Genomic DNA, 72089 nt, shown 5'->3' with positions numbered 1-72089 from the left:
AATAGAAGTAAAATCATGGTGTGGGCAGGTAGAAATGCCTTTGAGAAAAGCAAAATTAAAACAGCACTCAAACATTACTGTCAGCTCAAACATCTGCGGTTTATTCCATTATCCTAACCAAGTTCACTTCCTGGAAGATGCTTTAGACTGTGATGCCAGGAATTGTAGAACTGCTTCTAATGAGCTGTGAAGTTAGCTACTTTGATAGGTACATGGCGTTTTCATGAACCAAGTGTCCCTATAAATCCTAGGACAAGATTGTTTTCTTGAAATAAAAAAGAACAATAAAAAGTACCAAGAAATTGAGGCTAGCTGGCTGAGGAGGAGATAGAGGAGTTGCACATCTCCTCTGATGAGGAGGATGCCAATGAGGATGAGGATGAGGGGGTCCTCGGTGGTGACGACGATGAGGATGAGGCTCTTGCACTGGCTAAACGAGGCAAGTGCACTCGGGACGTCCTCATAGTTGCCAGATTTCTGGAGGATGATGACAACATGCAGTGAGGTGTCCCCTTAGGTCCTCACTTAGGAGTTATGAATGTTTTACTCCAGTCTGGATCATCTCAGTGCCAATACGCCCAGGAGAATGCTCCTGTCATGGAGATGCAGTGGAGGCCCTAATAGTGGCTCAATCGCAGGAGGATGATGACAACATGCAGTGAGGACACTCTGGATCTTTACATAGCCTCTGAGAGTGTCTGACTCTTGTCTGGCCGAGGGCAGCTCGCTCGCGCTCCATGAACAGGGCCAATCAGAGACGCAGCCATGAAACTTTAGATGCATCTGATGCTGTGTCTGTCCTTCAGGAGCTGGTGCACAGCATCACTGGTCACAGATGTTGGTGTGATGGGGGCCAGCCCCACCTTAAAGGTGCTGAGAGCACAGAGAAGTATGAGTGAACTCTATGGTGCCTGCCCACTACATTCTGGCAGCAATGACCAGCACTGCCGAGGTGCAGGCATTAGTAATGTTTCCAGGGAGTGCAAGGCTGGGCCATCACTGTGGTCTGAAGGCCGCACAGAGCACAGGGAAGAGGCCCTGGACTGAGGCACCTGCCTTTTATCTTGCGCAGAAAGGTTTCACATCTGAGTGACAAGAACACTGCTCATCAGAACAAGGAGCCTCAGGCAGGGAGACATTCTTGGGAGTTTATTGACAATAGTGAACATTATGTACAAGTGATTAACACCCGTGCCCAGGCTGTGCAACACTTACCCTAATTTAGGGGCTCTGTTTACTTTATCCCTCACTTTGTTAATTTAGTTTATCTGGTTGACTCTAAAAGAGTTAATTCTCCTTAACTGTCCGAACCCTGCCGCTACGTCTTAGTGCTCCCCGGACATCCACAGCAGAGGTGGAGGCAGCCTGCTGACTGTGACGCCCTGTCTGTGATGACTTTGGCGGGCGTCCTCTGGAGGGCTGAGACTTGGAGGGCCCCAGCCTGATTTCGGGGTCCTGCTGTGTGGCAGTAGCACCCCCACCCCCGGCCTGTGAAGTTGGATCTGTGGAGGTCACAGGAAGATGGGAATCAGATGGGCCGGTCACTCCCAGAGTCACCTGGATGGATGGCCCCAGAGCGTGCACCTGCTGATCCCCCTCCCTATGGGTGCCCGAGGGACCAGGCTGACTCCGTGAGTGCAAAGGATAGCTCGAGTGAGATTGAAGTGCCAAGCACCCCTCTCACGTATACACTGTTCGAGCCCAACTATGGCATCAGCGATGGATTTAAGCCCGCGCAGCAGTGCAGGAGTGACATCCTGAACCAAGGTCTCCATGGCGGCCGCCATCCTACCAGTGTTGACCTCGGTGCGTTGCAATGCCGGCACTATCACCTCAGCCTGAAGGCGGATGGACTCCTCCATTGTGCCTTGCAATCTGAGGAGTACAGTGGACATCCCTTCCTGGTGTTCCTGAGTTTGCCTTTGCAGCTCCAGCAACTGTGACATGACTGAGTCCAGAGGCTCATCATCTGACTTGGACTCAGCAACGTTCTAGCCTCCAGCAGCCCTCTGAGCGCCGGAGACCTGGGAAGTCCCTGCCTCCACCTGCTGTGGATCAGAAAGTGCAATGTGCTCACCAGATTGTGATCCCAGGGCTACTCTAAAGCTAGGTCCCATTGAGGTATGTGTCTCTGGACTGCTGGAGGGTGTGGGTGAGCGCTGTGATGGGACTTCTGGGAGGGTGCCTTCAGATTCCCCTTCAGAGGTTTCTTCGGAGCTTGCTTGGAGGCTCGGACTCCGTCTGCTGCTTCCCAGATGTGCCTGCAAAAGCAAAGGGGGGATAATTAGTGCATGGCAATGGCCTGTAAAAGGGGACACATCACTCACGGCATGGTTGTCCGATGGATGTTGCACTGCTGGATCCTCACTTGGTAGAGCAGCCCCGACCTCATCGTCAGCACAGGACCGGTCCCGGTCATCGCCGGCCAGCTGGATGGCTCTGTTTTCAAATTCTGTGAGAACTTTGAAATCTGGCATCCCTCCACCTGTCTGTGATCTTTCCCTCCTGTTGTGAGCCAGTTTGTCCTGCATGGATAAGGATGGGGATAGATAGATAGATAGATAGATAGATAGATAGATAGATAGATAGATAGATAGATAGATAGATAGATAGATAGATAGATAGACAGATAGACAGATAGACAGACAGACAGACAGACAGACAGACAGACGGTGAGTGGTCTCATGGATGGGATGAGGACAATGACAGTGTGTGTGAAAGAGTGAATGGTGATGTCCCTTGCACTGGCAGTGAGTGAGGGCCCTGTGGGTGTGTGATGGGTTTGTGAGTGTGTGAGTCGGGAGTGATGAAAAGAGTGACTTACTCTGGCGGAATGGAGGAGATCATTCATCCTTTTGTGGCACTGGGTGGCTGTCCTCTTCTGAAGGGCATTGGCGCTGACCACTGCTGCCACCGCCTCCCAAACCAGGTTGGTGACATTGCTACCCATCCTGCGGACAGAGCTGGGGTAGAGCACATCCAGCGGGCCTCCACGGCATTCCACAGTCGCTCGAGGGACCTGTCATTGAAGCCAGGGGCTGCAGTCTTTTTGCCTTTGCTGGCCATGTCTCCCAGACAGCGGTGGTGAGCTGGTGACGATGAGCGCTTTGCTGGCGGCTGCCTTTTAAAGATGGCGGCCGGCATGATGCAACAGCGGAATGAGAACCCGCCTGCCATGGAAACGGCGTGTTTCACGGGAGTGAATATATAATGAAGCGGGCTGGGGAAGATATGGCGTGAAAACCCGCCATTTTCAACGGCGGGTAGGACTCCATTTTACCCGCCCACTTCCGCACTTAGTGCAATTCTGGGAAAATTCAGCCCCTTTTGTCATGAATCAAATATTCCATTAGTTTTCTTTTATGGCCTTATCTACTTGCTTCTGCTCTTTAATGTGTTGCCAGTCTGAGATCTCAAATCCACCTGCTCCTCCACAATGTGTAATTATTAATTTATTTATGAAAGAAAGCAAAACAATCCACCTCACATTTATTGACACTGAATCTCTTTTCATCAATATCCCCTGAAGCTTTGTTTGACCTTACAATTATCATGCCTTCTATTTCAGCATCATTAGCAAATTTGACATCACTCCCTCCAGCCCTGGGTCTAAATCATTGTTGTGTACCTTGAACTGAAGAACTCCCAGAAGACAGCTCAATGAGAAGCTACTATCCATTTCAAACCACAGAGAAATTATCTTCAACTTCTACTGTTTCCTCCCTTCCAACCAGTTCACGACCTTCCCTCTTATTCCATAGCCCTTAAATCTTTTCCATTATCCCTTGTGGAATACTTTGCCGAAGGCTTTATGCAAATCCATCTATGCCACATTCACTGAATCTATCACCTCCTCAAAAATTCGATCAAGTTTGTCAAGCATCAAATTCCTTTCTCAAATCCATATTGCTGCTTCTAATTATTTTCACTTCATCTAGATATATAACAATTTTATCTCATTAAAACTTCTTACCTTAGTTGTCAAATTAACTGGCCTATAATTATAGAGTTAACTCCCATCTCCAATTCTAAAAAAAAAATTGAAAATATTCGCTACTTCTAATGCCCTTGCTTTTCCCAATCTCAGGCCGGGATTTTCTGTGCCCGCTGACGTCGGGCGTGTTCGCTGGTGTGAGTGGACGATATGGTGAGAAGGCCAAAAGTAGGTTTCACGACATCGTGAAACCAGTTTGCGATCGCCATCAATGACGGGCCGCATTTCACGCCATCGGATGTCGGGAACCTCATTGTAATACATCAGCATGTCATTGTAAGTTTGGCTGGCCAGAGCCATCCACCTCTCGCTGGATTGTCTGCCCACGTTGGCGTGATTGCACGCAGGCGTGTTTCACAACAGCATATATAAGGTGTGCACCTGCAGGCTGCACTTTGAGGGGAACTCGGAGGTGAGTACACAGTAACGTTGCGGAGCGCTCGCAAGGGACGCTTGCTGGACTTCAAGGTTAAGGCACATTGAGGCGGGGGGGTCAAAGGCTGCCCTGTGGTTGAGGTGACTTTGTGGGAGGGATAAAAGCTGCCTTGCGGTTGAAGATAGCGCACAAGGATGTGTGGGTTCAGAGGGCGGGGAATGGGCGAGGGAAGCAGCCACGCATTAGGGAAACATTGTGTAAAGTGACCATTTCTCTGCAGCTGAGAGAGTTCAGGCACAGACACATTGATATGATTGGAGTCGGGCTTCTAGCTTATCTGCCCACTCAAGCAACACAGAGGCATCAAAGTGCCACCAAGTGTTCCAAGGTTATTCACCTCCCAGGCACAGACTGCAAAGTCATGAGCATTTTAGTGGACTGTAGAACAGTTGGATGACTGGGCACATTGTACAATCTCCTTGCTAAAGCTGGGCCATGGAGCAGTCACTGGTGGAGGCGCTCACAGTCCCTTGCAATGTCATCATCCCGGTTTGGACCAGTCTCCCCCATGGTTCAAACTAACAGTGCAGCCTTGCAGTGTGGGTTAGGAGAATGCCTGCACCTGAGCTGAGAGCACAGCATGCAGTCCAGTGGGCAAAGCTGCCGCCAATCGGTCAGGTGAAGTGGGGTTGAGGAAGGTGGGGTTTTGGGCAGCCATGCTGAGCACTAATCTCTGGCCATCCATTTGGTGGCCAGCACTCTCCAGGATATGTTAATGGACTTCAGACTTAACCAAGATAGGCTTTTTATACACCCATGCTAAACCATGCACCTCTCTCTTTCATCCTGCGGGAGTACATCAGGAGCATGGAGCCTGGTGACCTAGCTGTATGACTCGTGGCGTACAGAGAGTGAAGACGACTGAGAAGAGAGTGACTGAGGCACCTGGCTGTGCAGAGGGAGGAGCAGCACCCTCTGGAAGAAAGGGTGGCTGGGGCTCCAACACACACCGCCAAAGAGCCACAATGAGCCATCGCTGGTCTGCGCCTAGCTAGAACCAGGGTCTCTAGGCGCCACCTTACATTCCTGCAGATGATCGAGAACCAGTGTCACGAAGGCTGTGCATGTCCAGGGAACTTGGTCAGTCACGTTTGCCACCTGCTGCAGGATTTGGTGCCACGGGGCATGGAGGGCATCCCTACAGCCTCTGTGGACCCTGGAAGATGTCAGGGATCTGTGACCGACTGAGAATGTAGAAGTCAGGCACACTCCCTGGAAACCGTGCACAGACCTACAGGATGCATTTGTGGTGGTCACACACCAGCTGCACATTGACTAATGTGCATGATGCGAATGAAATTGGTGACCCCACGGTTGCATTTGCCAGTGGCCGTGGAAGTGACCGCAGCACTCAATTTCTACGCCAGGGCTCCTTTCAGAGCTCCAGAGGTAGGATCACAAGCCTCCACTCGCAAATGTAACCATGAGGTCACCAATGCTATCTTCGCAAAGGTACACAACTTTGTGCATTTCACCCAGGACCAACAGAGCCATGATGCAAGAGCTATTGGATTTGCCCAGATCTCGGGTTTCTCACGGGTGCAGGGTGCCATCAATTGCACTCATTTGGCACTCAGATCTCCATTGCAACACACAGTTATCTAACCACAAGGGATTCCATCCGTGGAATGTGCAGCTGGTGTGTGACCACCACATCCTACAGGTCTGCGCATGTTTCCCAGGGAGTGCGCACGACTCCTACATTCTCAGTCGGTCACACATCTCTGATGTCTTCCAGGGTCCACAGAGACTGCAGGGATGGCTAATCTGGGACAAGGGTAGCAGAGGCTGATGACACCCGTGCGGCGGCTTCAGACTGCAGCAGAGTGAAGGTACGAGGCTCATGGTGCAACTTGCACATTGGTGGAGCAAACCATTGGGATGCTGAAAATGAGGTTCTGGAAGCTGGACCAATCTGGTGGAGCCCTGCAATATAGTCCATAGAGGGTGTCACACATTGTCATCGCCTGTTGTGCCCTTTACAAACTGGCAATGCAATGGGGAGAGTAGCTGACTGGGGAAGAGATGGAGGAGCTGGAGGTCTCCTCCGATGAGGAGGACATCAATGGTGATGAGGGCGAGGGCGTCCTTTAAGGTGATGATGACAGCGATGAGGCCCTTGCACTGGTCAAACAAGACAGGCGTGCTCGGGAGGCCCTCATAGCTGCTAGATTTGTGGAGGATGATGACGACATGCAGTGAGGAGACACCATAGATCCTCACGTTGCATCTATGAATGTTTGACTTCAGTCTGGCTTATGGCAGCACACATACCCTCTGTGAGAATGCTCCTGTCATGGAGGCGCAGTGGAGGCCCTAATAGTCGTTCGATTGCAGGAGGATGATGATGACATGCAGTGAGGACACTCCATAGATCTTCACACAGCCTCTGAGAATGTCAGACTCCTGTCTGGCCGAGGGCAGCTCGCTGGCGCTCTGTAATCAGGGCCATATCTTAGAGAGCAGCCATGAAACTTTGGATGCATCTGACCCTTTGTCCACATTCAGCATTTGAACCCTTCAAGAGCACAGCATCACTGGTCACAGATGCTGAAGAGATGGGGTAAAAGCAAAAAACTGCGGATGCTGGAAATCCAAAACAAAAACAAAAATACCTGGAAAAGCTCAGCAGGTCTGGCAGCATCTGCGGAGAAGAGCACAATTAATGTTTCAAGTCCGAATGACCCTTCAACAGAACTAAGGAAAAATAGAAGAGAGGTGAAATATAAGCTGGTTTAAGGGGGGGTGGGACAAGTAGAGCTGGATAGAGGCCAGTGATAGGTGGAGATAACCAAAAGATGTCATAGACAAAAGGATAAAGAGGTGTTGAAGGTGGTGATATTATCTAAGGAATGTGCTAATTAAGGGTAGAAAGTAGGACAAGCAAAGTACAGATAGCCCTAGTGGGGATGGGGTGGGGTGAAGGAATCGAAAAAGGCTAAAAGGTAGAGATAAAACAATGGATGGAAATACATTTAAAAATAATGGAAATAGGTGGGAAAAGAAAAATCTATATAAATTATTGGGAAAAAAGGGGGGGGATCGGAAAGGGGGTGGGGATGGAGGAGAGAGTTCATGATCTAAAATTGTTGAACTCAATATTCAGTCCGGAAGGCTGTAAAGTGCCTAGTCGGAAGATGAGGTGCTGTTCCTCCAGTTTGCGTTGAGTTTCACTGGAACAATGCAGCAAGCCAAGGACGGACATGTGGGCATGAGAGCAGGGTGATGTGTTGAAATGGCAAGCGACAGGGAGGTCTGGGTAATGCTTGCGGACAGACCGAAGGTGTTCTGCAAAGCGGTCACCCAGTCTGCGTTTGGTCTCTCCAATATAGAGGAAACCGCATTGGGAGCAATGAATGCAGTATACTAAATTGAGGGAAGTGCAAGTGAGGAAAAAAAGACAATGCTGTACTGAAAACAGGCTGATTGGAGCTGTGTGCTTTCTTTCTGTCTCTCTCACTTTTGGAAATGCTGTGCCATGCAAAGTGACCATCTTGGGAGGAAAAACTGACTGTGAACTGAGATTGTTTTTGAAAAATGCAGAAGTTTGCTCCATACAACTACACTCAGAAGGACAGTTGAACAAAACGGCCACAATGTGGAATGATCGCATCGAGACCAGCCAAGCACAACTACTACATACTCCTTTGTTTTATTCTTCATGAACTGTAAAAATCCTATAAGCCTCTTACTCTGCCATCTGTACTTATGTGTGTGTGTGTGTGTGTGTGTGAGCCCAGATGAATGTGTGACCCTGCATGAATGGTGATTACAATTTGCCTAGTCATTTTAGCTCAGGAAATAGTTTCAATAAACTTATCTTGTTCTTTGTTTAACCTAAGGAAACCTGTCTGATTAACAATCTGAAAGTGTAAATTGTGGGACTCTTACAGAATTGGTGAAGCACATCCTCTCTCAATTCTCAAAATAAACCCTGTCATGGTCAACCCTGGAGTGGGAGAATAGGGGAGTCATTTCACTCCTCCTCACATGATTGTACCAAAAGGTAAATTTAAAAGGTCCTCCTCATGCCCCAAATGCCAAGCTCTGACTTTCCACCCATCTACAATGCCCCCCCACTCCCCCCATGTCCCCTATGCCAGGCTATGGCACTTCCATGCCCATTGACCCACTTTACACTGTATAGAACCATTGAGCCCCATAGTGGTAGTAGGTTGTGTCAAGATTTTTTTTAAAACAATTCATTCATAACATTTTACTATGTTAAAAAACATGATTGTACCTAGAAGACAATAAGGTATCAATCATCCAGTTCCTTTAAAGCATTAATAACAAAAACCACAAACACTTGAATCCATTTAACCTTGTGTAAATAAACATTGTGAAATTGACAGCATAGATCAGAGAGCCCAAGCTGTCCATCAAGCAATATTTTCTCTGGGGCATAGCTGTTTCAATAAGCATAATGAATATCTGGGCTGTTAGCCAACCCTAGAGAAAACATTGCTTGATGGACAGCTCAGGATCCCTGACCTTTGCTATTAATTTTGCAATGTTTTGTTTTACACAAGGCTAAGTGGTTTCAAGGGTTTTTGTTTTTTGTTATCAATACTTTAAAGGGTCTGTTTGATTGACACTATTGTTGCCTAGGTGAAATGACTTTTTTTCTGACATAGTAGAAAGTTATGAATTAATTACTTTTTTAAACTTTTTTTTTACACATCCTACTCTCACTATAGGGTTCATTGGTTCTATACAGTGTATAATAGGTCAATGGGCAAGGAAGTGCCATATTTTGGCTTGGGGCATGAGGGACCATGGGGTGGGTGGGTGGAAGGGCAGAGCTTGGCATTGAGGGGCAGGAGGGGCCAAGAGGGCTGGGTGAGGCATATGACATGGCATGGATGCGCCATGAGGACTGTTTGTGGGGGGCGGAGGGATGTGAGGGGTGAGGATTGGAGGGCCTTTGTGTTTTTATGTTAACTGGGATGAAGTCCCACTGCACCAAGGTGAGCCTTTTAAACAGCCCACCTCCACAGATGGCAGCCCCGAGGCAAACTTTTTCCAGGCCAGCTGGCCTGACTCCAGCCCACACCTGCCCCCGTCAATGCCTTTGCAGGCACTTTCTCCCGAGGTGGGCAGGCCAAGATGGGAATTATCCTAACTCCCTCCACCCGCCCCAAGGATGAGCCCTTGAAGTCCCGCTCCTACAACTGCTTCCTAATCTCAAATTCCTTTTGTAGGATTTCAGGCCTTTCCATTTATATATTGTTGGTTTTCATATGGACCATGATGACTGAGTGATCTCCTGAATCTTTCATTGTCTTTTCCAATCTTCATTAAATGTCCTTTATCCAGAATTCAGTTAAACTGCTATACTCCTCCTTTTCCCTCCAGTCAAATTCCCATTCTGTACATACATTTTAAACTCTGACTCCAGCTCACTCCACTCCACTCCAATTGGTGCAATGGTTTTTTTTACGTTCACCGAAGAGGACAGATACTTTAAAGGGTCTGTTTGATTAACACTATTGTTGCCTAGGTGAAATGACTTTTTTTCTGATATAGTAGAAAGGTATGAATTAATTACCTTTTTAAGCTTTTTTTTTACACATACTACTCTCACTATAGGGTTCATTGGTTCTATACAGTGTATAGTGGGTTAATGGGCAAGGAAGTGCCATTGCTTGGCATGGGGGCATGAGGGGCCATGGGGTGGGTGGGTGGAAGGGCAGAGCTTGGCATTGAGGGGCAGGAGGGGTCAAGGGGTCTGGGTGAGGGATATGACATGGCATGGGTGCACCATGGGGACAGTTTGTAGTTTCAGTTTAACATCTCATCCAAAGAATAGCACCTCTAGTAGCGCAGCACTCCCTCAACGCTGAAGTGTCAATTTAGCTTCTCTTAGATTATAAATCTCTGGAGTAGGACTTAAACCCAAAACTGAGAGGCTCTGAAACAAGGGGATTGCGATTGAACTATAACTGAAACAATCCCAAATCTATACAGCAAACCGGACCAAACAAAACTACAGAGAATGATTTCAACTAGATAATACTTGAATTTAAAAACATGCATGATATTCATGATATTTAAAACCTTAGTACTTTGTACTTCATCCAATATTAATTACTTTATTTAAAAACATTCACCTAGAGTTACTATAAAGATAATTTGTAGAGTTAGTCTCTGGGTAGACAGTCTCTGCAATCCTGCAAGACAAGTCTTAGAGCCTCATGGATGTCTGACTGGGATATCAAGAGGCACGTTATTTAAGGTGGGAGAAAAATCTCGGTTATCACCTTACATTATTCTGATTGTTTAGTGAGGTTGGCCCAGATGTCATCAATCAAAATCACCTCCTATTTAAAAGGGACCACAAACAATAGATCTAAAGGAAAATCAAATTAAAAGAATGCTGTTATTCCTGGTGCCTCAAAGCACTCCAGAGCCAACACTCATGGAAAGGCCTCAAACATACTGGTAGATACCGTGTGCTCACTCTCCAGGGTCACCTGGGCAGACATAGCTGCGAAAGAGAAGCAGGCAGGTAGAGCAAACAACCCATTGGCTACATCCAGCACGCGCCTTTTGATAGCCACCTTGATCAGGCCAGGAGCAGACCATGAGAAGATTCTCCAACTTGCACACTCCCCTCCACACCAGGGCCAGGATTTTCCCGTCGGCGATTTGGACGTGGGGCCCGCTCGCCGACAGGAAAATGATGCGGGATGACGTTGGGAAGAACCCCCGACATCGTCCCGGTCCCTTTAAATTATTAGGATGGTGGGCGGACAGCGAAATCAGCTGTCCGCCCGCCGATCTGTCAATGGCCAATTGAGGCCATTGACAGGCTAATTAAGATTGTTAAAGACCCTGCCCGTCCAACCTTAAGGCTGGCGGGCAGGCCAGGAGCCCCAGAGGGCTCCTGATTATACATGAAATTTCATCCACTGGCGGATGTTACATGTCCATTTTTAAAAAGTTTCATAAAGTTCATGTGTTTCTTATTAACATGTCCCATCTCGTGTGACATTGTCACATGAGGGGGACATGTTAATAATTTTAACATTTTTCTATTTTTGAAGTTTTTTTCACCTGTCAGTAATCTCCCTGAGACGGCACTTGGTCTCAGGGAGCAGTGTGCACTTTGACAGATGGGGAATCCCTCCCCAGCACAGGAAGCGCACAGCGCTTCCCATCGGGCAGCCCGCTAGTTGGGCCTTAATTGGCCTGTCCACTTAAAATAGTGGCCGGGCCCCATTTCGGTGGCGGAATTCAGCTGCCTGCCCACCACCAAGCTGGTGGGACCCACCCGCCCACCAAGGGCAAAATTCTGCCCCAGGAGACCAAAGATCAGGGCCACAACATTGAAGTGCAGCCAGGAAATCAGGAGAACCCTCCTTAAATACCACCTTTTAAATCTTTGATCTAACCTTATACAATAAGTGCAATGCTAGCATATCTTTCATAGAAAAGTCGGGCACATCAACTGAAATCAAGACACAGAATTGAATTGGACTTCTAAAGTGATAAACACCACTAATTAGCCAGCTGCAGCGTTCTCACGAATTGTTAAATAGAACTTCAAATCTAGCAACTGATGAGCTGATCTATCCAAGGACCCGGCTTTAAGGGAACAGATAGTAGCTCATTAGGAACACTCATTTATAAATTATACAAGCTGGCAAGAAAGGCAACATTTACATTAAGGACATTTGTTTGTTGTTAAACGGAAACACAGCAGGACTTAAACTCTGTGCAACAATTGAGGAATGATTAATGACTAGGATTGAGGTACAGTTCTGACACATTAATTCTCAAAAATGGCATTGGTGATAACTGTGTAAATTACTTTTCAATAATTGCCTTCCATGCATTAAGCAACCAAACTGGGCAATAATAGGCACTCTGAACTTCACACCACACATAAACCTAGACTGACAGCAAGTTGTTATGATTCTAATAGCCCACAATGGAATGTACACAGCCTAGTTATAATGCTGGCACAATTTGTGCTTAGAACAAACACGATGGAGCAACTTTATTAGGTGTCCCAAGCATCATTCTGCTGTTTCTAGAAATACTGTCTTGCTAAATATTTTTGATTCAAGCAAGCATTGCCATCAGTACTTTGCATTTTTAAAAAGGCTGTTCTATCTCATTTGAAAATACCTTCTCCACCTAAAGACCTCATTGAAATGAAAGAGCACATTGTTCATTACATATCTAAGAATGCCTTTGGGTCTGTGAAGAGATTGTCTCAGCTGTAAAGTGCCACCAAGCAAGACTCAATGGATAACATATTGCATGGCTACAATCATTGCGCAGAGGATTTTTCAAAATCAAACAAGCTTATAAAGATCAGCAAACTAATAATAGTGGTGTCAGGCTGAAATTCTCTGGCACTTGATGGGATGAAAAGCATCCTCCAGTGGTTGATACATGATCACAACTGAAAGAGACAGAGCAGCTGGGAACTGTTCTTTAGGATGCATCCGCACTATAATTAATATTTCCCACCGACACTGTGGTTCTAGAGTAAATACAGTTTGAATCCAGATCAGAGGTCTACCTGAGACCAGAGCAAAGCAGTCTCTCTTATAAATAATGGAAAGCTTAAGCGAAGAAAACCAAAACCTGAATAGCAAGATGTGCAATGCAAATGACAAAGACATCGGCCTGGACTTTTACCATCTAGGCAGGAAGCTTGAGTCGGGAAATTTCTTGACTCAGCAGACCCATCTACCCGCAGACATTATTTTCTTCCAGGAAGGTAGTCGGGATCAAGTCAGCCCTGCCAACCCCAGAAGTGGTTTGGATGCGGCTCCGGAGGTGGGTGAGTGTTGAGTGACTTAATCCTAATAGTATTAAAGGCTGTCATACCCTCTTGCCCTCATCCCTCACACCCCTCATCTCCCACCTACACCTCATGCCACCTCTATGCCATGTGCCTATGTCATTTCCATGGCCCCAAGCCCTTTTCATGGCCCCTCTGCATCCTCCATGTCCATTCACCTAGTACGCACTATAGAATAATGAGCCAAACATAACAATGGCAATCTTGAATTGCACTTTAAAAAATACCCAATCAAATCTCTTTTGAAAACTCCCTGCTTTTACATCCTTATAAAAGTGTCAGACAGAACCATTCATAGTTTTAATAAAAGAAGCTTTATCTCAATTCACACCTCAATCTTGTCCAAATAAATTATAGATATTGAAAAAACAGATCAAAGAAAGAATAAGTTATTATCTTATAAAGATGTCAATCAATCAAAGAAAACACTCCCCTTCCACCAGTGTAAACAACCCACCTGCTGAGCTAAACCATTGGTGAGTCTTGGAGCTCAAAGAAGCATTCATAATGAAGCCATCTGGGAGCTGGATCAACAGAAATAGATGGTCAGTTATCTATTTCCCCAGATAACCTCATTATGAGAGATGTGTTCTCAAGAAGTTGGCCTGACTCCAGGAAAAATGCATGGGGCTGAGATGCCTGCCTCTACAATGGAACTAACCAGGTCAGGAGTGCAGGGTGCAGGCTCACTATCTGCACCCTAATCCTGCACCAGCAAGAATTACCAGCACAGGAAATGAGGGAGAGAATCCAAGAATTGGCCTCCAGAGTCCGCTTATTATGACACAGCTGATGGTGAATGCTGAGTTGTGCAAAACCCAGAGGGCAACTTGAAATAACTGTCATAACCAATTTTTTCAATTTGTATGTTTCAGGATGCAGGCTTTAAATTCAGTTATAATAAGACCACTGAGCCTCAAGAGGTTTTTATAAAACTAAATTAAACATTTATTAATTAAAAGATTGTAAGCACATACATATGTCTACAAATTACTACTATAATAACTTCTGGAAAAAATCTTAATTAATCTGACTCTCAATTACACCTCCGTTAGGGCTATAGTAAAACCCATAGATTTAAACAGACCCCTGGCAAAGCACACTTTGGACAGTCGCATTCAAAATGAGTTGCTTTTAGCTCTGGGTCCTTGCAGACAGCGACTTGAGGCTTACAGGCTGGAGGCTTTAGATCTTGGAATCCCTCTTCTTTTGCCAACACCCTTAACTTCCTTTATACATATTTTCCTCTTTGAATGCAAATCCTCATTGTATCACTTGCTTTTTTGAACTTTACCTCTTCTAACAATAAAACCCCTTTCATAGCGTCAATTTTATTAGTAAGCTTTGAAAAAATAGGCTTCTCCTGGCTAGGTGTAATATTTCACCCATTCTTTTGAATGGTTTATTTTAAAATACAAATTGCCCCCTTTTCACTTCACCTTGTAACTTCCCTATGTTTACCTCATTATCATTTCAAACCTACTTCTCTTCTATACATCAAAGCCTCTAGAACAGCTGACTTTAATCCAATTAAGACACACACATATACACACACATAGACACAGAAACCACTAGAACTCTGTTTTAAAATAATTTCCAATAACATTGTAGACATTGTTATATCTTCTTGACACTGCCCAACTCTATGAAAATCCAGCCCCTCATATTCACTTACAACAAATTGGTTCATTGTAGCCTTTTATCCAAAATCATCTTTACTTCTTTTAAATGGAGCAAAGGTAACAGGGTTCAGGAATTCTTTTCTTAAGCCACACCTCCCAGGTTATATGCTCAGTCTAGTATTGTTTTCACTTGTAGTGAGATTTGATCTGAACCTCAAGTACATACCACCATAGTTGCCAGGCCATCTGCTATTGAACAGGGGATATTTTTTTCAGAGCTTGTAATGTGTCCTCTGTCTATCATCAGAATATTTAAGATACTAAATGTATGACTTCCTTCATTGATTGAACTTCCCCTACAAAACACAGTAAATTTAATGATGGAGAAATGGAATTAACTTAGAATATGTTTCCCACGTTAAGACAACAGTTGGGCTGAAAAGTAGGTTTGAAACAAATTTTAAAATCAGAAAAGTCATGATCTTTAATGTAATTTCTCCCAATCTCCACCTCCTTCCTGTGGGCTGCATGGTTTCCTTCTGTGATGTAAATGTCTCGGGTTTGATGTTCCTAATGCTCCCAGTGACACCTTGAAGTATCTGATTAAATCATCGAGAAAGCAATAAAACTGTTGACATTTCAAGATTCCTGCTCTAATAATGTCCTTAATTCCCCATTGCGTTTTCTGGTCCTGACGTCTGCCTTGCCATTCTTCACACAACAGCCTTTGGAGTCAGAAATGCTGATCTGATCATTCTAACATCACAAGGAGGAGGATTTTGAACCACTTTATGAAATCCCATGCTGCTTACATTGGCTTGTGGCAGAACATCAATGACAAATGAATCACTTCCAATCATAAAATCAATGCAGAGAGCCCAGTCTAGTCATAATTGCTACATCATGTTGGAGGATAACTTATCTTTCCCCATCCTCCCCTAAACTAGGGAGCAAAGTTTCTCTCTCTCCACGCCTCATCCCACTGAAGGAAGATTCCTATCAGTAAGTGCTTTGAGTGCATATTTGCAGACAATGCTACAAACAAACCCGATGGTGTGAGTATATGGTATAAAATGCAATGGTTTTGTATTTTTAAGGTCCAGGATAACTTCAATATTGAACAGATGAATGTTGCCTGATGTCACCAAAACAAATGTGGATTTTTCACTTAGGTTTCAAAACTACAAAATCTGAAGGTAGTCCGTCATTATCGTAACATGTCCTATTATTGTTTCCTGAAAAGCAATACTGAAGTCAGATACTCCACAGAGTGAAACATGAGAGGGTCACAGTAGTGTGCAGTTTGCTGAAACAATCCGTATTATGTAGGTTCCAATATTGATTTCAATAAGCAATATAAATGCTTAATGATTACTACCGTGATGTGGATCATCTTTGCCAATCACGTAAGCACAAAATGACATAATATTGTATTTATACAGAATTCCTGTCAGGCAACTTCTCAATTGAAGAAGGCTCTGTGGAGACAACAGTCTTTTGGCACAGGGAAGACTGGAAGGAAAGAGTGAAAAGAGCAAAGAGAAACAAGTGCAGGAGCAGGAGACAGAAGTAAAAATCGGTGAAATGAATAAAACAAATTCATTTTGACTTTTCAATAAAGAGAGTTTAAATTATTATTAAATGAAGACGTAATTGCAGGGCATGGAGGGTGAAGGCATGATAGGGAGAGACAGAGAACTTGCATTTATACAGTACATAATGACCAGAGGATGTCCCAAAGCACTTTACAGCTAATGAATTCACTTTGAAGTGTTGTCACTGGTATAATATAGGAAACAGAGAGCTGAATTGTGTATGATAATGACCCAAAATGATAACATTCAGATGTTATGTTTTAATAATGTTGGTTGCTGGTTGAGGAATAAATATAAGCCAGGAAATCAGGCTGAGCTCCCTGCTTTCCTTCAAACAGAACAGTGTTTATTTTGCATTCATCCAAGATGATAGATGGGACCTCAGTTTAACTTCTCAACTGAATGATGATTTCCCTGGCAATGCAGCACTCCCTCAGTACTACACAGTGATGTCAACCTGGATTACGCGCGAAGTTTTTTAGAGTGGGGCTTCGCATTAGCATGAAAGGCAAAAAGATCTGCTCTGATATACTATTAATCACTTTCTCTGAGTGTCAATTTAACATAAAAAGAGAAATACCAAACTGAACTGTCTGTTCCAATGCAATATTACATTTTTTGGCATTTTCTATTAACGCTTGCCAAAATGAAGAGTCAGTTTGGATCAGGTATTGAGACAGTAATTAGGTCTCATAAATTATTGTGAAATGTAAGCTATATCCTGTTAATTATATAATGACCTTTTATATTTCACATGTAATTGTTTTCCTCCATTTATATACCTGTTTTTAATCTTTAGCACTTATAGGAAAGATTAGAAGTTAAAAATCTTATAACTAACTAATAAAACATAGTTAATGCTGTTTTTCACCTACAAAAGCATTCTAACAAGTGTGCATAAAAGATTGCATTCTCTCATCATTGCTCCTCCTTAAGCAACTTGAATGAAACATTAACAACCATGTGTAAAAGCTATTCTCCTAGATGTAGAGGTCTCCAGGTTCTTAATTCAGTTCTATCCTGTAGTCAGATATTAGATGTTAGCTGATGTCGTTATCTGTGTATAATGGAACTTCATTTATTGTCCTTTCACAATGTTCAACTAGACTTTTTGAAGGACAAAGCCATGCACGAGGTACTGCCTCATTTGTGCTAATGGGCTGGTCAATCTCCCACTGCCTGACATTAATCCTCTTCTCATACATTCCTCATAGCTGGTTAGCTTCATTTTTGTACCTGAGTAACACTAAAATCTGGACATTCTCAATCATCAAACAATTTTGATTATCCATCCATCAGGTAGGCAAGGAGAATATTCGGACCCCCCATAGAATCTTACAACATAGAAAGAGGCTATTCGGCCCATGGCACCTGTGCTGGCTCTCTGAAAGAGCCATCCAATTGGTCCCACTCATCTGCTCTCCCCTCATAGCCCTGCAATTTATTTCCTTCATGAGTGCATATCCAATTATCATTTGAAAGTTACTGTTGAATCTGCTTCCATCATTCCTTTAAGCAGAGCATTGCAGATGACAACTTATGTGTAAAAAAAAATCTCATCTCCCCTCTGCTTTTTTTGACAATTACTTTAAATCCCTGTCTTCCAGTTACCAACCTATCTGACAGTGGAAGCATTTTCTTTCTCTTTACGCTTATCAATAATATCCACAATTTTGAATCTTTTAATGGTGTAAAATTTTGCAACATTTGTTTCCAATATGTTCTTCATGAAGCAAAAGCAAAATGTGACCTACACTCCCTAACACTTCAATAGGCAGACATTTTTCCGTTTCCAACTGATTTAACTAAAATCTGCATATTCAAATAGAACAAACTTCCTTTGGGAGGATATAGTGTCCAAATAATGAAAAATATTTTAGAGTGGGGAGAGGTTTCTAGTTGATCAAAGCACAATCTGATGTGGGTCTAGGCAATACATTATTGAAGATTTCAGCACCCTAGCCATGCTATGTTAAGGAACCGAGATGGCTGCAGGAACAAAATTGGTCTCACTACCACAAGAATAGGAACATTAAAAACCCATAATGTTCCTGCTCTTAATCGCTATTCATATTTCATCACTTTATTCTGGAAAGCTCACAAGCAGACAGTCAGCGGGGATAGGACTTGGCAATGATCATTCCATGGTCGAATACCCTCCTGTCATTAACTGACTAAACAGAGACTCGAAGAGTTGCTTAACACCTGTGAAACTTTACCTCAGCACAAAGCAACCCCTTGAGTAGAGAATGGCGTAAAGGAACAGGTTTGCATTAACCATGACAGTCGCAGAGTCAACTATCTATAGGCAGTGTAGGGAGGATGAAGAATTAAGTGTCATATGCAAAATATAATGAGCATGAAATATGATGCTAATTTACTATAATCATAATAATGCAATAACATAGCACAATTTTAAGGGCATATTTAATCTCAGTCAAATAATTAATTCAAGGAGAACCACGTGGAATAGAAGAAGACTTTCAAAAATCTAAATGCCATGTTTTCTATTTAAAAGTCAAATATTTAGACCTCTAAATTCAAATTCCCTCAATGTTTAGGTTTAATATTTTATGTTTTTTAATATAAAATGCAACAGCACCGCCTTACAGATCATGGTCAAAGCAGATCACTGAAGTTCAAATGGCAAAAGCCATTGTCAAGGACAGAATTTGTGTTCTTTTACTGCCTGTCATCCTTATGTTTTGTATTGAAAGGGGTATGCCTTTTCTTACCCCTTTGAGTGTGCATCCAAGTTAAATAATTCAGCAGCATGTTTATGTGAGTTTTAAAAAATAAAGGAGATCAATTTATTCTCACACACTTATGCCAATTTAAATGCAACTTCAGAGACACTTGCTCTCACACACACACAAAGATTAGATATTGATAAAGGTCATGCACTTCTACAGGTTAAAGTTATCTTGGTCTCTGGTTTACAGTCTCCAGTCTCCCAGGTAGCAGGCCTGCAGCTTCCTGGATGGCTTTTAAAGTTGAAAGGAGGGTATGTAAAGCAAAGCGGCTGTGAGATTTATTGTAGTCAAACTTCTAGAAGGTTGGTTCTCAGGTGAATTTTAACTAGAAAAGGGTACATACTCTGGCTGCTTGATGTCTCATAACTTGTTCCAAATCTGGTTCACTGACTAACAGAACTGGTAGTTCAATGGCTTTTGGTGGAACTAACCACAAACAGCTCCTGCTGATCTTTTAAACAGATAGACAACATGGCTGTCTCCATGTGGTTTTTCCCAAGTTCAAAGTCTTTTCCCAAATAAGGTGGGGTTTCAAAACAAAAACAGAATTACCTGGAAAAACTCAGCAGGTCTGGCAGCATCGGCGGAGAAGAAAAGAGTTAAGGTGGGGGGGGGCCCACCTTAAACCAGCTTATATTTCACCCCTCTCCTAACTTCACTCAGTTCTGCTGAAGGGTCATGAGGACTCGAAACGTCAACTCTTTTCTTCTCTGCCGATGCTGCCAGACCTGCTGAGTTTTTCCAGGTAATTCTGTTTTTGTTTTGGATTTCCAGCATCCGCAGTAGTTTTTTGTTTTTATCTAAGGTGGGGTTTCATGTTGATTATGCATCCTGTGTTATGGGTTGACATGCCTGAGGGTTTGAGACAGTCAGTGTCTTTGTTTTAGAATGACCCATTCAAATCAGATAATACACTTCCAATTGATTTCAGGGAAGGACATTGACTCACATCAGTCTGGAATGTTCTTTTGTTCCCCCTTGAGACAGAAGAGTGGTTCTAATCCACAAAACAAGTCAGGTGACCCTTGGGCAGCCATCTTTCCGGCCTTATTCAACATTTTAAAAAAATACTAAATTGGTTTGAAGGTCAGAATATGACACGTTGATACTGGGCATGACAGAATTCTTTTTCCTAACTGGGTATTACATGTCAGCTACAGTTGTAATTTGTAATTTGCAATGGGATAAAATGGTGACAGGAGGAAAATGCTCCCAGTTTAGGAATCCTAGGCAGTTCTTTGCCAATGAAAGTTTCTTCCCTCTTCGTTTAGGAGGGTGTTGGAGAGAAAAAGTGGTAAGTAATTCTTCCCATCTCTTTGCATCATTTTTATTCCTCCCATAGGTAATTTTGTCTGTAGACAGAAAATGGCCAGTTAGAGCTAGAAAGCTTTATCTATATTTTGGCTTCTTTTAAAATATAAATCTTTCCCTTTATTCTCCAAATCAATAGATACACTTTTCTGCAGTTGTACACCACACCTAATGCTTAAGATGAATATGACATAAAACAAAAAGAAACACTTTCTCCTAAATAGGTGCATGTTAATTTCTATTATATATAGTACCCATTGGTAAGAGACACAGGGCAGAATTTTCCCATTGGCATGCGGGGGCAGGACCCGCACGCCAATGCGTAAAATGACGCGCGGTGACATCGGGCGAGCGTCTCGACATCACCGTGCGCCATCGCGATATTTCGGTGGGTGGGCATGCGATGATCTCCGATGCGCGCCCGCCATTAATTAATGGGCTACTTAAGGCCCTTGTGGCGCCAATTCACAGCGATTTTTTGGCGCCCGTGCAATCTTCAGGTTGTAGCACAGGGCAGGCAAGTAGGACACATTTGTATAAACCTCATCCACGGGTGGGATAAGATGGCTCAGTGGGTTCGCAAGTGTTCTCTGTCAAATATTTAATTTGCAAAGTAACTGATACTTGCCTGTGTAAGCTGCAGTACTACAAAACACATACCAGCTGCTTGGTCTGGACTCACAACCTTCAAGTCGGCACTCTGCAGTGAGGAATCGTTTTTGGGCCTGCAGGTTTCAGGAAGCCTTCCCTTAGCCTGGGAATGGGAGTTGAACTCTCCACTGGAGGCACCTCTTCTGAGGAGGAAGGGAAGGCTAGAAGGGGGAGGATGCCAGGAGTGCACATTCAGCCTCCAGGGGAGCCACGTTTGGGAGGACAGGAGCAAGCACAAGGGATGCAGGGCCAAGATGTAGTCCAAGGTGGAAGGGGCCGCAGAAGACGCCACTATCCTGCTGCCAGGGTATTCACGCAGCGAAGCAGATACCTCAATATGTCTGAGGTGCAGTGCTTAAGGAGGCTCTGTTTCTCAAGGGAGACAGTCAACTGATTGGGCCTGAGATCTCCACTAACTGTGTGGGTGGACAACCCGTGCCAGTGGCTCTAAAGGTCACAGCTGCCCTCAACTTCCAGAGGTCGGTGGGTGATCTTTGCAGTGTCTCCCAATCAGCTGTCCACCTTGTGTCAAACAGGTTATAGACACTCTGTTCAGGCATGCATTGACTTTCATCCACTCCTTTTGGCACCAGGCAAGCCAGGCACAGTGAGCCAGAGGCTTCGCGGCCATTGCTGGCTTTCCCCGTGTCCAGGGTGCTATAGACTGTACACATGTGGCCATCAAGGCGCCAGCAGGTGAGCCCGGTGCCTTCGTCAACAGGAAGGCCTTCCACCCCATGAACGTGCAGATAGTGTGTGATCACAGGATGCTGATTCTACAAGTCTGTGCAAGGTACCCAGGCAGCTCCCACGACGCCTACATCCTCAGACACTCCCAGGTGCCGGGGCTCTTCAGTGCTCCAGCCCGGCTGGATGGATGGCTGCTGGGTGACAAGAGCTATCCCCTCAGAAGGTGGCTCATGATACCTCTCTGCCATCCAAGAACAGAAGCTGAGCAGCGGTACAATAGGATCCACGGCACCACAAGGGCTGTGGCGGAGAGAGTTATCGGTCTTCTCAAAATGCGCTTCTGATGCCTGGACCGCTCAGGGGGCGCACTCTAATACCCCCCAGATCATGTCTCGGTGATCGTGGTTGCATGCTGCACTCTCCACAATCTTGCACTGGAAAGGAGGGACGCTGTGGATGAAGAAGATGTAGACACAATGGCTGCGGATGTACACGTTGAGTCCAGCAGTGAGTCTGAGGATGAGCAAGCACAGGGAAGTGCTGAGGGGGTAGATGCTGACCCGGGCATACTCCAGGGAGGCGGAGACACCCAGGAGGCTTTAATCCAATGAACCTTCAGCTAACACACCTCATATGGACCTCCAGGACAAGCTTGGGCTGCAGGCTCCATATTCGATACCTGAGTGCAAAATCTGGATAGGAACATTAACTAAGTGCCTTGTCAATAAAACTGAATGTCCCACAAATCACTCATAACATTATTAGTAACCATCCACCTGCAGAAGAAAAGAGGCAGCCTCAGTCATTGTGTCATGTCTGAATTTAATTGTATAACAAAAGGAACTTAAGAGAACAAAATGACAAAGGTGTTAAACATCACACCAACTCATAAAGACCTCATTGCAGTCTAATATAAAAGCACCAGTGATAAACCCATGGTTTGCCTAAGGTGCCTTATGTTTACGCTTTTGGGTGCTACGTGTTGGTGCTGCCCCCTCGCTGGGAGTGGCATCTGAGCCAGCCTGCTGACTCTGCTGTCCTGTTGGCCTCGAAGACCTTGGCGGCCGTCCTTTGGCCCATGGAGCCTGTGCTGGCCCCGCCTGGGAGGGGGCTGCCAGTTCCACAGCTGGCATCTCCCCAGTCATCGCAGCCCCATCGGAAGCAACGGTCACTGGCAGAGAGGCAGAGGAGCTGCCACGCCCTCATTCGGAGCGCCCTGAGAGGTGCCCACAGCGACAACAGGCAGCTGCTGCGCCGATGTGAGGTCGGTTCAGATCTCCCTGCTCACGTGGATGGATGGGCACCGAGCTGGGAAACTTGATGCCCAGACCATCTCCCACACTGGCACTGACCAGCTGAGGTCAATGCTGATGTGAGGGCTTGCTGGTCCGAGTGCATCCCCAGGAAGCCCTGATTGGTCTCCTGGAGGATCCTGTCCACAAGAGTCGCCAATCTCTCCATGGAGGACGCATGGAGCTCGGCCATGAGGCTCATTGCATTGGCGATGGTCCGTGCAGACTCCTCCAGCACAGACACCAAGCCAAGCACAGCCTCATGTATCTCCCCCAGATGCTCCCGCACACCTGGCCGCACTCCTGCGTTTGTTGTGTCGCGGACAACTCCAGAGGCACATCATCAGCCACCGACTGAGCATGTGCCTGGTCTCCTGCAGCCCTCCGACTGCTGGCGCCATGGGCACTCTTCTGTCTCTGCCAGCACCTCCAGTGAGTGTGAAATGCCCTCACCGCGGTGCCCCGGGACCCTAGCCAATGTTCTTCCCACCGAGGTGCTAGTATCTGCGCTGGTGCCTGCCTGACAGAGATGGTGTGATGCTGGTGAGGCCGAGACTTCAGGGCCCTCAGGTGTGAGAGGGGGTCCATACAGCTCCTCCTCCCGGCCCTACTCTGCTGATCCTGAAAAGAAGAACAAGGGCATTTGCTAGTTAATGTGGAAACAATGTCAATGTGCATCACTGTCCCCCGGATCATGATGTGCTCATCCTTCCATAAGCAATGGTCAAGCCATGTTGCAAACTTCAATCACTGAACATTCAGCACTGCCATGGCTGTTGGGAGAACAATGGTGACCTCAATGCTGGGCAAACATACCTGCCTGTGGCACCCCAGCCTCACCGACACTGGTGGACCTGGGCGCATGGCGCCTCTCCAGGAATAGTGCCTCCTGCTCGAACCGGCTAAGCATCGCCACCGGGGCCGGCCCTCTACCAGTCCTCACCTGCTCGGTGGCATTATGTGCATTCTTCTCCTGAAAAGGAGAGAAGAGCATTGGTTAGTGTTACTTTTACCTGGATTCTCTTCGTGGACGGCCCACCCCAACCAGAGTGGGACATTGCAGGGCTCCGGTGCCTCCTCACCCCGCTGCTGCCGAACGCTCACACAAAGATGCTAGCCCTATCCTCCCCCCACCCACCCCCTTGGCCAAATGCTGCCTACATCACATTAGGCACCACACGGTCTACCCTTCCATAGCAAGGAGGCGCAAGCACGTGGAGCGCAGAGGGCAGCAGATCGATCGGTGCCACACCACCTTGAATCTCCCCTCCCAGCATGTCATCACCCTGACCGTGACATGTCCTGGAGTTCCAGCACTGCGCCCAGGTGCAGCTCCTCCAGGTTGCCCCCAAAACAGAAGTGTGGGTCTCAGCGTACCACATGCTGCGGGGTCAGAACCCATCTCTTCACCAACCTAGGCATGGGCAATATCTGCTGGCCCAAGCAGCGAAGGACACATGCCGTCAATGATTCAATACAGTCACTACACTCAGGGTTGGTGGGGGAGGGGGTGGGGCTGGGGGTAGGCCGCCAGTGGGGAAAGCCGACCTGCTGGGTTAAGTGACTAATGCCAACATGGTACTCACCCTTCCCGAGCACAAGGTCATTGAAGCGCTTGCAGCACTGGATCCACGTGCGTCGCACCACGTCACGGGAGCTCACCACCTCTGCAACTTCCTTCCAGGCGCATTTGGTCATGTGGGAGGGGGGCCTCCTCTTCCTGTCCTGGGGTACGAGGGCCTCCCGTTGTGCTGCCACCTCCTCAAGGAGGGCAGCAAGGCAATCATCGGATAAATGAGGGGCACAGTGCCCCTTTGCCCTACCCTCCTGCTTGGCCTGTTCACCAGCAGCGCTCTGGGCAGCCCTTCCAGTTGCCATGTTTGACAGCCTTGAAAAGGCTGCAGGAGCTTTTTTAAACAGGCCGCCGGGTCGCCATTGGACCCGGTGGTCATTGCAGTCCCGCCGCCGTCCACCCACTCCCGCTGTCCTCGGGAGCCGCAATTAACACTGGGCGGGCCTTAATCGGCCCATCCACATAAAATGGCGGCACGGACCCAATCACAGGCGGCGCCCGTTCCCGCTCTACCCGCCCGCCCGCCAGAAAATTCTGCCCACAGAGTAAGGATATCATTTGGTAGGATATGTCAAGTGGTGTTCTCCAGAAATTTGTACATGTGCCTCAGCTTTTCACCATATACATTAATGACTTGGATGAAGGACTATAGAGTTGTATATACAGGCGTGTAGATGGCACTAAATTAGGAAGCACAATAAGCTATATAGATCAGATTAGAAAGTTCCAAATGGACATAGACATACTAAATGAATGCGCAAAATGATGGTGTTCAATGTAGAAAGGAGTGAGGGCATCCACTTTGGATTCAAGAAAGGAAATCAGATTCTGTTCTTAGTGCCGAGAATCTAAAAGCTGTGAAGAGTCAAAGGGACTTAGATATCCGTGTATACAAATCACTAAAAGCTAGTGCTCTGGTACAAAAGGTAATCATAAAGGTTAATGGAATTTTGGCCCTTTTATCATTGGGTTGGAATTCAATAAGTGAGGGAGTGATCCTGCAGTGGTGCACAGTTTTGCACAGGGTCCAACTGGATGACTGCATTTAATTTGAGACATTGCACTGCAGGAAATTATATGCATCTTGGAGGGATTACAGTGCAGATTCAGCAGAAAGATGCCAGTGTTTAGTGGGTAAAGATATGAGGACAGGTTGCATAAACTTGACTTGTATCCTTTTGTAGTCAGAAGACTATGGGGCGATCTAACTGACCTGAAGGGATTTGACAGAGAAACTAATTTCTCTGATGGGAAAACCTGAGAACAAACAGGCATCATCTTAAAATGAAGAGCTAAGCCATTTAGGATTCAAATCAGGAGTAATGTTTTCGCATAGCCCACTTGATCAGCACCCTACCCGCCACCTTAAACATTCACTCCCTCCACCACCGGTGCAGACTGGCAGCAGTGTGTACCATCGACGGGTTGCACTGCAGCAAAGCTCCTTTGACAGCATCTGCCAAACCTGCAATCTCTACCACCTAGAAGGACAAGGTCAGCAGGCAACATGGGAACACCACCTTCCAAACCACTCACCACACTGACTTGGAACTGTGGCAAAATTTTACCCTCCCCCACTGGCGGGTTTGTAGGTGGGGAGTGTGTAAAATTCCTCAGATTGCCTTGGCGCTGGGTTCCCGCCCACCCTGACCTGTCTGCAATTTCACGCTGGGCCAATTATTGGCCACCTAAGGCCATTTCCCACCCAGGCTCAATGTCCAGGCTGGCGGAATGAATTCCGGGGCACGAGGGAAGCCCGAAAATAAATGGGTTCAGGACTCAGGTGGGAGGTTAGGGGTGCCTCCATCAGCAGCCCCCTTTTATCCTTGTGCCCTCCCCCTGCCCAACTAAAGTCTGGTAACAGCAGGACCTCCCTCCTCACCCATCCTCTTCTGGCGACCCATCCCCCTCTCCCCCCATTCCCCCAAGGACTCCCCTGCCCTCCCCACCCTAAGACCCCAAGACTTACCTGTTCCTGGAATCCCGAGACTTAGGCTATGGGGGCTGATTGTAGATCCAGCCCTGCCCACTGCAGCTTCTGGCGCTGCACGGACTAGAGAGCTGCTGGCCAATCTGATTGGCCGGCAGCTCTCTAAGGCGGGACTTCCACCCACTTGGGGGGGCAGAAGTCCCGCCTCCAGCTAATTAACACTCATTGGAGCATTAAATGGCTGCGGGGCAGGTAGTCCTGGTAGGGAGGTGTTCCCCACCAACTGTTCAGATGACAGGAAGAGAAACCCCACCATCCTAAAAATCCTGGCCTCTGTCACCGTTCCTTCACTATCACTGCATCAGAATCCTGGAAATCCCTCCTTAAGAGCACTGTGGATGTACCTACACAACATGGACTGCAGCGATTCAAGAAGGCGGCTCACCACCACCTTCTAAAGGACAATTAGGTATGGGCAACAAATGTTTGTATTGCCAGCAACGCCCACACCCTATTAGTGAATTAAAAAAATGCAAGAGTAGGGAAAATCAAAAACTTGCTCCTTCAAAAAGCTATGGATGCTGGGTCAATTGAAATTTCAAGATAAGGGATAGATTTTTGTTCAATAAGGGTATCATGGATGTGGGTCAAAGATGGGTAAACAGAGATGAGGTCCAGAGCAACCATAATCTAATTGAATGGTGGAACAGGCTCAAAGCACTGAACTCCTACTCCTATTTGCCAATTTGTAATTTTGCATTAAAATCCAAATGGCTTCTATTTGTCTAGATTTCAGCTTTTTGTTTTACAGGACACTGCAAGAATCCCAACATTTATTCCACAGTTCCTACTTTTAAACACAGATAGAGCATATTGATGTCACATTAGGTTCTCTTGTGAGATTAACAACAAGGCAAGAGACAATTAAGTGCCATACCAGTTAAATTGCAGAAACTGACATTGTCACTGTATACATAAACAAGGCAGATGTGTTGAAAATCATATTAGCTGAAAAACTGTCTCAAATCCAAGGTCTTAGACGAAAGTTGTCCTAATGCATGGCAACCCTGTTGACCAAATCAAGGTCAGGAAGAAGAAAGTTAAGAGATTCTAGTACAGTTACTGAAACCAATGTTAGAGACATTAGGTTCACAAAGATTACCGTAACCCACTTTTAGCTCTTGGGTTCAACATAATCAAACAATGCACACAGTTCAACTTGATGAGGATGACCTACCTCAAGTCAGTCCACAGATTAACAATGTTTCACTTCCAAATGATTATGATCTTAACTGCCATATTTATGGTAAAAACACAAAAGTTATCCCTGCACATTCAATAAAAATGTAAATCACCTGTGTGGTATCTAAGACTTATGTACATAAAATCAGTAGCAAAGCTTACCACTGGTTTGTGAAGCTGTCTCCAAAAGAATGTTAGGCCTCAATCATTTTGGTAGAGGATAAATAAGTATACCAGCACTCGCTAAACCACACTTTGGACTATTTCAAACCTGTTGCCAACCCAATAGAATTTGTTGAAGGTCTTCTACACTCCCAAAAAATACCAGGGTGAGTGGTTTTGCAATTGTCTCTCATTCCTCTGTGCTATGTCCCTACATTTATATAAATAAACTTCAGAGATAAACAAGGGAAATAGCACAATTTGAACAAACAGAAGCTTCAATTTTTATAAAACTTTGAATCTTTCATGGTAGAAAAGGTTGATTATTCTGGCAAATTTGTTTTCAATGTTTCTATGGCACAGTGTTGAAAGCAGTCATTTTGTTTAGCATTTGCTGCCATATGTAACAGCAACAAATCTATTCTATAACCTACAGAATATTAGATCAGAACAAAGGGGAAATCTAGGGCAACACTGCCTGTATTTTGATAAAGAGGCAAGAGAAGTAAGAAAACAGATGCAAATATCCATTAGAAGCAGTGACAAGATGAAGAACCATACTCTTGATTGGCTTATTTGCCAGGAGCATCACTGGGGTGATTTTAACCCCCCAAAAATGGGCGAGTTTGGGTCAGATGGGATGTTAAAAATTTTAAAATCTCAAACCTGTACTCAACCCTCCAGACCACTGGTTTTAACAGGAGTAGGATGGGGCTGGCAATGAATCCACACTTGGTTGATGGGTTCCTTATTCAAATATTTTAATGAGGCTGTGTCCCACGATTGAACATGCACACCCCACGCCACCACTGCACCACCCCCCCATCACTTGCCCCAATCTCTCTCTCTCTCTCTGACCCTCCACAATTGCCCTTAACCCTTCAGATCATGCTGTACTCATACCTGTCATGTACTCTCTACCCTCAGGACCAGGAAGCCTTCCTGAGATTCTTCTGCAGAGCTCCCCGCCTGACAGGGAACTAAGCCTGTCGATCAGGCTGGTTTCCAATTGGGGAACCTGATAAAAAGCAATTCCATGCATGCTGTGGAGCTAAGCTCCTAAAGCCCCTGCTGCCTCCTCCACCCCAACAAACCCCACCACCCCACCATCACTTGGAAATCCTGCCCCCATACATATTGTTGCTATTGTCTTTACATTAAAAAGTGGCCAACTAATACAGCTTAAAATTACATTGTCAGATTTCCTCATTCCTTTGTATGTTTACAGCCGTACTCAAGTCTCTAAATTGTTTTTATCAACAGTCCATAGGCTCAATCAGATTCAGACCTAGATGAAAAGGTCCAAAATGCCAGCCCTTCCAAGTTTCCCTCCTCCCAGAAAACAGTTCCTGATTTATCAGGAACAAACAACATACATGTGTTACAATGCAGATTTCTCTTATAATTGACAGAATTTTAATGCTTTTTTATTCTGAGTTCTGAGAAATTCTTTGAAAATTGCATTTTATGCTATTCAAAAACTTTCAAAGAGATGGAAATAAAGCAGAGCTGGAAGTCGGGTTTAACATGGAATCACCAAAGGCTTTCATTGATCGTAAAGGATTATTTTGTAACCTTCAAAATTTTTTGAGGTTCCATGCTCCCTGAAGCTCTTATTTCACCCCTTATTAATGTCCAAATTTGACATTTTCCACAGAATGGACGGTAATAAATGAAAGTGAGAAAGTTTAGTGGTGAGCGGTAGCTATTGCAATCAACTGTGGAGCTTCACAATAATATTTTCCTATGCCTATAGGATATTCTAGATTTTGTTTTGATTACCCTAATCAGATCATTTTGCCCCGATGCAATACCAGGGACCACAAAGCAGTGAAAAATCTATTTTCTTACCCGAATTCCTAAATTATAAACAGAGGCAAATTGAAACATCAGCAAAAGTCAGTCCAAACTCTGAGTTTGATACATTGCATGGCATTTTTCAATATTTACTTATAATTATATTTTTCTACACAATGGACTGTGTAGAGCTCTAAGTTTGGATCCTGTTCAAAGGGAGAGCACTGCTAGGATTTTGAAGAATATCCCCTTGTCCTGCCATGTCTTGAATGCATGTAGTTGCAGTTTATTGCATAACTTTCCACAGCGTTTTGGTTCAAAACCATACATTTAAAAAGCAAATCAACCACTTTCACCAAATTACAAATATATTTTGATGTCAAAACTAGGCTGCTTTCAGACAAGTTTCTATTCTTAGGCACTATGGAAATCCTATTGGCTGTTTTTAAATCACATCTCATTTGTTTCTTCCCTGTTGTTCGTTTGTCCTTTATCAAATATTGAGTTCTAATTTTTCTAATTTAGAAATGAACTAGGCTTCATTGGCCAGAATCTTGCATATCATATTAATGATTTCTTTAGTGGGAAACACTACCAAGCTGATAGCCCTAATAGATGTTGTAATGGAATTTCCTTCAATATCCCCACCAATAAAAAGATTCCATGTGAGCACCATTGGCCAAATTATCCAGATACCAACCTATTACTACCTTAATATCTTATTAAAAAAAGAACATTACATTGATTAATACTAACACAATGAAGAGAAGAATGCTTGTATCAAAATTGCCTACAGAGTAGGTAGGTAGGTCAGGTGTTTCTCATGTGTCGGTGCAGACTCGAGGGGCCGAAGGGCCTCTTCTGCACTGTGATTCTATGATTCTGTGATTCTTGGTAAATGGACACTTTACCCTGACTTACTGACAAACAGTATTAGGCAGTCTGTCCCACACCCCTCAAACACCGGGAGCATTTTTGTGGCATCTTGCCTAAAAGGAAGTATTTCTACAAGATATCCTACAGGATTGGACACCAGCAATCAATATCTCTTGTTCTCAAATATAACTGGACATTAAATATATAGCAAAGTGAAGTTTAATTTACGATATGCTAAAATTCAGAATATTGTTTCTGTATGATCATTTAAAGAAATTCATTAATGGATAGTGTTTAAAAATAAAGTGGGCCATCAAGATCAATACATTATCCTTTAAGCTCTAAAAACTTGGGTTGAATCTAGCCTGAGGGTATTAAAATCTTCAGTTTTATAAATATTTTAAATAAGTTGGAAGGGACTCAGCTCATCTCATAGTAGACATAGCTGACATTGCAGAACTGCTTATAATGTAACATAAATTAGTACTAAAATGCTCACCACATCAAAGAAACCATAGGGAGGATGGTTTCCAGTTATTAAAATTTGCACTGGTATACCAGGGCACACTCTCTTAAGTCGGTATTACAGCAAATTGGGAAGGTCAAGCAGTTCATTGTCATAAATTGCATTGGGTGATAATAATAACTAAGAAGGGACCTCACAGAATGGTGTGTTACAGTTACATGAAAAATGGTGTAGGATCTTCGCATATTTTGAATTGGCAATAATGAATAATAACAGACTGAATATTGATGGGGATACAAAATGGTTTAAATCCTACAGTAACAATAGGTTCTTCCAGCATTATCTGTTAATCACAACGCTCCTAATACATGACAATTTTCAGACTAACATGAGGCTGATCTAAAAATTATCAAAACTACCATACTATACCCTCAGGTATTAGCTTCATCATAATATTGTTATGCAATTTTCCCTTGTACTTGGCCCATTTACTGGTTGTTTCTTTTCATCTATCACTCACCATTTTTTTCACTATTTTTGCTCTCATTCATATTTCTTGTCTTCTCTTGTCACTGAAATTGAGCTTCTGCCCTGTCCACCATCGACTTGTAATCAGTTTCATAAAAGGTGAGAAACAGCCCTGTAAGATTCTGACACTGATGTTAATTATAACATAACAGTAATGTGATAGAGACAATGCTGGTTCACTGGAACATGTTAGTTTAGATATTCCCAATGCTGCTCCGTTGTCTGAGATTTGAGATATCACTTCATATTCTGTAGGGAGAAGTGCCTGTTTATGTTCAGTGCCAGTCTGAGGTTTATAAATGAGTAGAAATCTGAAATGTTCTGCCCCAATAAGATATGGATGCAGTGACAATGGAGCTTTCAAGAATGAAATGAATTGACTTTTGTTAGCTAAAGTTACAGAGGGATATGGAGTTAAGGCAGGTAAATGAAGTTGAGATGCATAATCGAACTGAATGTCAGAGCAGGCTCAAGGGGTTAAATGACTTACTCCTTTTCGTATGTATAAAATCATATAGCCCAATGTGTGCAGCCCAAGTAAGTCCTTATTGGCAATGGTCTACCTACAAGGAGTTGAGGTGGGGAGAGGTTCAAAATAAGTAGGTTACCCAGATAACACAGATTTCATTTTCAATGTGCAGATGTTGTATCGGAACTGGCACAGGATGCATGTCCAATATGAAACGTTAGAAGAATACCAATTCCAGATGAATTAATGCACCCTAGTGAACCTTTGCACTAGATTGCTGTACTATTAGATAACCTTGCTTAGTTCCTTGTGGATTTGAAAACTAAACAATATATTTTCTAATCAATTTAGAATTAACAAATAAAGCTGTGTTTAAAAAAACACTGGAAAATATTGGTTTTATTTGGGAGGGGGGGCTATCTCCCGAAACACTGGCAAACTACAATCTTTCTGACATATCTGAAAATGTATAGTCGTAGCAGCTCATGTACTCTGCACCAATCACAAGATAACGAGACAGAAGGGAATGACATCTTAATGTGAATTGAATACACCAGTGACGTTTGGCTCTTGCTCAGAAGTAAAACGATTTGGTAATGATGCTGATAACAGTTGCTAATGATATCAGGCGCATTCCTCGCTTTGTATGAATTATGATAACATTCTGGTTTTGCATCATCCAGTAATATAACGAACGGGTGAGCCAAATGATGATTCTGGGAATTAAAGTCCAAATCCCAGCGAACATCTTGTATCAACTGTTCCTGTGACCCATGTCTTTGTTCTGTACAGAGAGCTAACAGTAAATAAGCCTCAATGACTACTATTTCCATACGGCCCGTATTTTGCGGTCAGCGACGAAAGGGCGGTGTTCGCCGTTTACTTTAATATCTTTAAGGGGCGCCAGTAAGGGTATTTGAAGTCAATTTGGACAACTATGGACCTAATTTATAGTTAGGGGTGTAGATACTGGCGCCTGTTACTTAATGCAGTACTTGAGAGTCTCCTGGGGGTTTCATTGACTGAAAAAATCTTTAGATTTAAATAATTTATCGCTTTGCTGGCTGAATTCGTCTTTTCAATGCAATGTGTAGGGATGACTATAGCAGGAGCAGCGTCCCAGGGGCAAGCGGGAAGAATTTTCTATGGAAATGTTTGGAACTTTTAAGAACGTTTTATAGGTGGCCCTTTAGTCTTCCTTGAGACAATGTTATTAAATCTGTCACATGACAAATTACTGCTGCAATTCTCTGAAACCCCGTCCACTACTTCCTGGTCTTCAACTGAGGCTTGGTTTCCTACATGTCAAATAATTCTCTCTTTAAGAATTATGGATCTCAAACTCCTGAACTTACGATTTGAATTCAAATATGTTAACGCTGAAAATTCAGTCGAATAACCAATATCCGGACTAGAGTTCCTTCAACTCATCCTTATATCCAAATCCAGACTAAAGTTCCTTCAACTCACCCTTTATCCAAATCCGGACTAAGGTACTTTCAACTCGCCCCTTTATCCAAATCCGGACGAGAGATCCTCCAATTCTCCCCTATATCCAAATCCGGATTGAAGTTCGTTCAACTCACCCCTATATCCAAATCCGGACTAAAGTTCCTTCAACTCACCCTTATATCCAAATCCAGGCTAAAGTTCCCTCAACTCACCCCTATACCCAAATCCGGACTGAAGTTCGTTCAACTCACCCCTATATCCAAATCCGGACTAAAGTTCCTTCAACTCACCCCTATATCCAAATCCGGACTAAAGTTCCTTCAACTCACCCCTATATCCAAATCCGGACTAAAGTTCCTTCAAATTACCCTTCTATCTAAATCTGGACTAGAGTTCTTTCAACTTGCCCGACAGACTGCCTCCAATACTTTGATAAACTTCCACGTGTAATATTAATGATATTCATTTCATCAGAAGGTACGCAAATCTAAACGAAATACTATTCCAGCCAGATTACGCACGTGGCTATTCTGGTTTGATCGACCCAACTCCGAATTAGGGATTAAACTTCCTCCGAATATCCCAAAATCCTGGTTCTACCCCAGTCGGTATATTGCATATTCGATTTTGAGGTGCATAATGACCCAGCAAAGCAGAGAAAAGCAGTGTGCTTTCAACAATAGGTTGTGTGTGGGGGGTGTAATAAATGAACACTGTTGCTGTCTTTGTAGTTTTTTGAAATTGATGAAATGATCAAGTCGAAAGGAAACTAATCTGAGGCAAAATATCGGGATAGTCGAATCACCAATTTTACTCATGTCCTAATCTAGTCATTTAGTCCCTACTGACTCCCAGCAGCGAATACCCTTCACAATCTCAATGGGAGTGGAGGAGTGTTTAACAAAGGGAAGTTTGTTACTTTCACTCCTTAAATGAGGGGGATTGGAACATCGAAGTGGCTGTGCCAAAAATCTACGGTTTTTTACTGACAATCACAGTTAGAACACCAGTTAGGAAAGGATTGGGATGGCAGCAGGATGTGGAAATGGTGAACGGGAGAGTCTTTCACGGTCTCGGTTACAATTGGCGCGGCATATTTTTGTAACCTTTTCTATTCTTGTATCTTTTCCTTTGTGCTGCCTGTTGACGTCATGGCTCCATCAGTTGCATTGAGATGGGTGAGAGGGAGGTGTGAAGGGTCAAGGCGGGATGTACAGGTCCACGCCTTGTTAAACACATGCCTGGAGACATCTCCCTCCCCGGGGTAAACCTGATTTGCAAACGACAGGTCGGTGATTCATTCGCTTTTGATGGTTGAGGGGGGGGAGGAGGAGGGATTTAGCCCTGCAGATCACGTTGAGAATTGGTATAAATACGTCCTGGGCGCAGTGAAACGTCAGAGAGAAGTCCAAGAGCCGAGTGAAACTCACTAAAGGTTGTGAAACTAACTTTCAGTTTTGTTCTATGTGATAAGAGAAGATCTGCTCCGCCTCAGACTCACCTCTCTTTCTTCTCTCTCTCTCTCTTTCTTTCTGGCTGTTTGCATAGAGTATAGAGCTTTTCGTTTAACTTAAGAGACAATTGATGCCATAGATTCGCGCGATTGCTCTTGTGTCACACTGTTTCCCTCCACTGCAAATAGGAACCCGAAACTCCGAAGTTGTCCGTTCACTCTGGAGAATGGAAAGCCTTAAAGTCGTCCTTCTGCTGACAGTGGTGTTTGCACATGTTTACTGCGAGGAAGAGCCGTCGCCGACACTAGAGGGGGACTCGTGGAACCTAGACCGAGAGAACTGGCAGGTAACCCGGCATCTTTTCACCCCTGCCCAATATCCTTCACAGGTTTGCCTTTCTCTTCTGGCATCGTGATCGTCCGGTGCAGCTTCCTAAATCCAACGAGGTGTCAGCTGTGGCTCAGTTCATAGCACCCTCGCCTTTGAATCAGAGGGTTGTGGGTTCATGTCCCACTCCCGGAAACCAAGAACTGTGATTGTATTCGAAAGAGTTGCAATCTGTGACTGTTGATAACTCGAAAGAGTTTCCTAAATCCAACAGAATAAAAAATAGCTGGAGAAAGGGGGTAAGGAAAATCTGTGCCTGTTGGAATTATTTCATGGGAAGGTGTATCAGGGATACTGATGGAACGAAACCAGTCAGGCGAGGGGATTGGAGCTCGGTAAATGATTGACCGCAGTTGGTGCAAATTATTAGTTTACACCGAGGAGTGAAAAGTGTGAATTGAAGGGATTAATATCCCAATTTCACCCAGTGAACGGAATCCCCACCTCAGCAATGCCCAATCCATCCCGGGAAGGTTTAAAAGCAAAATGCTGAGGATGCTGGGAACCTGAAATAAAAACAGAAAATGCTGCAAAATCTCAGCAGGTCTGGCAGAGTCTGTAGGGAGAGAAACAGAAGTTAACGTTTCAAGTCCGCATGACCCTTCTCCAGAGCTCCGAACTCGGTTTCTCTCTCTCCACGGATGCTACCAGACCCGCTGAGATTTTCCAGGTCTGGGGTTTAACTTTTGAAATGACCATCCTGATTCTCAGTCAGTAATCCAGCTCCAGTTGTAAATGTCTCCTTCCCTTCTCCTGATCGCACTGTCCTGGGTTACAAACTCCTTAACTCCAACCATCTTAAGAAAGTTTCTTCATTTCCCCTGACCGTCTACTACCGCACCCCTTTTTTTCCATTTATATATTTCCTATTACATATTTATAATGTGTACATAGCAATGAATGTTTGAAGATATGCATGCTGCGCACTGGAAGCTCGCCTGCGTGTGGTACTTTTCTCCTTTGACTGACCTATATCGCTCCCCTATCGCTCTAAGCATTCTACAATTCGCAAGGTTGCAAGTTTGTTAGTGAAATCCAACATCGCCTTTATTTCCAGTGCCTTAAAGAGTAATCTTAGAGCAATTCACTTTTGAAACGATATAAGGCAGGGCGATATCAGTGTTTCTGCTGTTTCAATCGATGATCAAGTGAGCCAAATGGGCAAACCCAACTTGTCTGGGTGCTTGTCATGGTTTACTTTAGAAAAAGAGACAAATAATTAGACCAAAGCTTAATAAATGCTGTCACCAAGTGTCTAGTCACACTTCTAATAACCGATGACAGTGGTGTTATGGCCCGTGCCTGAGACCAGGCTGAACCATCTCTCCCAGGAACACGTCTCCCCACGTTGTATCAGAAATCTAAGCATGTTTTCCTTGATGTATTCAATTGGTTCCCTTTCACTGCAGTAGAGTAAGGTGACTGTCTATTCAATATATAAAGCTAAAATATGAAGCAGTATTCTACTAAATTGTATTTTAATCAACAATTCTCTGTTGAAATTATGTAAGAGAATGAAACATATATATATATACACACACACAAAATATATGATATATCTATTTGTTTTTCTCATATACCTGATCCATCAGCTATTCAATTGTCAACCTATCAGGGTTTTACTTCCATCTTACACTTCAAACCATTTACTCCTCCACTGCACTCAAATATTCATCCAAATGAGATCTGTCAAGAAAGCTCCTCTTTACTTAAAATATTGAGAAAAGCCATTTACCTTTTTTCTATCTTTAGGATGATTTGCCAGAAGACAACAAAATCATGCAGCAGTTTGCCCGCCTGGTAAAAAGAGCAAAATTTAATAAGTTCTACGGTTTAATGGGTAAACGTGCTTCTGGTAAGAGATCATACCTACTATACTGTGTGCTACTGTTCTTTTGTAAGGGACTTTATTTGCCATAGATACTGTGTCCTGTTTTTGACAAGTGACTGCATCTACTGTCATGTATGTACCTGTGCTTTCATAAGGCATTATAACTGTCATAGTCATCCATCGGTGAGTTAATGTTCCTCGGATGTTGCCTCTGTCCTTTTGTCAGAGATTGTTATCTTGAATTATGCATATTTTTATCTTCTGGTAAGAGACAATAAAATCTGTTTTTCAAAATGAACAGAATTTTCAGACTATCTGATCAATATAACTCAATGTAAATTTGTGAAAAGTCTGTTTAAAACTAAGGCACATATCTAAAAGCTCAGAACATTTTTGTTAATGCCCATTTAACTACTCTTGCAAGTTATTCTTGCATCTTAGTTCTCTTATTACAACTTCTTTTGACTGAAAAAACATTCCATTAACTGCTGCATTGCATAGTAAAGCCTGCTTATGATTGATTTGTTTGGCTGCGATTAAAACAATCAGAACATCAATATTTTCATTCCTTGGTGAAATTTGGTTGATTTCTCTCAGGGATTCAGTATTTAGATTAAGAGCTTAATCACTTTTGGCTGATACACCCAGTACCAATCCTGGTTTTGACTCTGCACAATTATTGCAGTCAATGATTGGCTGAACATTTTTTATTTATATCTTTTATTTACACCATAATATTATCTCTACTACAAAATCTAAATTGATTTCAAACCTGCTCGGTTAAAATGTCCTGTACTGACAGCAATTAATTTACTGTCTTCCTTGAATGGTTTCCATTAGTGTCTATGCAGATTTAATCTCTCTCTCTGAGGCATTATTTTTAATATTTCTTTTTTCCCTTCAGCCCAATTGCATATACAGATGATAGACATCAATATGTGTGTTTTAGATTTATTTCACTCTAAATGGCATTTGCTATATTGCTGCTATGTGGTACAAAGTCTGAAAATGCGTTAAAGTTACCATATGTAGAATTTGCTACAGGTGATCAGGAAGGTTCTAATGACCAATATGCTAAGTGGTAATTGTTCAGTAAGTTGTGTTGTCAGCAAGATCTAATGATGCATTAATCTAATGTGATGTTAATGCATTGTTTTATGTATATGTTTATCTTCAGTAAATTGTAAAAGTAGTTTTAATAGCATCCAATGCTCATTTTTTAAAATAGTCAAATTGATATTTTCTTCTTTTACAAGATCCATTAATGCTACACTGTTTTGAACTTCTTGCTATTTTTATAAATGTTTTTCAAAGAAATCTGAACAGTACTTTTAAGAAACTATAATGTTTGGAGACTTCGTCCAGTTAAATGTATGAATGATGATTCTGCATAAGTTCAACTCATTGCTGATTCACTGGTGCGTTACTAGGAATTTTAAATTGGAGTAAAAGGACTTTAGTAGTAAAAGGAAATCAAAGTAAAGGCTTATTAGTACTTTTTCCACTCAAAAAATTAAGTAATAGAAAATGTATATCTATTCTTATTTGCAATGCTTAAGTGATTAATAGAAAAGAAGATGGGAAAAAAAGGTAACACACCCCTAACAATTGTTGTGTGTGTATCTAACACATTTGGTCCAGGAAGGTCTTAAGTTCCGTTTCCCCATCGGTGTTTCTAAGTTGTTCAGAGGCATCAGTGTAAACTGTTCATGTGGATGAATGGTCTTAGCTTTGATTACCTTCATTGCTGAACATCCCACTGACACTCACTGTCCAAGCTTATGCCTAAGGAATGAACAGTTGGATAAGTTACCAGAAGGCTACCAGCACCCTTGAAACAATCATATAGAAGCGACTACCTTTAAGGGAGGACAGGCAAGGGGCGATAAAACACAGAACAAAAGCAATTAAAACTGGTATTCATTTGGATTTTCTTTGTATTGACCATTCATTATTATTTTCCAGGTCCAACACAAGCAGGCATCGTTGGCCGTAAAAGTGAGTTCATCTGAATTATCACATTCATGTGCCTATATGTTTGTTCTTTCATTAAAGGTCTGTCAGTAGAAATTAGCTAAATGCCACACTGGAAATTCAAATCTCTAGGCAGGTAATTAATTAAGTATCAAACGTTTCCAGTTTGGATCAGCATCGGCATAAATGAGGAACTGACCTGGTTGACTTTGGTTGCATTTTGTACACCAGAGAATTCAATGCAAATGGATGCAAATAATTTCAAATTGGATAAATGAACAAATGTCTCATTTGTGTATATGTGCTGTATGTCATTTGTACTTGCGCTACCATGAATTTTTGAGAACCATGAATACCAGCATATTCCTCAACAAAATACTTTGTCATTTTTAAATATCAACTTCCCTTCCTAAAATCATTCAGTTTACTCTATTTATAGCATTTTAGAAATGCATAGTTCAATAGAGGGTTTGTAAAGTTGGAGGAAATTGCAGAGATAGAAAGGGCAAAAGCCATGAAGAGAAGTAAACATGATCATGGGAAATTTAAATTTGAGACATTGGGGTTTTGGAGTCAATGCACATCTATGAAGTCAGGAGTGGTGGACAAGTGGTTTTTGGTGCAGGGTCAGATAAGGGGAGCAGAATTTTGGATGATTTGAAAGTTTGTAGAAGGTTAAGGATTCAAGATGATTAAAAGTGTTCTGCCGAAGGGTCGTGAAGGCTCGAAACGTTAACTGATTTCTTCTCCACCGATGCTGCCAGACCTGCTGAGTTTTTCCAGGTAATTCTGTTTTTGTTTTAAAAGTGTTCACCTGGGAGGGAACATAAGCATGTATGTGGGTATTAATGGCAGGTGGGAAATGTTTGTGATGGTGATGATATAAATTTGGAAGCTAATCTCCGGGTCAAATAGCAAATTGCAGATTGGTGGAGACTAAATTTCAGACAAGCATTCTAACAACAGAGGTACTGGAGAGGGTCAAAAGAGGTACAGCTGAGTAACAACAACATAGGAGAAGAAGCATATCTCACATCTGCAGGTGATTTTTGCAAGGGACAGCATGTAATAAAGAAGAAGGGGCTTGAGGAACTTGAGGTAATTATTGTAGTAACAGGAAGATAAACCATTGTTGGAAACATTCTGGTTGCAATCAGATAGATTAGAGATACCAAGCGAGGTTAACTCCACTGAGCTGGATAATGAGGAGTGATGTTAAAGGAGAAGGGTGTGGTTGATCATGTCAAATGTTTCAGTGAAGTTCAAGAGCACAAGGTGGAATAATGCACCACAGTTACAGTAATAAAGAATATTGTTCATGACTTTGGTTAGAGCCATTTCAGTGCTGTGGTTGGGGTGGAAACTTAATTGGAGAGATTAACACTGGGATTTGAAGAAAGATAGGCATGGATTTGGGAGGTGGCTTTCAAGATGGAAGCAGGGTTAAAGATTGAGTGGTAGTTTACAAAAATATGTTTGAGTGGGGGTGGGGTTAATCATGGCAGTTTTGAAAGGACAGTAGATTGTACCTAAGAAGGAACCATTCACTAATGCAATATAAAGGAAACTTCAGTATGATTGTATGGACCTTACACAGCATGTACCATACTATTATTGCTTCTGATTCAAATCTTCTTAATTTGAATAGATAGCTTTCAGTGCTCAATGTTGGCAAAATGAATAGTTTGCCCATTTGTGCCCAGTATGAGCAAGACACAACCAATTTGTATGCAAAACTTCTTAAGTGCAGACCTAACAAAATGCCTCATGTTTAACAACTAGAATATGTTCACTGTGCCTATGTTCACACATTGTATCACTGCAGATTCATTGAGCAAGACTGCAGAACTAAGCTACATTTAAAATCAGTTTTGCATAGTTGACTGACATTTATTATACGGTGAGTTGGAACAGCCAAACTCATTTTTTCTGGAGACTATTAACAAATATTCAAAAGAAGGGAGAAATGTCTTTACCTGGACTGGACTGAAACTCAGTTGATGGAGCAACTGGTATCAGAATCCATAATTTAGAGCTTACTTACCCCATTATTATCGCAGACATTTACAGGCTGTTTTAGTTAGCCTGAGAAGTATGAATCAATCATTGAGAAACATTATCTTCTGCTGGTTGTGATTATCAAAGAAAAAAAGTGGCATAAATCTGAGGTAAAGGAAGCTTAAAGAATTGTACATTTCAGAACAAGGCCTTTAAACCATCATGACTGCACAGTTTTGTTTAGAGTTACCCACTTAGTTCCATTTCATGCCTTTCCCCTGCAAAATTTTTTTTTCAAATATATTCCACTTCCCTTTTTAAAGTTACAATGGATTCTACTCCCAGCCTGTTTCTGGTAAGACATTCCATGTTCTACCCACCACCTGCATTTAAAAAAAAATCTCCTAAACCTCTGCCTTGATTTCTTTGGTGATCTCTTAAATTCTGCTAATGGGATCCTAAGTTTTATCAATAGGGGCAAAGAGTACAAATGCAGGGAAAATATTGAAACCTATACAAATCATTGGTTAGGCTGCGTGATATGAGGGATGAGTTGCTTTAGTTACGAAAGAATAGAAAAACTGGGGCTCTTTTCATTAGATCAAGAAGGTGCTTATGAGGGTTTTGATGAAATTCATACTATAAAAGATCTGAATATCTGTATTCAACCTGTTAACAGTTAACATTAGATATAATTGTTAATGAAATATTCCCACAATTGATCTAATTAGATATAAATTCCTGGCAATATCCTTATAAATTGTAATTGTTACCAAACCATATTCATAAATAGTTTTAATTTTTAATCACGCCGACCCAAAGCCACCTCAACCTTAAAGAGACTCCGCTTACTTCATTTCTGCTTCCTAAAGTTAATTTTGACAAGGGCTTCAATGGGATGTTAGTGCCAATGGCTCCCAAACAGCAAGTTTCACACAGCTAATGGCCATCCCAGGGTCAACTTGACAGACTTACTAAGATTGGCCACTGGGAAAACCCTGCATATAAAAGCAGTTTAAAAGTGAATGAATTGTCTATGAATTAGAAATGAAAGACACCAATAGATTGTTCACATATCCTTCAGAGATGATTAGAAATGTTGAAATGCACATTTGACATGGAAGCAAACCATTTGACGTGCACTATAAGAGCAAAAGCACATTAGATAAGGTCCATGGTAGAGTTGAGTTGCACACAGCTTGTGGAAGGAATGGACGTGTTAGACTGAATGATCCCTCATTTTCTAATAATTTAAGCAAGTATTCTAAACATGTGGATATTTATTTTAAGCAAAATTGGTTTTGGAGCATGGCGCGGTGACACAGCACATTGAAGTTGTAATGTGATGTGCTGTAGGAATAGCAAGACATGGGACCACAGCTATATTTTCCCACCTGGTGAGTCCCTAATTTTTAATAGAGGAAAAACAGTGATTCCAGTATGGTCTCAAATCTTTTGGTATTTAAATGAAGAATGGCATTGGGAGAAAGATGCTGTCATTTTGTCCTTTCGCCTGTGAAACCAGGGTTTGAATCCAGCCCAAATTCAATGGAATAAAGGTTGCTCATGCTGTGAACTGTAAGGATCCCAATTGAATTATGATCCTGTAGTTTTAATTGCTTTTTTTTCACATCTTTAGGCCCACAGCCCACAATTCAACATTAATTGCCAATCACATTCAGAGAAGGTTTTTGGAAATAAAGGCAGATTGTTGGGGAAGAACAACATGATCTATGCTTTGCGTCTACATATACTTGACCTGGAAGTACTTGATGCTGGCACTGTGTGCTTGAAATGGGAATGTGTGCATCCATCTGTCGTTGACATATTATGAATTTCTCATTGAATGAGTAGTGTTATTGTCAGTCATGTTATGTGCACGATTTGTGCATGTAACAGACATTCACTGCAAATAATCCAAACACAATGAGATTTTAGTAAAAATATAAATTTATACAATACTACTTTTAGGATTATAATAGAAAGTATGTTCAGCAAATATTAGCATTTACTAAAACACTTCTTAAATATAATCTTTCAATTAATCTTAAAGCTGACAGATGAAAATATTGCACTGGGAAGTGTGAAGTTTTGAGGCACAAATGTGGAGTTCTAACCAGCCCATATATAAAATGTAATACACAGCTATGAATAAACACGTGAGCCTCCTGGGTGGTGCATTTTTCTTACAACGCTGCTGCTGCCAACAATCCTGACTTTGGGGGTACCTTACAATGTGGCACTGCTCTCCCCAGAGGTGCTGAGACACACCTAAAAAATTGTTATCTCCCATGCACCTCTGGAGTAACAGTGGCAGGGCAACAATATAAATGCTGGGTACCTAGCCTCCCATGTTGGCCAGCTGTGCAACTCTCCAACAGCCTACACAGCTGTTTCCCAGGCATCAGGAAATATCCAAGACTGCAAACTAATGTGAACCACACCTCCAGTTGTTTCTCCCTTACTGCAGGCGTCTTGTTTGGTATATCAAGTGACTCGTACAGCAACTGGAGCTAATCTCCAGTACAGAACATCTTCTGCTTGGAGCAGTCAAGTAATATAAAAGCAACATTAATTGTCCCCCTTTTTAGTCTTTGCACAGTGTTTATTTATGCCACAAAGTGCTCAAGGGTTTAATTGCATAAAAGCATAGTCTACATAATTAAAAATTCACCCAAAGCAGTTGCATTCCAAAAAGCAGTAAGTAGTTATCAATCACCTGTTACTAGTGAATGTATGACATGCCTAATTTGATTCTAGTTCCTTCTTTTTCCCCAAAGGACCTACTGTGCATTTGTTCTTGCATTCAAATATGTATTAGCTCTTAACAGGCTCACAGCAAACAACAATAGCACCCCTATTGTAAAGGAGTTCACTCAACACTAAATTCCTGTAAATTATAGATTTATTATTTAAAATCAAGTTTTAATATTTGGCAACCTTCAAAGAAAATGAATTCCATCATAGATTTCAGGGTATGCTTTCTATTTGCTGCACTGTGGCATATAAATTGCAGCATATGTGGGGTTGGCGATTGTCCAGAGGGAGTTGTAGCAGCAACAAAAATGAAATGAGTAAAATTTGATTAATGTTGTGAAGCAGATTTTCTTGTAATGTTATGTAACACTGGAACAGGGCTGAAGATTATCAAGACTATTTGGCGGGATTAAAAAAAAATTGTGGGGCAGCAAATTCTTAAAAGATGCTGTGCGTGGCCACATTTCTTAAATTGGATGAAGAAGCATTGTTGGGACAGAAATATTCCCCAGCATCAACACCCTAACTTTGGTCAGCCCAAAAAGAAAGTGATATATTATAGTTAGCTCTTTTACGATGTGTACTTAACTACTTGAAGGATAACAACACATATATGTGGACGTGTCTTCAATTTTTGATTTTTTTTCTTGTTATTACACGTAGGACAAAAGGGAGAGATGTTCGTTGGTCTTATGGGACGTCGGTCTTCAAGTGCTGGTATGTTATGTACTTTCTAACCTTTGAATGTGCCTCCTTTCTCCTCGCTAATGTTGTGGGTACACTGCAGGCTATAGTCAAACAAATCAACTTGAATTTATTATTTTCAGATATAAATTGTTTCTGCAGGTTATCACCTGCAAACACTTATCAACAAATTAGTTTTGAGTGTCTGCATTATCATTCTTTGCAGCGTTTTAATAATGTTTGTCTCATTTTCATGGCCAATTAAGGGAGAAAATTTCCCCTATTGCATTGATTGCCAGGACCGATTTCACCAGACGCGGGTAAAGATGTAGGTGAGATGGACAATATAGCCCTCTTTAGTCTGTTTCCCACATATGCCTTAGCCTGAAAAGAATACTGCTTTCCTTCCTTAAAACGAGTTGTTGAGAGGTGTTGCGGATGACAGAAATCTAGGTGGGAATGTGTGTTGTGAGGAAGATGCAAAGCGGCTTCAAAATGATTTGGACAGACTTAATGAGTGGGCAAGAACATGGCAGATGGAATATAACGTGGAAAAATGTGAGGTTATACACTTTGGTAGGAGGAACAGATGTGCAAAGTATTTCTTAAATGGTAAGGGATTAGAAAGTGTAGAAGTACAAAGGGACATGGGTGCCCTTGTCAATAAGTCACTGTAAGCTAACATGCAGGTCCAGCAAGCAGTTAAGAAGGCTAATGGTATGTTAGCCTTTATCGCAAGAGGTGAGTATAGGAGTAGCGAAGTCTTACTTAAGTTGTATAGAACCTTGGTTCGATCACACTTGGAGTACTGGGTGCAGTTTTGGTCCCCTTACCTTAGAAAGGATATTATTACCATAGAGGAAGTGCAATTAAAGTACACCAGACTTGTTCCTGGGATGACGGGACTGTCCTGTGAAGAGAGATTGGGGAAACTGGGCTTGTATTCTCTAGAGTTTCGAAGAATGAGAGGTGATCTCATTGAAATCTACAAAATACTTAAAGGGATAGACAGGGTAGATGCAGATGAGATGTTCCCCTTGGTCAGAAGTCTAGAACCAGGGAACATAATTTCAAATTAAGGGGGAGGCCACTTAGGACCGAGATAAGGAGAATTTTTTTTTACTCAGAGGGTTGCAAATCTTTGGAATTCTCTACCTCGGAGGGCTGTGGAAGCTCAGTCATTGAGTATGTTTAAAGCAGAGATTGATTTCTAAATACCAATGACATAAAGGGATATGGAGATAGTGTGGGGGGACAAAGGCTTTGAAGCGGATGATCAGCCATGATCATATTGAATAGTGGAGCAGGCTTTACAGACTGAATGGCCGATTTCTGCTCCTATGTTCTTATGTCACCAGCTGCCCTTGCAGCCTCTGAATTATATTATCAATCATCCCACAATGTGACTGCTATATTGATTGCACCAACCATGAACTAGTTCAAGACAATCCAAACTAATTTTACTTACAATGCTCAGAGCTGTCAGACACAGGAGAATTATGGCGGAGCAGACTCGATGGGCCAAATGGCCTAATTTCTGCTCCTTTGTCTTATGGTCTTATGGTCTAAAAGGTGCTGGTGCACTATTTCATCCTGATTGTGAAAAGAAGTGAATGTTTCACTGAAGATGTTTCATTTTACTGGATGTATGGGAAAGGACTGATTTCAATAATATAATACTCAAAGATGTGGGGTAGAATTTCCCCCCCACCAATCAGGGGGTTTGTGTGGGAGCGGGCCCAATCGGCGCCCCCGATCGGGTCCGCGCCGCCATTTTACATGGGTGGGCCAATTAAGGCCCGCCCAGCGTGATGCGCACCCAGCAGTGCTTTGCACTCCCTGTATGGGCAGGGGGGTGGAAGGGGGGGTTGGTGGGTTCCCTGAGCTGGGAGGTGCCTCAGGGAGATAAGTTTTAAAAGGTCAATACAATGGAGAAATAATTTTTATGACAAGTCCCCTCATGTGAAACTGCCACATGAGCTGGGATATGTGCATTAATTTTAATAAAAATTTGTGTGAAAATTTAAAATCATTCATGAAACCTCATCCCGCCCGTGGATGAGATTCCATGAAAAATGTAAAGGCCGCCTGGGCTCTTCGCCTGCCCACCAACCTTAAGGTTGGACGAGCAGCTCAGGGAATTGCTTAATTGCCCTTTCAAATGGCCTTAATAGGCCTTTGACAGTTCGGCGGGCGTGCAGCTGAGTCGGCTGCGTGCCTGCCGAACTGAAAATCTAAATGAAGTGCAGTGACATCGGGATGCACGCCCAACCTCACCCCGCATCATTTTGCGCCTCAGGGTGCAGGCCCCACCCCCGCTTGTCAAGCCGAAGATTCAGGCCCTGGTTACATAGAGGAAATATTTCACAAAAATCAAGTATACTACAGCCAGTTGTAAGTGTTGAGAACAGGGATGAGAGTGCACTGTTGTCTTTGCAGTCGGCTTTCACTGAGGGGGTTCTGGGACTTCGGCATCTCCGGTGTCTTCATTACGGGGAGTCTGGGCTTTCCCTGCTCTTGTCAACAACCATTGCTAGACAGATTTTTCCTTCAGACAGTGCCTATTTTGTGTTTCCAGCAATGCTGACGAAAAGCCCCCATTCTAGCCATCTGTCTAGCAATGTTCACAAGTTTCCAAACAGTATTCTAAAATTTCCAGTGAAGTTTTGTACCTTGCTAGTGACATCAGCTTTTGTTTGCAAGGATATATTAGGGCAACAAATCTAAAACAACCTCATCTCCCTTTCCTTATGGTCCCTAATCAGTCTTTTTTGAAAAGAAAGGTGGGTATGTTTCTCAACCCCTGACTGTGGGGTCAATTTTTCCATTATCAGCAGCAAGCATTTGTGTGTTTAAATAAAGAGTATTATTTATGCACTCACTCCACAAGTCTAAACGATATATCACTCACTCATACACACACACTCGAGAAAGATGCTCTTCAAGATAATAGTGCACTTTTACAAGTTGTAAACAAAAGAATAGTTCATAGCTCATGTGTTTGTCTCATTGTAGGAGAAGCAGTTGTTGCGGGCCCATTGAAGAGGGCGTTTCACTGCAAAAAGGTAGTCTAGGTGGTTTCAGTAGCTGGCGTCATATATCAGCATTGTTGCAGGATTCCCTTGAAGAGATGTCTTTTTCAGCAGATCTGGAAATTGGTTACTTGTGGTTTTCTTACCAAGAGGTCAAGTTTCTGTTTTAGTGGACTTATGAAAATGAATGGCTGGGAGACTTTTAAGATGTAGCAATCTCTGGGTTTGAAAGGCATAGATTTTATTGGCTTTTCTGCTGCTGTTGCTGTTTCTACAGCTGGTGTTCTGTGTAGGCTAACCAGTTTCCCTCTGAACTGTCCTTATCCCAAGAGTTAATCACATGATCAACTGCTATGGTCCACCCAGAACGGTTTAAAGCTAGAAGCTATTGCTATACAATGGAGAATGAATTGTGTTTGTGGGCGGAGATAGGTGGAGGGCTGGGGGCTGCTGTTCACATTCACAAATGATAAGCTGGCTCTGGCTTCTGCAGCTTTCTTTGTTAGATTTCAAGCTTGGAGACATGCAGTTTGGAAATTCATTGATTTTGAGTTTTTGGGTAAACCACAAATAATAGCAGGTGTAACTTCCACAGCTTGGTTCCGTCTGGGTATGCCCATTCCAGGGGGAGGCCTCCAACCATGTTTATTCAATCAGGAACTTTCCGTAGGCTTCAGGTATAAATTGTGAAAGCCACTTCACCTTTGGCAGCCATCTTAGCCATCTTGTTAGTATCCACTTTAAAGAAAGGACAGTTCAAGAAAATTATATACTGAATGTAGTCCATGTTTAAAGTTATGAATAGAGCATAGCTGCACTGAGCATAACACAAGCATCCTATACCCTAACACAAACTGAGGAGCTTTCACTTCTGCACCAATGATGTGGCTATTTGTATTTGCCACATTAAACATTCCCAAGTACCTGAGTGACAATCTTATTCATGGTTACTTAGGCTGATACCAGTTAGGAACTAAATTGTCCAAACTCATTTCAGACAGTCAAGATAGCTGCGGTTTGGATTTCAGGCCAAATCCCAGAGATGAAAGGCCAATGGTTAATCCATTGTACTGTCCAACTCCCCAGCAGTGATTGTATTGTAGAGAAGAGCAATGGAGTTGCCCATCATTTGATGGACATCTCCGTCCATCTTGCCAATGTGTAATAGCAAAGTTAGCTTCAGCATCTGTAAATGTCCTTGACCCAGTCTGTGAGCTGATGGACAATGGCATGGGCATAAGCTGCTACAATGAGGGGGTAGAGGAAGAGAGCAAAAGGAAAAACATTTTTGGGAAAAGTGATATTCATATTTGTTTCTTTTTTACTTGATTAAGGATGAGACACAGTCAAGGCTGGAGATGTATTGATTTTTTTTCACTTTTTTCCAGAGGCACCACCTGAATGGGAAAGAATCCAGTACTATGGTCGAAGGCGCAAATAAAATAATACAAGTGTAAAACCATCTGAATGTCCCCAACAACGTTCCATCAGGAAGGGGATTTTTTGGCTAAATAACCAGTAACTCAAAATTTGTGCTTACGTTCCTTGGAATTTACCAACCATAAACACTGATGCAAAACCTCCACTTAAAACAAATCTTGTATAATTTGTCAAAGCTGTTCACTATTTTAACCTCTTGTTTTCAGTTAAGGTTCACAATGACATGGGAATTAAATCAGAAAGTGATTATGAATGCTAGTAAACTATAATGCCTCGGATGATGCATAGGTATTACGTCCATGTAAGAATAGAACTGGATGATAACTGTATTTTTGAAATTTGCTTACATTCAAAAAAATTGGAAAGTCATAATTGCTGGCAATGAATTGGGGATCTGTGGAATGATGCGTACTGTTAATCTCATTCATTTGGCTCATCTAGGTTTAATTAAAAAAAACTCAAGTGTTAAATAGGAACTCATTTAAATTCTACATGGTTAAAGTGTTTTGACAACATTTGTACAGTTATCTATAGTCAGCTGCAGATTCCGCTGTAGTCTGAGGATGAAAATTCATTGCACAAATGTAAAATAAATTTTAAAATAATATACCTTTAAAAACCCACACATCAAATAGAAGCACACAGTGCATCGATTGTATCACAGTTTCCAGGATCCAAGCACCTAAAGTTTGCTATTTCATTCACTTGGCTATTATATCAAACAATAGGCAAAACAATGCATCGGTTCATTTTTCATGTCAACAGTTTTATGGTGTGTGACCTCCTACCTTTTTTAACTGCAAGGGCAGCAACTATCCACATTATTAACAAAAAATTTATTTTCTGTCTGATTTAATTTTAAATTTAAATGATGATTAGTTATGTGTCTGTTCTAATGGATCAATAAATAAATATGCATCTATAAAGTGTAAACTTGGTCTGTACTGCTCTCTTTTTAACATAGCACCAAAGAGATTTTCTGAAGAGAACTAGGAACAGATCTGAAGCATATTACAATTGAAAATCCATACTCTTATTCAAAAATAGGGCTTGACGTTCATCCCACTGTTATTCTCTTAAAGATGCAACAAGTAGCCGCGCTTCTCTAAGTCCAGTGAACATATCTAATGAGTGGTCAAAAATGACTGAAACAAATCCTGTGCTAATTCGGCTGATCCCAGCCAATGGCGGGGATGATAAAATTGCCCTCAGCACCACTGCATTAGGGAGGAAGCAATCAACCAGGTAGTTACCCATAGGCTCCAGAGGGTGTCTGGTAATATTGGAGTAGGGATAGGATTGGGCTTAACTGTGGTCAAATATCCTGTTGAGAATCAATTATCAAGACTAAAAAATGAGTAACTGCCCCAGGGGCCAGTTACTGGCAGGCAAGCAATGCTTGTGGGGCAGGAAGCCAATTACAGAATATGGGCAAGGAAAATGGCTACAGTGACTGGATCACCACCTTATTAGCTGGCTGATAAACTTTCACTTTTAATAGAAACTGGAAATGAGGCATTCAATATACATTTTGGGAATACAATTATGTCCTATTCCATTTCTTTTGATGATTGCTATTGGTTTTTAACAACTAGGCCTATAATGAACCCAATGGTATAAATGTTACCCAATTTGGCAGAGAAAATCCAGTGTCAGTCAATATCTATATTGACCATTGGATCTGGGGCACTGTAAACCACAGAGCTCAATTCTCACTCTCTCGGCCTAAGGAATAAATGGTATAATAAACCCATCAAAAAGGGGAAATTGAAATAGACAAATAATTGCTCAGTTTTGCAAGGCTTTATTCAATTGTGGTGCCTGACTGAAGCTAATTTGAGCATTTCAAATGATATACTTGTTATCTGGGTATAAATAGGATATCTCTGTCAAAATACTTGAAAAGAGATGATTATTGCAGATGAGCATCATAGAAAATCAGGACAGAAAATTGGGTCAATACTGTAAGACACATTGTACAGCAGCTGGCTGACTGCATTATCTTATTCATTATTGCATGGTCATGGGTGAAGCTTTATCAGGGCATCTTTCAGCTGGTTAGAATTAACTACAAAATGCAGATGCTCATGAAAATATTAGTACAGCTTATTTGTGTAATAGTTAATCACATGTTATCAACATTCAATACGTAAGTTGAAAAAGTATTGTGCACACTAGCTGACAATATCTGACAGACTCATCACAGAGTACAAAGACATGTAAATTTGTCTTACAAGTGAAAATATACAAAGCAAACACATCTTAAATTTATTTTGCCAATTAGATGAATATATTATGATTCATTGGTATTGTTAAAGGTATTTTATAGCCTATCACTACTAGCTCACCTCTCTCAACACAGAGTCTCAATAAGGGCCAACTTTCTCTCTTAAATGGCACAGTCAGTCATTGTAACCAAATCTCCTTATATAGCTTCACAGACTCCTAGCCTCAATTGTTCTCTGCTACTGTACATTTTAAGCTGTAATATTTTCAAAATGATAGTACTGAGACCAGATGGACTGTGCTGAATGGTCATCCAAATATGAATGGGAATAGGTGCAATTCTTGAAGATGTGAGTGAGTATAGTATATATTCAGTTATCTAGTGGTAGAACTGCATACATTAAAGGGACATGTGTGCTGCCTCTTGTAGAACTGAGCAATACTAAACAACAACAAGGTTTGACCCTATCCTTACTGAGTTAGCAAATTTCTACAATTGATGGTATCTCCCCAGGGTTGATGAGAAGAGAGTAAAATCATCCAGATTTATCACTCCTCAGTGCTGTCTAGTGGAATCTATTGGAAAAGTGTGAGGACAAAATTAGACTTGACTGTGGTACCCCACAGTTGAATGTGAAGGTTCATTGGTCAGCTCACACATTAATAATGGCCATTTAGCCTGCATTTTCTGCACTTGATCTGAATGACTCGCTAGGTTATTGCAGACGGCAGTTAAGAATCAACCACATTGCTGTGGACCTGGAGTCACATGTAGGCAAGGATTGCAAATTCTCTTCCCTAAAGGATACTAGTGAACCAGATGAATTTTCAACAATCAATGATAGTTATCATGCCATCATTGCTAGTGGATAGCTTTCAATTCCAGGTTTATTAATTGAGTTTAAATTCCACAAGCTGCCATGGTGGGATTTGAACCTATGCCCCCAGGGAATCAGCCTGGGTGTCTAAATTACTATTCCAGTGACATTACCACTCCAGCACAGTCTCATCTGCCTGAGTTATTGCTTTCAGGAAGTGGGAAGAGTAAATCTTTTACTGTCTTTTTAATGCCCAAAGACTGTGTATTACTGGTTCATGCATCAGTTCCTATACTAGAATGTGGGGAGAAATGTTTCTTTCAAGCTATTGAGTGCTTGCAAGAATGAAGAGGCAATATTGGGTAACTCATGCTCCAAATACTGTTCTTTCCCCAATGGGTAAAAAAGTGTTGTGCTGCTCCTCGGTGCCTAGTAAAAATTAAGAAAGGCATAGATCAGAATTGTGGACTCAACCCAGAGCTTCTTTTACACAAAAGTGCCTGTTCCACTGATTTGGTGCAAGCTGCATCTCATTCTCTGAATGGCCCTATTTCACATGATGATGTACATTTTCTGGCTGAGTGTATTTGCTCCATTTTCTCCAGTTAATCTAGCTTTTTTTTTTCAATCAACATCACTCCAATAATTTATTCTGTCACTTAAATTCAGATACTCTGACTTTGGATTTAACATCATGTTCTATACTTCAACAGGTGGCCTTCTCGAACCTCACCTTATTGAATTTTGGTATTGATCTCAGCAATACAGTTGATACAAACTCTCAATTCACTCAGTTTCATCTTAGGCAATAGCTTAATAGTCACCTGGAGAATCCCCAGGCAGTAACAAAACAGGCAGTGTCTTTGTCTTTGGAACAGTTCAATTAGTTCCTGCATTGGTAATCCCACCTACTTGTAGTTTTGAAGAGACTGTTATTAATATTTCCCTGGTTTCACAAAAAGTGCTGCAGTTTCACTGTTTTATTACTTCAATAAATGACTATATGGGGGGTAGGATTAGTAAGTTTGCGGATGACACAAAGATTGGCCGGGTGGTTAACAGTGAGGTTGAGTGTCCTGGGCTACAGGAAGATATAGACGGGATGGTCAAATGGGCAGATAAGTGGCAGATGGAATTTAATCCTGAAAAGTGTGAGGTGATACACTTTTGAAAGAGTAATTTGACAAGGAAGTATTCAATGAACGGCATGACACTAGGAAGTTCTGAGGAACAAAGCAACCTCGGCGTGTGTGTCCATAGATCTCTGAAGGCGGAGGGGCATGTTAGTGGGGTGGTGAAAAAGGCATATGGGACACTTGCCTTTATCAATCGAGGCGTGGATTATAAAAGTAGGGACGTCATGTTGGAGTTGTATAGTACCTTAGTGAGGCCACAGCTGGAGTACTGTGTGCAGTTCTGGTCACCACATTATAGGAAGAATGTGATTGCACTGGAGGGGATTCACCAGGATGTTGCTTGGGATGAAATATTTAAGTTATGAAGAAAGGTTGGATAGACTTGGGTTGTTTTTGTTGGAGCAGAGAAGACTGAGGGGTGACCCATCGAGATGTACAAGATTATGAGGGGCATGGACAGGGTGGATAGGGAGCAGCTGTTCCCCTTAGTTGAAGGGTCAGTCACGAGGGGACACAAGTTCAAGGTGAGGGGCAGGAGGTTTAGGGGGGATGTGAGGAAAAGCTTTTTTACCCAGAGGGTGGCGACGGTCTGGAATGCGCTGCCTGGGAGGGTAGTGGAGGCGGGTTGCCTCACATCCTTTAAAAAGTACCTGGATGAGCACTTGGCACGTCATAACATTCAAAGCTATGGGCCAAGCGCTGGTAAATGAGATTAGGTAGGTAGGTCAGGTGTTTCTCACATGTCGGTGCAGACTCGGTGGGTTGAAGGACCTCTTCTGCACTGTAATTCTGTGATTCTGTGAATAGAGTTCTCACATTTCCAGTTTTCCACTCTCTTCACTTGAAGGTGCTGACATTACGGTCATATAAAGAACAATTGGTCTCCATGTCTCATCCTCATGGTTATTCTTAGTGATATACCAGACAAGTTTGATTCCATTCTCATCTGACAATCACATTAGCACAATTTTTAGCAAGGTCATTTTACAGCATTCAGGTGTGGTAACCTTGGCTGATAGTTGCTCCTGCCTCACTGAATCAATTGGTGAATGCCTGTTGATTGTTCAAATCAGCTGAAAACATTTTGTGGCATATATGCTTCAGTAGCACACCCCAGAAAGCTAATGAGGGTTTCATAACAAGACAAAAGCAAAATACTGCAGATACTGGAAATCTGGAACAAGAACAGAAATTGCCAGAAATACCCAGCACATCAAGCAGCACCTGTGGAGTGAAACGTGTTTCAGGCCAATGACCCTCATCATAAGGTGCCTGACGGCTTTCATGAGTGCCTGCAAGTGCAAAATCTCTTGACACTGGAGCTATTTCCAAACAGGAAACCCAGGTCGACTGCATCAGGGAGTGATCTCAGTTAGAATAAGTGAAATGGGCACTCAGTAGGGTGCATGCATCTGCCACGCTGTCTTAACTCAATGTTATTACAATAATGCAGCTCTTCCCTTGCTTTTCCTCATCTGGTCAATGCCCTGTAACTGCAAAGCTGAAAAAAGAAATTTTTTTATTAAGAGCTTCCGTCTCAGGTGGCTTCAAGCCAAACCAGATCCAATAAACTGCTCTGAAAACGCTGCTCATATTTTGACAGCTGTGGCAAATTCCACCACAGCAGCTGAGACAATCAACAACATTCTAATAAAATCAACAACATTCTAACTAAACATCCCACAACATTATAAAAAAAAAGTACATTCACCCTAACTCCCAAAGTTAACGGATCATTAAAAAAATTCCAGGGTCCAGATCCAGATCTACATCTTCACCAAAAACTATCCAGTTCTTCCTTGGACTCTACCCTCTGATCTCCCTCATCTGCGAGCAACTAGTAATCAGTAGAGGTCCAAGAACAGATTCATGAAAGATGAAGGAGAAACAACCAAAACCTGGAGGGAGCAGCGTTATGAAAGAAGGAAGAAAGAACTTGCATTTATATAGTGCTTTTCATGACGTAAGGCCATCCCAAAGTGCCTCATAACTAACCAAGTACATTTTGAAGTCTCACCACCATTGTACGGCAGGGAAGCATTGCAAGCAATTTGTGTGCAGCAACATCCTACAAACCAGTAATGAGATAAATAACCAGATAATCTGTTTTAATGATATTGGTGGAGAAATCATTTTTGGCCAGCACACTTGGAAAATTCCCCTGCCCTTTGAAATAGTGTCAGGGGATCTTTTACATTCACCTAGCAGCGCAGATGAGCTCCTGGTTTAATGTGTCATCAGAAAGGTGGCAACTTCAATAATAATTGAAGGATTGGAAGACCTCGTGATAATGCAGCTTTTTTCATGTCCTCAGAACATCCCAAACTGTTTCACAATAATCAATAGTATTTTCTTTATAAGTGTAGTCACTGTTATTTTGCAGGAATATGTGACAACCACTTTGCACATAGCAAGGTCCCACAAACAACAATAAGACAAACAACCAGTTTATCTGTTTCTGATGATGTTGGTTGAAGGATAATTATGGGGCAGAACATTGATGTATTCCCCCTCCTATTCTTTAAATAGTTGTTATGACACAGCAGATGGTAAATGCTGAACTGTTCAAATTCCAGAGGGAAACTTGAAACAACTGTTTGTATGTTCTGAGATGCAGGCTTTGAATTCAGTAATAAGACCACTGAGTCTTAAGAGATTTTTGTAAAACTAAATTAAACATTTATTAATAAAAGAAAATATTATAAGCACATACATATGTCTACAAATTACTACTATAATAGCTTCTAAATCCCCTAATCAATTTAACTCCCAGTTAATCTTTCATTAAGGCAACAGTAAGACACATAGATTTTAAAAGGCTCAGGCAAATTAAACGATACCCTGAACAGTCGGATTCAAAGTAAGTTCTCTTAACTTCAGTCCATGAAGGCAGCAGTTTGGTACATATAGGCTGCAGGCTTTACACACTTGTTGGATCTTAAACTGCCTCCCTTACACACAGCCTTCTCTCCTTTATACACATTTTCCTCTTTATTGCAAATTCCCATTGTTTCACTATGGCTTTTGAACTTGATCACTGTACGAATAAAAAACCCATCATAGTGCCAATTGCACCAGTAATCTTTAGGAAAAATAAATCAACACACTATTTCTTACTACTTCTGCTGGCTAGGTATACATTACACCCCACCTCCTTTAAATTCAAGCTGCTATAGTTTGTTTTAAAATGCAAATGTTCTCTTTACACTTCACATTTTAAAACTTGCCCATGTTTACCTAATTAATATTTCAAACCTAACTTCTCTTCTTACATCAAAGCACCCAGACTAGCTGCCTCGAATTCAATTAAGTCTCACGCAAGCACATGCACACACACACACACACAGCCACACGCATAGACACATCCCACTATTACTCTATTTTACAATAAATTCCAATAACATTATGGAAATTATTATATCTTCCTGACATAGTGGCATGCTATCTTTAACTTCAGACAGGACATCCAAAACACAGCTGCTCATGCAATGCAATCCTCCCTCAATCACTGTACTGCTCTGTGAGCCAAGATTATGTGTTCAATCCTGAACTCAAAAGCCCTCTGAATTCGATGCCAGAATACCAGCACTGAGCCAAACTATCAACTAAAATATAATCATGCATGAGGAAACTATATTAAACAAAAACGCCAATGAATGAACTCCATCAGTGCTGGGTACTCCCAATTTAATGACTAATTATCATGTTTTGTATGTGGTATACAATAGTATTTTGAGCAAACTGTTTTTTATATTATAGTATCAGCCTCATATTGGTCTGGATTATTAAATACAGAAGTTCTCACAGAGTCAGTGATTCAGATGGATAGATATATTAATAACATGAATGGATGTTTTTTTCTTCTGACTGGAGAGAAGTATGCAATAAGATCCCCCTGGGACTGGAAATAAGACCATTGCTTTTCTTGTTATTTATATAAATGACCTGGACTGAGTTTGGGGAGTACATTTTGAAAACCTGGGCCTGGAATTTTCCTTTGGCGGGTGGGCTGGGCGGGAGCGGGTGGGGGCAGGCACGGAGCCGATCGCCGCCCGCGATCGGCTGCGCGCCACCATTTTACGCAAGTGGGCCAACTAAGGCGCGCCCAGCGTAACACGCGGCTGGTAGCGCTCAGCGCTACTGGTAGGGGCAGGAGGCGGGAGGGACAGTCAAGGCCTGCGCTTTTTCGCGCATGTGCACAGAGCTGCCTCGGGAGATTGAATAGATTATAAAAGAGTTTAATAAACGATGTGAAATTTATTTAAACATGTCCCCTCACGTGACAGTGTCACATGAGTTGAGACATGCTTGTAAAGGTGGGAAAATTAATTTATTGATTTTATAAAAGCTTCAGGAAACCCCATCCCGCCCGTGAATGAGGTTTCCTGAAAAACGTGCAGGCCACTTGGGTTTATCGGCTGCCCACCAACCTTAAAGTTTGATAAGCAGTGTCCTTAACAAGCTTAATTACTTTCTTAATGGCCTTAATAGGCCGTTGAACGAAATATCGCGATGGCACGCGATGACAACGGGACATGTGCCCAACGTCATCGCGCGTCATTTTACGCTTCGGTGTGTCGGGCCTGCCCTCACACACCGACTGGAGGCTTCAGCCCCTGGGGATGATACCAAACTTAACAATGTGATCAGTAGTGAGCATCATAGCAGATTTCAGAAGAACAGACAGCATGCTGAAATGGGCAGACACACAGCAGGTTTACACAGATATATGTGGAGTGATGCACCTTTGGAGAAATAACAATGGAGAGAGGCAGCATAATCTAACTTGTACTATTTGAGGGGGGTGCATATTCACAGATCTTTAAAGCTGGCTGGGCAAGTTGAGGAAGTCAGTTAAGAAAACCCATGGGATCCTTAGCTTTGGTACTAGGGGCAATGAATGCAAAAACAAGGAAGTCATGCTAAACATTTACAAATCAATGGTTAGGTTTTATCTGGAGTATTGTGTATAATTCTGGGCCCCACACTTTAGGAATAACATCAAGACCTTGGAGAGGGTGCAGAGGAGATTTACCAGGTTAATACCTGGAATGAGGGAATTCAGCTACATGGAGAGATTGGCAAAGCTGCTATTGTTCCTCTTAAAGTTGAGAAAATTAAAGAGAGAACTAATAAAGATACTCAAAATTAAGAGAGTATTTTGATAGATCAAGCAGAAGGAAACTGTTTCCTCATAAGTGAGCCAGTAACCAGAGGTCATAAATTTAAAATAATGGGCAGAAGAACTAAAGTGGAAATGAAGAAATTCTGCACACAAGGATTTGTTAAAGTCTGGAATGCATTATCTAAAGAGTGGTGGAATCATTTTAAAAGGCAGTTGGACATGTACTTAAAGAGTTGCAGGTTCTAGGGAAAAGGTGAAGTGGGACTAATTTGGCAGCACTTTCAGAGAGATTGCACACACATGACAGACTGAATGGACTCCTTCTTGCTGTAGCATATGGGTGAGAATTTTCTCCCCATCGGTGGGGCTGAGCGGGAGTGGGCAAGGGTGGGCGCAAAGCCGATTGCCACCTGCGATCGGCTGCGCACCGCCATTTTACATGGGCTGGCCAGTTAAGGCCCGCCCAGCATGATGCGCGTCTGGAAGCACTGTGCGGGTGGGGGGAAGAGGCTGAGTCGAGGCCTGCACTTTTTCGTGCATGCACGTGAGAAAGCGCAGAAATCTCCCTGAGGCACGGAGCTGCCTCAGGGAGATTACTTTGATTATCAATAATTTAAATAAAGAAAAATAAAATTTTTAAGACATGTCCCCTCATGTGACAGTGTCACATGAGCTGGAACATGTCAATAAACTTTAATAAAAATTTTAATTGAATTTATAAACACTTCATGAAATCTCATCCCGCCTGTGGATGAGGTTTCATGATAAATGAGAAGGCCGCCAACCTTAAGGTTGGACGGGCAGCTCCGTTAATTATTTTAACTAGTTTTTAAATGGCCTTAATAGGCCTTTGACAGTTTGACTCTGGTGCGCAGCCGCCGAACTGAAGATCAGAATGACGCACGGTGATGTTGGGACGCACGCCCGATGTCACCGCGCATCATTTTGCACGTCAGCATGCTGGGCCCACCCCTGCATGCTGACCTGAGGATTCTGGCCATGATGATTCTAAGACTCTAACATCCATCACAGTTTGTTGAAAAATTGTAATAATTTACAACAATTATCAAGGTTGATTTGAACGCTAATAAAAATAAAGAATACCAGCCCCTAAATTTGTACAACCATGCAAATAAAAATCCAGAACTTCATATATGAAAAGACATATTTTTGTGGAAGCTTTTTGTCTTGCACTCATCAGGACAATTCGCAAGAATACCGAATGTAAAGGGAACAACAATTTATGCTGTGTGAGAAGAGAGTGCTGATTCATTGGAAAGTGGACTCTGATTGGTAGAGCCATTGTCATGGAGAATGCACCAGTTGATGGTGACTGACAGTGAACTGCCAAGCATTGTTTGATATTTAAACCAGGCAGCTTGACTCTGATTGGTTAAGGCATTGCCCTGAGGAATGAACCAGAGAATTGCTGTCACTCAAATTATCCTGGAAGGGCAAGGTATCTTAAAAATTTTAGCAACAGGTAAAGCTAGCTGTTTCACACTGCTACTATGCAGTAGCACTATGAGTGATATTCGCCATTAACAGGATGCTGCCGTCAAGCCAAAAAGATGTTCTGTCCATCACGCAAATGAGTAATGTGGCATATGAATTTCAGTGCCAGTATGATGCTAGGTATGTAAGCTGTACATCCCAAAGACTGGCTGATTTTATCAAATAGCATGTCCCTTCCATTGTTCACAATGGACAGGGTACAGACTGTAACCAACCAGCCTGTGCTTGCAAAACTCAAAACACACAGTGCCCAATATTAGATATGATTCTGTGATTGGACAACATTTGCTAAATAATCCCCAGTACACTAAAAATTATGCTGAAAACCAATTTAAGATTGTCAGTTGGGCTCGCAGTGTGGTGCATTTGCATGTACTGGAAGTTACATATATTAACACACAGGGCCCTGTTCTTTGCAGACAGAAAGAACATGTACACACATCCCACCTATTTCAGCTAAACAAAATAAGTAACAGCCATTCACTGGCTCATGACCAATCAGAGTCAATCTGTCTGGTTTAAATTTCAAACAATGCTTGGCAGTTAGTTATCAGTCACCATCAACACCATCAATTTCCCATGGCAACACCTCTACCAATCAGTCCATTTGCCAACCAATCAGCACTCGCTTCTCATACAATATAAATTGCTGTTACCTTTACATTTGGCATTCTTGAGAATTGTCCTGATGAGTGCAAGATGAAAATCTTTGACAAAAATGTCTCGTTTCTCAGCAAAACCCAAATAAAAATCCATTAAATATAAAAATATATTTATTCTACAGGTTACAGTCTCCAGCAAGTTATATGAAGGAAATTGAACATTGTGTGTTATTATTAAAGTAGCAATTTATACAAAACTTTTTCTTTTTGATAGCATTTAAATAATTCACAAAAGTCACTGCTTTCTTTGGGATTACTCTGTTGTCTTTTTCAGTCCAACTATTGTTTCAATCATGGTATTTTCCTGGACAAGTGGGAGTTTAATCTAAACTGTCCTGACTTTTTCTCTCACCACCTGTCCGTAAACAAATATGTGTTTTGGTTTGCATCCCCCTTTATAAGCGGAGGCGCTTTTCCCAAACCTTCAGTTCTGGTGTGATTCAATTTCCATTAATAACCCCACAGCAAACTCAAGGTAGGATGAATTCAAGGGATTAGTTTGTTTGCACACACTTAAAACATTGTTGGACATAGCCCCCTGTGCACCCATGCAGTAAAAGAGGATAGAGAAAAGAAAGATTTACAGGGCAAAGACCACAGAGGAAAGAATTATTGTTTCACGTGTTTAGGGTCCAGAACCAAATTCCAATGAGATATTCTTTCACAGAGGTCTGCAGGTTGAAAACTGATGCTGTATAATTCACTTTTCCAGTAGAGTTGACTCCATACAATAAGATAGGCATGCACAGATGAATCAGTCTTGTAGGCGATGGTACAGAAGTTCTAGTATAAACAGTATAGATGGGGCCAGGTATTCAATCAGGGCAGACTCCCTTTTCTGTGCTGTTGCTTGTAGATGTTAAAATGACAGACTGAGTTTTCAGTATAGCAAGACAATATAAATGGTTCCACCAGCTAGAGGTTCATGTCACATGATTGCCACCTCTTCACAGTGTCTTTGACAAAGGGTATGTATCCCTCATCTTGGTTCTCAAGATGGTTAAATGTTCCAACCATTAAGACTTGAAAGGAAGGTTGTGGGCTCCTTTGTCCTAGAAGGTGGATAGGCTTCAGTTGGCCAGCCTGGTTTATGAAATTCAGATGGCCTTTGTACAGTTCTCTTTGAATTTGATCTCTGCAGCCCACAGGGGATTGTCAATATCTCTTCAGAGATTACGTGGTGCAGGTTTCTGCAATACTGCCATGGTAGCTCCTTTGTTCAGGGGTCACAGACAGACATAGCTTCAGTCATTTTAAAAGGTCTTTGTCCAGTTTTTAAAATTTTAGAAATTAGCCATGAGGTTATCTATATATAGTTTATAAAATATATATAGTGTGAGGTCTTAGTCCCCTGACAATATTTACAACTTCTTAAAAATGACCACAAATTTTATTAAATTCATCAAAAATAAAATAAAGGTGCCATCAGTAGGGATAATTGATAGCCAATCAGAATGCTGAGGTTCCGCAACCACCTGTCCACCAACCTGCTTGCCTTAGATAGTCAGTAGTAATTTAACTAATTCTCAGTGGGGATTGACGAATACTGGATAGGGCACCATATAGATGTGAAGCATTCTGCCCTTCAGGAAGAAAAACTTGATGTGGAGATCATATCCCACTTGAACTGAATTGCCAACTAGCTAATCACAGAGGAACATTGTCAATGTTAGAAAGGCAAATCTGTGGGCAAATGGATTTCAGAGTAGGCAAATGTGAGGTCAAACACTTTGGACCTAGAAAGGCAGAACAGGATATTTTCTGACAGGTGAAAAGTTAGAAACAGTGGAGATCCAAAGAGAGTTGACAGTCCAGATACAAAGATCATTAAAAAAGCATGAAAAGGCACAGAAAATAATCAAAAATTCTAAAGGATTGTGGCCTTTATATCTAGAGGAATGAAATACAAGGGGTCAGATATACAGGTATACAAAGCCCTGGTCAGACCATACCTGGAGCTCTGGGCAGTTCTGGGCACCATGTCTTTGGAAAGATATGTTGACCTTGGATCACAGGTTTCCCAGGATAATACCTGAACTCCAAGGACTAAATTATGAGAAGAAATTGCACAATTAGAGTTGTATTTTCTAGAAGTTAGAAAGTTAAGGGGTGATTTGATTGAAGTTTTTAAGATATTAAGGGAAATAGATAGAGTAGATAGGGAGAAACTATTTCTGCTAAGCCTAGGGCAAGAAGTCATAGTCAAAAATATAGAGCCAAATCTTTCAGGAGTGAAATTAGGAAACACGTCTTCACACAAATAGTTTGAAACTGTCTTCCACAAATAGCAATTGATGCCAGGTCAATTGTTAATTTTAAAACTGAGATTGATAGGCTCTTGTTATCCAATGGTATTAAGTGATGTGAGGCATAGACAGCTATATGGAATTAGGTCACAGATCAGCCACAATTTCACTGAATGGCAGAACAGGCTCAGGGGGTTAACTGGCCTCCTCCTGTTCCTATACAATTTTTCTTAAACAGCCATCCCACCTTCAAAGATTTCTGTGCATACGAAGAGGTCTCTCTGTTCCTGCATCCCTTTAAAATTATATCATCTAGTTTACATTGCTTCTCCTCATTCTTCCGACCCTTATGTATGGCTTCATGCTGGTCTATGATGAATTTAATTTGCCATGTGTCGGCCTATTTCATCAGTCTATCTATCCTCCTGATGTCTGTTCCTATCCTCCTCAGTGTTTATTATATTTCTGACTTTCATCTCATTTACAAATTTGAAATTATACCTTCTATGTTCAAGTTCAGGTCATTATATTAAAATTCGCTGTAGTCCTAATGCCATCCTCCAGGAAACATCACTGTATACTTTCTTCCAGTCTGACAAACAGCTGCACGTCACTGCTCTGTGTCCCTGTATCCACACTGTCATTGTTCCTTTAATCCCATGGGTTTTAATTTTGCGAACATATCTATTATGTGAACTTTGGCAAACAAATTTTGAAAGTCAATATAAACAACAGCAAACACACTACCCTCATTAACCCTCTTGTTACTTCATCAGTGAACCCAATCAAGTTAGTTAAACATGATTTAACAAATCTGTACTGATTTTCAGTGCTTAGCCCATACATTTCAAAATGCCAAATCAAAGCACCAGATTATTGCTGTAGAAGTTTCCCAAACACCAATGTTAGGTTTACTGGCCTGTAGCTGCCGGCTTAATCCCACTCCAATTTTTTAAACAGGTTTTGGCATTTGCAATCTTAATCTTTCGGTACCGTCCTTGTGTCTAAGGAGGAGATTGTAGCCAGAGCCCCTGCAATTTTCATCCTCAATTTCCTCAGTAATCTAGGATGCATCTCACTTGGATTGGATGACATTTCCACTGTGAGGACTGCTAACCTTTTAAGTACAGTACCTCCTTTTTGGCTATTCTCAACCTATCCAATATGACTGCTGCCTCTTTTGCTGCTACTTTGGCAGCAACTTCTTTCATGGTGAAGAAAAATTTAAAGTATTCATTCAATACCTCAGCCATAAGCATATCGCCTTTCTAATCCTTAAATGGTCCCATCCTTCCTTTGACTACCCTTTTACTATTCATTAGCTTATAAAAGACTTTTGGGGTCCCTTTTATGAATAGTCATTAATCTATTCTAATACTCTCTGTGCTCCTTTGATTCCCTTTTTAAGCTCTCCCCCGTACTTTCTTTATTTAGCTTAGTTCTCTATCGTATTATGAACCTTACGTTTTTAAAATTTATTGTCTTTTCTTGAACAGAGGCATTTCTTGGAACATCTGGAGTGGTAAAATTAGGAAACGAAGGAAGGGAATAAAATGCATCAAATTTTATTGAACCTGTCACAGGGAGTAATCCCTTTTCTCCCAACCAACTGTGACAGTTGTAAATTTGCAGGCTGACTCAAAATTAGCTGATGTTTGGAGAAGAGAATTCCATTTCTACTTTAAACCACTGTTAATCCATTTTTTAACTGGCTGAGCTGAACTGAACTGAACTTGAAATTATGAGCTGAACTTTCCCCCCGATTGGGAGCGCACCACCATTTTATGTGGGCGGGCCAATTATGGCCCGCCCAGCATGACGTCAGCACAGAACCACTGTGTGCTCCCTGTGTAGGTTGGGGGGGGATATCCCAAAATCGAGAGTGCGCTCTTTCGCGCATGCACACGAAAGAGCGCACTCATCTCCCTGAAGCTAAGTGCTGTCTCAGGGAGATCGGCTCTACATATAAAAAAGACAAAAATAGAAAAATAAAATTTCCTTTACATGTCCCCTCATGTGACAATGTCACATGAGTTGGGACATGTCCATAATTTTTACAAAATCTTTATTAAAAATTTTTAAAGCCTACATGAAACCTCATCCCACCCGTGGATGAGGTTTCATGTTTTTTCTAATTTCTGCCGGGGCTCCTGGTCTGCTCGCCAATCTTGAGGTTGGACGGGCAGGCCCTTTAATTACTTAATTGACCCTGTCAGTGGCCTCAATTGGCCATTGACAGGTCGGCAGGTGCACAGTTGATTTGGCTGCACTCCCGCCTTCCTGAAAATTTAAGTCAGGCGCGGTGACATTGGGAGTTCCCCCCGACGTCACCACACATCATTTTACGCATCGGCGAGTGGGCCCCGCCCCCGCTCGCCGACTCATAAGATCCTGCCCTATGGGTGTGTACAAACAACCCAAAAGTGTCAATTTAATTCATTAAAACCCTTGCCACCGGGCAGCAATAATGGCAGAAGGGACTTTCATTTACATCACACTTTTCACAACCTCATCTCATCACAAAGAGCTTCACTGCTGTTTGTAAGGAAATGCAGCAGACAATTTGCTTGTAGCAAGGTGCCACAAACACCTGTGAGGTTAAGGATCATATAATCTACTGTTCTGGTGAGGGATAAATATTGACCAGGATGCTGGGTGAATGCCCAGTTTTTCTTTGAAAAGTTCAATTTATTTTCTATATGTCTTAGTTCTGATGAAGCGTCATACGGACTCAAAACGTCAACTGTATCCCTCTCCGCAGATGCTGTCAGACCTGCTGAGTTTTTCCAGGTATTTTTGTTTTTGTTCTAGATTTCCAGCATCCGCAGTATTTTGCTTTTATCAATTTATTTTATGTCTAACTGTGCGAGTTTATTTACATGGCAGGGTTTACAACCCTCACATCTATAAGGGAGAAATCATGCCGTAAGGATAGGCAAGTACACTATTTTATTAGATAAGTATTAATTTGCCACCAGATGATCTGCCTAGTTATCTTGCCAAACAGTAAATAGTTTTTTTATGAAGGAAGTACCCAACAATAAATCTGTTGACATTACGTATTTGTAGAATTACAAAACTGCAAATCGAAGTGTTTGATTTAATTCGTATTTCTAAAGATATATAATTTTGTTAAAGCAGAACTATCATTCAGCAACACAATTTTCTCAGCATGAAGACTTTTTATCTATAATTTAAACAAATGTGTCTGTCATACTATCAATTCCATTACCATTAATTCATCTTACTTAAACTATCAGCAGCAGAGTTACCATGAGTAATGTATTCCTTGGTTTGTTGAAAGCCATCTTGAAATATCCAATTGTCTTGAATTATTTTAACCTTCCATTTTTTAACGCCCAGATAAGCCCAGCAAGGAGCCCAGACTTTCAGAGCATCAATTTCTGAATTTAGGCACTATGTAGAAAGCCGGACAAAGTAATTTTCTGCGGTTTTATACTGCTCATGGTGAGTCTTCTGACTAATTAACATTTTTTAAGATAACCGGCAAGTTGAAAAAGTCTTTTGACTTCATCTTTAAAGTATTTTATGGGGCAAGGCAATTCTCACATCATAGTAGCAGAATGGCCGCACAACTTCTTTGGCACAAAGACTAAGGCTCTGGAATTTTTGGGAAGGTGGGGAGGGAGTGCGGGGGCTGGTAGAAGCATGGAAATCCTGGGAGAGCAGAGGTCCTGACATATTTAATGGCAGATTGACAGGCTTGTCTGGTAGCCAGGTGAGAAAGCCAGTTGTAGAATGCTGCACAGGGTATCCCTGGGGATGGTCAATAACATTTGGAAAAGATAAGGGTATGGGGGTGACGGGGGTAGGTAACTTGTAGTAAGCCAGCAAGGAGGGAGGGGGCAAACATCAGGACATGATGGAGTCGGTAGGGAATGACGGTGGCCAATTATGGCACGTGGAGAGGCAGCGATCAGCAGAACATGTCCTTGAGAGGCCGGGAAGCAGCATTCATGACTCTCCTGGTTCGCAGAAAGCACCCACTTGCTTGTTCCAGCTGCTCCTGTCTCCATTTAGCCAATGAGTTTCTAAAGCTCTAGGAAATCTGGTCAACCAGTGTTAGATCTAAATCGCCGCTCCCAGGAAGGAACCTGATTTCAATATTTTAATGAGGCACCTGCCTTTTGTGAATGTGATACAGACGATGGAATCTTCCTTGTAAAAATGGCAACAGGGCTGGTTTTTGGGATTTTTCATATTTAAATACCCCCTCTCACCTCTCCCACCCTAAATGTCAGTATGGGTATCAAGCAAACAGTATGGTACACTCAGCAGAAAAAAACAATGTTACAACCTGACAAGAACTGCAATTGTGGACAACAAGCACACATACAGAGTTTGCTATTCTGATTTTATTAACCCCTGCTCGAACATTAGGGATTGCAAACACATTGAGCTGGGTCTAATGAATACAGGGGGGACACCTGCAAACACTCTGCTCGGCAAAATGTCATTTTCCCTTGGCTTCAAAGAACACAATTGCATTGAGGGATAATGGTGTATCGAATTCATTGTGTGTACGAAATCAGTCAGCTACCAATTCCGCTTTGAGTAATATCACACCACTTTTTTGAGGGATGAAAATTTCACTGGTCACAGATCTCATTATAATTCTGTAGTATGATTTATAAACCAAATTCCTGCACTCCTCCCCAAACTGCAGCTCTCTGGCAGCTGATGAATCCTTTAATCAAGGCTGTGCTGTCGATGAAAATGTTATCTTTGGTAATCCTGTCTTCATTCCTGAAGTAGAAGTATTCATGTACCTAACCCTCATCCAACTGATCCCTGGGGGCCCGGTGCTTGGAATTTAAGAAAATAAGGCCAGGATTTTACATTCGTCGTGTGGGCTCAGCTGGTGCAGGTGGGGGCGGTCAAGAGCCCGGCCGCTGCCTGCGATCGGCTCCACACCGCCAATTTTACGCGGGCGGGCCAATTAAGGCCTGCCCAGCATGCTAAGCAACAGCGGCATCAGCGAGAATGGGCGGGAGCTCAATATCCGCCCTGTCCGATGGTGACCCAGTGGCCAATTTCAGTCAAGGCTGCCTTTGACTTGGAGGACCCTCGGTATGGGGAACCTCAGCCCTGAACATGGCAGGCGGGAGGGCAGGTGGGTGGGGCAGTCGGCCCCGCGGTTTTCCGAGGAGTGTCTCACTGCTCTCCTGGAGGAGGGGGCAGCACGCCGGGATATACTTGTCCCCAGGGACGGGAGGAGGAGGCCCCCCCCACCTCACCAAACATGTCTGGGAGGAGGTGGCATCCAGGGTCAGTAGCCATGATGTGGTGAGGTGCACATGGGTGCAGTGCTGTAAGCGCTTCAATGATCTGCGATCAGGAAGGGTGAGTACTATGTTTGGCATGGGTCACTTAGCACAGCCGTTAGGAGCGCCCTCCCACCACCCCTCCGCAGAGCTCAGAGTTCTTACAGTATAAGTGGCAAATGTCAGTGAGGCAGCATCTGGGCAAGGGGGGTGAGCCCTGGCTGCTTGGACTGAGTGTCTTGTGGCTCCAGGGTCACGAATGGGCTGAGCCCTGCGAGGTGTTCCTCAGGTGGGGTTGGCCAGGCTGCAATGGCGCTGCAGGTACAGGGTGGACTAATCAATGGTCCTCCCTCCTTTCAGGAGAAGACATCCCATAACAACGCTGAAAGGTTATGGACTGGTGGAGGACCGCCCCACCTTCTAATCTTGAGTAAATACGAGCAGGAGGCCCTGGAGCTGGAGAGGTGCCATGTGCCTAGGCCAACCGGCCGCGGTGAGGTTGGGGTGCCACAGGGAGGTAAGAGTGCAGCGCACTGAGGTCAGAATGTCTGTAACAGCAACCATTCCACTGCGGTCTCTATATTGATGTGAGCCTCTAACATGGAATCCCCATAGATAATGTGAAGACGAGGGCACCCTGAAATGGGTGCCAGGCATGCACAGTAACAGTGTAATGACTTCAACCAATGGCATGTCCTTGTTCTTCCTTTCAGGCTCACCAGGAGCCCATTGGGGTGAGGAGCCTGAAGGCCCACCGCTCACCGCGGAGCATGAGCAATGCAATGACCCTCGTGGCCAAGCACAATGCCTCCTCCATGGAGAGAGTGGCGACTCTCATGAAGAGGCTCCTCCAGGAGCTGAATCAGGGGTTCCTGGGTTTGCGCTCGGGCCTGCAAACCCTCACACCGGCAATGACCTCAGTGTCAGTGTGGGAGATGGATTGGGATCCCAGTATCCCAGTCTCCAGCTAGGTGCCTGTCCATAAATGGTGAGCAGGGAGGTCCAAAGCGACCTGATGTTGGTGCACGAGCTGCTTGTTGTCTCTGCGGGCTCCTCTCAGGGCGCTCCGGATGACGGCAGCAGCTCCTCCACCCCACTGCCAGTGACCGTGGCATCCAATGTGGCTGCGGTGACTGGGGAGATGCCAACTGTGCCACTGGCTGCTCCCTCCCAGGCAGGGCCAGCACAGGCTCCACAGGCCAGAGGACGCCCGCCAAGGTCCTCAAGGCCAACAAGACAGCAGGGTGAGCAGGCGGTCTCCAATGCCAGTGCCGGCGAGGTGGGAGCACCTAGGCGTAGCACTCGCAAACAAAAACTTAAAGCACCTTAAGCACAACACGGGCTTATCACTGGTATTTTTTGCACCCACTTTTAAATTATTATTAGCTGTGATGGAGAACACCTTTCCATTTAATTTGTTTTATGTATGCCAGGCAGCACACCATTAAATGTGTTTGTGCTCAACAAGCCTCTGGGTGCTTTATTAGTTCTGCAGGTGCAGCGTAACCGATGATGTTATGAGTGACTTGTTTGTCATTGAACTTTATTGAAATGGCACAAAGTGCATGTTGTTCACCAAGCAAATGTTCCTGTCAGGTTTCGAGTATGGAGCCTGCAGACCCAGCATGTGGTGGTGGTTCTTGTTTGGTTGGCTAGCTGAAGGAGCGTTGGATCAAAGCCTCCTGGGTGTCCCTACCTCCCTTGAGGTTGCCCAGGTCTGCGTCTATCCCCTCAGCGTTCTCCTGACAGTGCTCGTCCTTGGACTCACTACTGGGCTCATCTGCTGCCAGAGCAGCTGTGTCGACATCTTCTTCCTCCACTGCGTACCCCCTTTCTAGCGCCAGATTATGGAGAGCACAGCATGCAACCACTATCAGTGACACCCACCCTGGGGGGGTATTAGAGTGAGCCCTCTGAACGGTCCAGGCATCAGAAGCACATCTTGAGAAGACCGATGGCTCTCTCCACCACAGCCCTTGTGGAGGTGTGGCTCCTATTGTACCGCTGCTCAGCTTCTGTTCTTGGATGGCGGAGAGGCATCATGACCCACCTTCTGAGGGGATAGCCCTTGTCACCCAGCAGCCATCCATCCAGCCGGGCTGGAGCACTGAAGAGATCCAGCACATGGGAGTGTCTGAGGATGTAGGCGTCGTGGGAGCTGCCTGGGTACCTTGCACAGACTTGTAGAATCAGCATCCTGTGATCACACACTATATGCACGTTCATGGAGTGGAATCCCTTCCTGTTGACGAAGGCACCGGGCTCACCTGCTGGCGCCTTGATGGCCACATGTGTGCAGTCTATTGCACCCTGGATATGGGGGAACCCAGCAATCGCTGCCAAGCCTCTGGCTCACTACCTGTGGCAGTGAACGAAAGTCAATGCACGCCTGAACACAGAGTGTCTGTCACCAGCTTGGCACAACTGTGGACAGCTGATTGGAAGACTGCACAAAGATCACCCACCAAACCCTGGAAAGAGCTGGAGGCATAGAAGTTAAGGGCCACTGTGACCTTCAGCACCACTGGCATGGGGTGTCCACCCACACATTTGGAGCTGATCTCAGGGCCGATCATCTGACAGATGGAGATCACTGTCACCTTTGAGACTCAGAGCCTGCTTCAGCACTGCACCTCAGACATATTGAGGTAGCTGCATTGCCGCCTGTAAACCCTGGCAGCAGGATAGTGGCGTCTTCTGCGGCCCCTTCCGCCTTGAACTTCCTGTTGGCCCTGCGCCCCTTGTGCCTGCGCCTGTCCTCCCACGGGTGGCTCCCCTGGAGGCTGAAAAGGAACTTTTGGCCTCCTCTCCCTTCTGGCCCTCTCTTCCTCCTCAGAGGAGATGCCTCCAGCAGATACCACAATACCCATTCCCAGGGTAAGGGAAGGTTGTCTGATACCTGGAAGGCCCCAAGTGTTATGACTCCTCCAGAGCTCTGAACTGAAGCCTCTTATTTCTGATAAAGCAGCTCTAAGCGAGCGGCAGCACCTTATAAACTAAAGTACTAACAACTCGCATTAGCCAGCCCACTCAGCCCTCTTATCCCGCCCGTGGATGAAGTTTTTGAAAATGTGGCCTACCCGGCTGCCCATTGCGCCCATGCGATGCCCTGAAAATCACACGGGCTGCCTTAAATCACAGACAATTGGTGCTTCAAGGGCCTCAACTGGCCCGTTAATTAATGTTGGGCGCGCCTCTGTTCTCATAGTGCCCGCCTAGTGAAATAGGGCAACGGTGTACGGTGACGACGGGACATACGCCCGACGTCACCGCGCGTCATTTTACGTCCCGGCGTGTCGGGCGCGTCCACACGCCAGATGTAAAATTCTGCCCTAACTTATAATGCCAAGTGGGCAATTGTTGCTTTGGCTTTTGATCAAGCCTGTATGTCTGTTCATTTCATAGAGTCATAGAGTTATTATGGCACAGAGGGAAGCCATTCAGCTAGAGTGCAGCAACAAAATAGCTGCTATTTCCCTAACTCTAGAATATTTAGCGCCAGTGGAGTTGGTATGGGTGAATGGGGGTTTGTAGTGCGTGGAGAGTAACTCTTCAAAGACTGCATTATGATTTAAGCTAACTGCAAAGATTGTGTTCTTGTATCCAATGTAGAAGTGCATTTTCATACGCAAGCTCTCAGCTACAACAAAGTGAAATATGGCCATTTGTGTAAAGTATTGTGTTAGAAGATCACGACGTAGCCAATAAACACATTTGACCATTAATCTATGTACTAAAAATAGGATGGGAACCCACTGTAAACATGCATTCCAACAGGTCAGTAAACTTCAGCTGAAAATTTCCAAATCAAGTTTATTACCAGAAAGTTACAATTTGGGAGGACGGAATCTGTTTTATT

The 72089-nt window shown here is 43.0% G+C and overlaps 1 protein-coding gene across 1 annotated transcript; it reads left to right on the top strand.

Annotated features, from left to right (window-relative positions):
- Positions 1–35064: 35064 nt before the first annotated feature.
- LOC144667738 (uncharacterized) lies at positions 35065–50146 on the top strand. Its single transcript, XM_078529189.1, has 6 exons — positions 35065–35095; positions 35303–35460; positions 37254–37356; positions 39298–39330; positions 44725–44778; positions 49166–50146. The coding sequence occupies exons 2-6, from the start codon at positions 35341–35343 to the stop codon at positions 49216–49218; spliced, it is 363 nt and encodes a 120-aa protein (XP_078385315.1). The 5' UTR covers positions 35065–35095; positions 35303–35340; the 3' UTR covers positions 49219–50146.
- The last annotated feature ends 21943 nt before the right edge of the window (positions 50147–72089 follow it).

This window comes from Cetorhinus maximus, chromosome 25 (genome assembly GCF_964194155.1).
Source record: "Cetorhinus maximus chromosome 25, sCetMax3.hap1.1, whole genome shotgun sequence".
Lineage (NCBI taxonomy): Eukaryota > Metazoa > Chordata > Chondrichthyes > Lamniformes > Cetorhinidae > Cetorhinus > Cetorhinus maximus.
This window is presented reverse-complemented; position numbering and strand designations above follow the sequence as displayed.

Excerpts from the sequence above, each read along its gene's own strand:
- LOC144667738 (XM_078529189.1), top strand. The coding sequence starts at position 35,341 with ATGGAAAGCCTTAAAGTCGTCCTTCTGCTGACAGTGGTGTTTGCACAT. Across the intron at positions 35,461-37,253 it reads TAGACCGAGAGAACTGGCAG|GATGATTTGCCAGAAGACAA; the intron begins GTAACCCGGCAT and ends TTCTATCTTTAG. Across the intron at positions 37,357-39,297 it reads AATGGGTAAACGTGCTTCTG|GTCCAACACAAGCAGGCATC; the intron begins GTAAGAGATCAT and ends ATTATTTTCCAG.